This window comes from Hibiscus syriacus, unplaced genomic scaffold (genome assembly GCF_006381635.1).
Source record: "Hibiscus syriacus cultivar Baekdansim isolate YM2019G1 unplaced genomic scaffold, ASM638163v2 tig00110163_pilon, whole genome shotgun sequence".
In the NCBI taxonomy this organism is placed as follows: Eukaryota; Viridiplantae; Streptophyta; class Magnoliopsida; order Malvales; family Malvaceae; genus Hibiscus; species Hibiscus syriacus.
In genome coordinates this window covers 490,831-551,778 of record NW_024062610.1, presented here as the reverse complement: position 1 = coordinate 551,778, position 60,948 = coordinate 490,831, and the positions used below count along the sequence as shown (strand labels likewise).

The window sequence follows — 60,948 nt, the reverse complement described above, 5'->3', positions numbered from 1 at the left end:
TTTTTGCTCAATCCGATTATATCCAAGTTACCTACGAAATCGCAATGCTATTTTATAGGTTAAGCTGTATCATCCTTGGTGTTGTAGTATATTGGTCTACATGCTCAATAGATTTTCTCATTGCTGTTTTCCTGTATTCTCTGTCACGTTCTTAGCTGATGAACATATGGCTTAATGATTATGATCTGGGTGCTTGCTTGCAGCGCTTTATTCATAGTATTAGAACCGTTCAAGGATCAATGATAGTTTCTTCCTTTGTCAACATCATCCTAGGGTATGGCCGGGCATGGGGGGAGCTGACAAGGTAATGGTGAATGCCGGTTTGACTATCAGTTCGTACAACCTTTTTATTTTTTGGTTTACAGCTGGTCGTCTGCTCAGCAGTTATGTTTGAGATGTCTTGATCAGTAAACTATTAAGTTTTGACTGCTAATTTTCTAAGCGTTCTCTCTTTATCCTTATTTTGTCTTGGATTATTTAGTCCCATAGTTGTCGTGCCAGTGGTTTGTCTCGTTGGCCTTGGACTGTTTGCAAGAGGCTTCCCGTTGGTAATTCTCTATGAATGATTTTGTGCTTGATCAGGATGATAATATGCTGATTTAGTTTGATCCTTAATGTAATTATGAGACAGCTAGGTAACTGTGTGGAAATCGGCCTGCCGATGCTCGTTCTGCTGGTTATTTCCCAACAGGTATATAAGCTTCACCCTTTTTTCTTTCTCTAATTCGGAATTTCTGTTCCCCCTTTTTTCTCGCGTGCAGCTGCTTCTGGGATCACATTCATACAGTTTGCAAATAACAATTCCATGAGAAACATCTATGTCTTGGGTGTCTCTCTGTTCCTGGGGCTATCAATTCCTCAATACTTTGCAATTAACACATCTTACGATGGACATGGACCGGTTAGAACGAATGCCATATGGGTATGTAAATGTACTGTGCTTGTGTTCACCGAATCGCTTTTCTCTGACTGATATGCAAAGTCAATTGTAATGCATGCAGTTTAATGATATAATGAATACAATCTTCTCATTGCCGGCAACGGTGGCAATAACGGTTGGGACCATACTTGATAACACCCTCGAAGCAAATCAGGTGGAAGATAGAGGAGTTCCATGGTGGAAACCATTCCAGCACAGCAAAGGCGATGTTAGAACTGAGGAGTTCTACAGCTATCCCCTCAGACTAAATGAATATATATGCTCACCAGGTTTCTCGAACATTGTATATTATGTACAACACTGGCGAATTTGCGAGTCACGTGTTCAACCATTTATGAAATTGTCACTTTTGATGGATGCGCAGACTCCTCGGTTATATTCTTTGGGGTTTGGTCGCATTTTTACAGAATCTGAGTTGTGGGATCCACGCGTGTCTTATCTTTTCACTCGTCTTTTTCCCTTGTCTCTTTGACTTGGCTGGATTCGAACAAATCAAACTATTCGTTAATGCTTACTGCTCAGCCGCCACTCAACATCTCAGATAATATTAAACATGGGGGACCAGCCTCTACTGAAAAAGAAAGGTTCTTTGTAGCTAGATACAATGTTTTCTGAAATATATTCGTAGCCGAAATTTCCAAGTGATGAACTATCTCAAATCAAGAAGAAAAAAAGATCGCTTTTTATTAAAATTACGCACGTTGATATTTACATTAGCGGATACATGATATGAACAAAGTGTTACTTTTAGCCATCCAACCAGTCCAAACTATACCATTTCTCCGCAACTTGAACATAAAGCTCTGGCATGGCCTTCTCCAGATATTTCCACTGCCACAAAACTTCATCATCGCAGATGACTCGGCGCAGCGACTTCAAGTTCGATAAGGCGTTTCCTGGTGGTAGACTCATAATCTGCGAGCATTCCCTCATGTCTATCTTTTCCAGTCTTGCTAATTTAACTATTTCCCTAGGTAGGCACCTCAAGTTAACACATTGTGAAATATCAAGGTATTTTAACCCAATAAGCTCGCCAATGCTGGGAGGGAGCACCTTTAGCTCTGGACAAGCGTACAACCTCAGTATCTGTAGTTTCTTCAGCATACCCAAATCAGCAGGCAATTCACATAATCGGTGGCAGTTGGTTATGCTCAGGCTCTTGAGTGAATTCACCTCACAGATGCTCAATGGCAACTTAATCAAATCATCACAGTGATCGATTATGAGATCTGATATACAAGGGAAGATCAGCGGCAGGTCTAGCACTGATGGATTAAAGTTGTTACTAACCTTGCAAAGAACCATAGATAGTTTCTGCAAGTTCTTTAGGGGAACAGTGGGGTTGGTCAACTGAGGAACCCACACTTTTTCAAGCCATAGGCTCCGCAAATATGCTAGAGTGGTGAAGGCTGAAAAATTCTTAAGTATTGCTGCTGTTGTACCATAGTTTATCACAATAAGTGCCTTAAGCTTGGGCATGTTATCTATGAAAGGAGGCAAGAAGTATTCAGTGGAGGAGAAATTCAGTATGAGTACTTCAGCCTTGGGGAACTCCATACAAAACCAGTCCATTTCCCTCATTTCTCCTGAAAAATGATAAAATTTCTAATTTAACAAGCAAAAAGACAGTAGGACATGTATTGCAATAGAAACACCAAGTTCTGACTTTAGGTGAAGGTAATCAAACAATCTTATTTAAAGCAAAGCAATTAAACAAGTGATCATGATACCTGTATGAACTGAAACTATTTGAGCATTGAATGGCTGATCCGTGTTTCTTTCCCATTCTCTCGGGAGTTCAGTATCTCTTCTAGGCATAAGCAACCGCTTTCTTTCATTCACATCCCCTCGATTGCTTAGATGAAGAGCAAGGTCCCTCAACACATCATGCTGAGTAACACAGATTTCATAAAAACTACTGTATGCATCTCCAACCCTACACGATACAGTTCAGAAAGCAACATTCAGGTATCTCAACTAACAAAGACCAATCCAAGCTACATGCTCCGGAAACAAAGAATTTCAAGCAACTTACCGTGCGTCTTTCACCAAAGTGAGAAGGTTCTTATCAGCAAGCTCGACGAGAATGGCAAAAGCTTCCTCCTCATCAATGTCATGTATCTCAACCCACATATTAATGAGAACATCAAGGGGGATTTTCTTATCTTCTGGAAAAGATCCCAAATCCAAGAAACATTCCTTAACCTTTTTGTTCAAGTATTCCACACTTATTGCCATCCGCTCCAGCAGCTTGTTTTCGTGGGACTCGCATATTGGTTCTCCTCGTAATAACCTTTTCTTAGCACTGGCCCAATACATTTCAGGTTGGTCTCGCAGCGAAGCTCCGATAACTTTAAGTGCCAAAGGAAGTCCTTTACATTCATTAACAATCTACCAACTCCAGAATTTAACAACCATCAGCAAAGAAATAAACAACAAAAGAACATCGAGTAATCCTTGAAGTTAATTGATTACCTGCTTGACCAAAGACTCATTGGCAGTAGGTGGGATCGAAGTTTGCCCGAAAGCAGAGTGACAAAACAGGGACAAAGACTCATCTTCACTCAGCAACTCTACCTTGTAAACTTCATGAACGACAGTTGTTGAGAACCTGAATCTTGAAACGACCAGAGTTTTATATGTTGGGATCCTGAAAATCAGTTGTTCCAGTATGGGAAGGGACCAAACATCGTCCAAAACAACCAGAGTTTGTGGTCCACTTCCCCACTCACACTGTAACTTCCCATGAGGAATAAACAGATTATTGGTGTAACCCATGGCCTCGTTTCCTGTAAGAAATCCCCATATTCTTGCCCTCAACTGTTGGATATCCGGTGATTGTGATACAGTTAAGAACAAAATCCTTTCGTTGAAGTAACCTTAGAAAATGAAAAATAAGCAATTAGTTCTTCCACAATCGGGTATTTCCGGCAAAAAGAATCCACAAAAACTTTATTTGATCAACTCCTTACGTCTAAGGAAAAAACTTACTTCGGACTTGATTATCTTTACAAATTTCATTGGCCAGCGTAGTTTTACCCGATCCTCCAATACCACAAATTCCAACAACGTTTATATCAGCTCTTCCGATTATCATATTTTTCACTTTATTTTTTCCTAAATCCAATCCAACTCCACCGATAATTCCCAAACTAGCCTCCTCTTCAACTTCCATTCTCTTAACAGCTTCTTCGACCCACCCTCCCGCTCCGATCTTCATCGAATTGAGCCTCTGCTCCAACCGGCCTTCCAACCGGTCGAACCGCTCCATCGTTTCGAACCGCATGTGGTGAACATCAGCCAACAAGTGAGCTTGCATCGGCCCGCTAACGAACCTCGAAACTTGTTTCTCTAACTTCTCCATCTTCCTGGCCAGCTGGAGATTCTTGTAGACGTTCCAACGGCCGGAAGCAAGGACTTTGCGGGCCAATTCGATGCCGCCGCGTAGCGTCTCAGAGAAACGGTCGAGCTGAGATTGACGGATGGCTGGTAGCTCGACGCCTGAGTACTTGATTTCATTGACGATGGGAAGGAGTTCTTCGATGCTTGTGATAAGGCTGTCCGCACTGGATTTGCAGAGGCATGACTTGCGTGAGATAGCGATTAACTGTTTTAGAAGTTCCGTCGCGATTTCCCCGGCGAAAAAGTCGGTAAATGCCATCGGTGCTACTTTGGTTTGGTCAGCGAGATGCGTTTCGTAACAGAGTGAGCGAGTGACTCGGTTATATCTATACTAGAATCTAGATGGCGGGCGCGAATTGATCTGCTCTGCTCGCCCTGTCTTAAAATGATAAAAATGCACAGCTTAATTAGTACACAATTTTAGAAATTAGATGTTAAGTTAAATCAAATAATGATATATTATTTAAAATAAATTAATATTAAAATTTTATAATAATTTATTTAATTGATCGATGGTGTATAAAAATATATATTATGAATACATTAAATATTGAATATTCTCAAATTATACAAGACTGAATTTTTTTTTTACTATTTCGTGAACAAAATTTCAGATATCTTCCATTAAACATAAAATAAAAATATATTAGTTTAATTTATAATAACATTAGTCATTCATCATGCCACGTACTTGGTTAGACAAATGAAGTTTTAAAATCTTATTTTGAAACAGAAACTTGTCTTCAAGTGTAAGCAAATTGTAGAGTAAGATGGCGCTTGTTTGGCTTATCAGCTGTCGTCTGGAAATTGCAATCTATTATTAGCCCAAATGTATTATTGATCATTCTAATAATTTTAGCTTAGAATTCCGCTGACAAATCCACCATTAAATGAATTTGGGGTTTAATTCAAAGCTGGATCTACAGAAGAAGGTATGAAAGCATAAATATATTTGAGTGAATGAGGAGATTGATACAAGTATGGCTGTATGGGTTTGTTGTTTTGAGTGAATTGCATTCGCACATCATCAAACAGAACAAGTAACGTAGTTAAAGGAGTAAATGATGTTACTGAAAAAGAAATTCTATCATTCTATTATTATTTTCAGCTCCGTCCTCTTATGACATGACGATGAAACAGGAAGCATTGAAATGAATGGTCCGATGTTGGTCAAACGTGGGGACGTTGCACTTCCGAGTGTCGACCAATGGGAAGGGGTCATTGACCTTGACGAGCGAAATGACCCTCCTGCCCCCACTCATCATTTTCAATCTGGAAGAGACGACCTGCTCACTACCAGTCAACAGAAAATTTTAATAATAAGGGTAAAATACGCATTTAGTACCTAAAGTTTTACTTTTGGTTCGTTTTAGTACTTAAACTTTTAATTTTTATAAAATCATACCTAACGTTTTGTTTTTATTTGTTTTAGTACCCCGCCGTTAAAACTTTAAAGGCAGAGCTGACGTGGCATTTTTTTAATTATATTTATATTATCGTTTAATTATTTTATTCAACTAATAAGGTGGTAACACGTGTCACCACCTTATTAGAAACAAAATTAAGCATATAATACTTTCATTTTGTTTTAGTTAAGATGTGGTCACTGAAAGTTCACGGTCGTTAAACCTTTAATGGTTTGCTGACGTGGCACGATAAATATATAAAATTAAAATTACATCATTTCCACATAGATAACGCGTGAGTTAAGTTTTGGTCAATTTCCTTTCATATTTGTACACTTCTGATCGTCAAATTTAAAAAGCATAAGTTTTGGTCACTTATGTTATTGTTTTATTAAGTTTTGGTCACTTATGTTATCGTTTTATTAGGTTTTGTTCACTTGAAATTTGAATGTCGTTAGTTTCATGATGTGGCCCGTTAGTAAAATGGTTTAATTATTATTTTAACCCCTAAACTTTAGATAAAATATTGATTATGCATTTTTTATAAATTCAAATTATTTTAGGAACAACATTTCAATTTACTCATTTTTTTAATATTTTTCTCCAAACCCCCAATATTGCTCATCTTCTCCCTGCTTCTTCTTCAGATATCTTTAATCCATTGCAATAGCTTTCTTGTTTCTAATTATTAGTTGTATCTATTTGAAGTCAAATTAGGCGAGTTCTCAGTTGTAAGAAAAACTATAGAAAAGTAACGAAGATCGTGAAAAATGCATAGAATTCGCCATTAAAACTTTGAAAAGATTCACCACCATGGCGATACCACCGCCTCGAGCCAAGAAAACTAGAGCTTCTTCAATGACGGTGTTATTGATGACACAATATTATGTTTTTATCTCCAACATGTTGTTTGTAACACCCATAACCCGTATACGTCTAGAAATACGAGTTAAAGATGTTACATCAACCTTATAAATACTGTTGAAACATAAATGCTTATTTTTTTTCAATTTAAAACAATCCTATTTCAATTTTATAACTATTTCAATTACCACATGTAATCGTAAAATAATATTTAAACATTAAAAACAAATCCTATATTCATGCACCAATTAGACAGTTTAGTGTTGTTTCGTAAAATATTTAAAACTGACTAAATTCCACTAACTTTTCAAACCATTTTTAAACGTAATATATATATTCATTCATAAATACTGATAAAACTAGACCAGACAAATTAAAATGGTCCTAGATTACTATTACAGACCATTTAAAAGTAAATATGATAAGTAAAACTAGTGATAGAATTATACATGTCACTAAAAGTCAAAAGTAACATCATAGATGTCTTACTGATACTAATGATAGGTGTGATTCTCCAAAAGATGCTCGAGAGGCTCCTCATTGCATGTCCTACATTTTATTTGAACCTACACATGAAAATATCACGCGCTAAGTACAACTTAGTGAGGCAGTAATAAACTAAGGTGAGATAAAACATGAAAATATCATAAATATGATAAAATATTAAAAATAATTCAAACAAAACTTTAAACTTTCAAACTGACTTAATCAAGCCAATTCTTCATCGTAAACCTGCAAATTTATATCATTTCATGATTTTATAAAAATCATAATAAACATTATCATATAAAATATTCGTGTCATAATTCCTACCAATTCGACATATTTCATATTCTCAGCCCAATGCATATTTAAGAGAATACAATGTACGCATTAGGCACTACACGATGCCAGTCGTAAATCATCATAAGATGCACTTCAAGTGCAAATCATCACATATGCACCAACGATGCTAATCATAATGTACACGATTGTACTATAACTTAACTTGAATGTACTCAACTTAATGACATACTAAATGTACCTACGACTCCCAATGCAACATACAACGGGCTTATAAATCATAATATAATCATTTATTAATCAACGTCTTAAAAATCATAAACATTTAAAATTCATCATCATGAAAATCGTACTTGGGCAGATCATACCCTAAATATATACTTGATGACAATATTATGAAAATAATCCACAATTAAAAATTATAAATCATACTTTTAAAATAGTATGAGTTTGACTTATCGCAAATCGTCCTCGATTAGAATAATTAAATAAATAAACTGCACTCACATTTGCCTCACTACCGAACATTTTATGTGATACTTCTAATCACGTGCTTTATCCTTTTCTTTCTGATCATTTGGATCCCTAGATTTATCGTGGTCTAACAACAACACATAATAATACAAAGTATTCGAACTATATGTTAGTATTATACTAACATATTTTTTTTTGAAAATACTAACATAAACTAACTTTGATAATATAAAAATCTATAAAAGTAAAATTGAATGATAATTGCACATTAATTACCAAAATTTCCAACATCTTAATAAATTACTCAAATCAATACTTTAACATTAAAAAACTTACAATTTCATCCTAAACTTTCTTAGACTTTTCTACTTCAACCACCTACTTTAATAAACTTGAAATTTGATCCCAAACCAATATTTAAACTCCAAAAATCAGTATACTAATAAAATTTACAGCATTATAATCATTATAAATCAACATTGAGTACCTCAAATTGTACATTTACACATTAAAGTCCCACAATTCTCATAACTTGCAAACTAGCCCTTTTTCTATTTCAAGCTTCCAAATTGATCTCCAAATCACATAGAACACTTATAATATCAATAATAGACCATAGGAAAATTTTCAATATTTCCCCCTAATTTTCTCCCCTTGAACGAATCTCACTATGAACATAGGGTAAAATTTTCATTCAATTTCAAGCATGAATTCAACTTCCTTGGATCAAATTCATTCTATTATAATCATCACAACACCAAATTAAATCAAAATCCAATCATCTCTTAAAACCCTAGCCATGGCCAAATAATATATAAGCATCTACACATCATTTTGATCATCACCCATACTTTAGAATTAATCCATAACACCACTAACATAAAAATCTTACATAACACCACTAACATAAAAATCTTACATAAATTATTCAAAATCAAACATGTTCTTCATGAACCCAAATCCTTTATCTCATCATACAAACATGTTTAGCATGTATTTCTTATACCAAATAATAGAGAATTTGATGGAGAACATTTTCATATTTCACAACTTAATCCAAAATCCTACTAAAATAGCTTTAAAATGAAAAAGAAATTTTTTCTAACCTTGTAGGGGTTCACGGAAGCAAGCTTATGGAGAAGACGTGCTCTTGATTTTTCTAGTAATTTTCATAATACACATGGCATTTAAACTAATTTAATTGAATTTAAAATTTAATTAATGAGAGAAATCCCCAAAATTCCATTAACGAAACTTGATATTTACCAATTACCATTGCAATATGTTCCATTCAAATATTCCTTGGTCAAAGATGAATAATTTGACTTTTACTTTCTACTTTGGCCATGCAATTTTTGAAAATTGCATTTTAGTCTCCAAATTTCCATTGTTAGGCCAAATCTAAAAAATTACACTGATATGTGTTGAATTTATCTGATCTAAAATATGGAAATAATATTTCCAACCCTTATCTAGCATCCTTACAATTTTCGTAAAATTCTGATTTGATTCGACTATTTGATTTATATACTGAATTTTATCGCTTTATCGCTGTTAACATAAATATCGTACCAAAAATCTGATTGCCACGAAAATTCTTGTTTTAGGCCAAACTATTCATTTACAGACTAAAATATATAACTTTTCAACAAAATTATAATTTAGCCACCAAACTTTCAAAACTTACATTTTAGTCACTAGCCAAAATTTGGGGGTATGACATTGTTAACCAAGGAAATCCCCATGATGCAAAAGATTGTCGAGAATGTTTCTTCGCTTTCAAACATGATTAACCTCCACGACATTTACAAAGATTCACTTAGTACTGGAGATTTGCTCCGGCTGTGAGTTGTTTGATCGGGTCATCATGAAAATGAGGAACTCGAAGGCCAGCACAATGGCAGTGATGTGACAGATCACGCAGGTTGTAGGGGTTAACGGTAATTCATAAGGCTAACATTATTCATAAGGGTCTAGAATAAAAAAATTGCTTGTTCTTGAGCAAAAACAAAGATTCGACGTAGAAGATCATGGATTTTGGATTGATTTCAATGGATGAATTCATGGATCCAGTTATCGGGTTGTCTGGATCCATTAATTATGTTTTACCGGAGGCGCTTTCTCAAGGGAAAATCACCACGAAAGGTGATATCATGTTATCGGGTTATTTGGATCCATTGGTTTGTCTTCTTGTTCCTTGTTGGGTTTGACATTATGCAATCTCATGCTTTAGAAATTGAATTTTAGTTTGTACAACTGAGATTAGCCAGCTTCATTTTATCTCTAGATGCATACCCTATCATTTTTATCTAAACTTGTGATGTTATTATTTGTAATCGAAAATTGGAAATCTTGTATTATTCTTGAAATGCAACATGAGCCTTGAATGAAGACAAACGAAGCAATGGAGCAGAGATGTTTGAAGAAAAAGCAAGGAGAAGATGAATAACAATGAGGTTGGGAAGAAAACCTATTAAACACGGATAAATTGAAATGTTGTCCCTAAACTAGTTTGAATTTAAAAAAGACACATAATCAATATTTTGTGTAAAGTTTAGGGGTTAAAATAAAAACTAAACCATTTTACTAATGAGCCACATCTTCAAACTAACGACATTTAATGTCCAAGTGATAAAAAATTTAATAAAACGAGAACGTAAGTAATCAAAGCTTATGTTTTTTGAAATGAGTGAGCAAAAGTGTACAAATATAAAAGGATAGTGACCAAAACTTAATCCACGTATTATCTACGTGGAAATGATGTAATTTTAATTTTATATATCTATTGTGCCACATCAACAAACCATTAAAGGTTTAACGGTTGTTAACCTTCAGTGACCACTTCTTAATTAAAAATAAACAAAAATGACCAAGTATTATGTTATTTGGCTTCAATGAGGAAAAGTTTATAAAAATCAAACGAAAGTGATCAATTCTGTAGTTTACCCAAAAAAAGTATGATAACTCATTAGTCATTAGTAACATTTTGATAAATAATTTTAAATATTTCTAAGTAATTAGTATAAATTATTTATAATTCTTAATTTAAATGTATTAAACTATATTTTAGATGTGAAAATTATATGCATACATAATCACTAGATGATACATTGATACATAGCCATCAATATATATATATATATATATATATATATATATATATATATATATTAGTGTATTTGTTTTTGAGTTTTAAATTAATTTAATATTGTTCTTTAAAAATGCTATAAAAAGTGATTTTAAAATGATACATGACCATTTTGTAATAAATGTGGAGCGTTATTTTCGTTTATCTTTTTTCTCAGGGTTGGATTTGACATTGCCACGACTGATCAATATGACGCTTATTTGTTATTATGCTGATCTTCCCTGCTTTAGACCCTCGAATTGATTTGGATATGCGTTTTGTGTTCGTGGATAGTTTTCTCACACCACTTGACTCTGATTTGTGATTTGTTGGTGGTCTTTCAATAGCTTCATCCCCTTTGTGGTTCGTTTGCCGATGCAGTCAAATTTGCTCGTATCTTTATTTTGTTCGAACATTTTGGTTAGGTTTTATAACCTTTTCATTCTTTGATCCTTGTGTGATCTAGGTGGCTAGTTTGTGTGTCAATTGTTATAAGAGAATGTCTAATTTATAATTTAGTTTATGTTTACGGTTATATTTGTAAATATTTATTGTAATTTTAGATATTTTTTATTTTTAATAAAATTTACGGATTTCTATAAAAAAAAGTTAAAACTTATTATGATTCCAAAAACATTTTCCAAATGCAAAATCTAAAAATTTTGCTTTTAGCTCAAAAAGTCCCACCAAACCGGGAAGCAACAGCCCAATAACATCTAACCTAATGGAGCCCCATCTCATGCAAACTGATCCATTAGCAAGAGCCACACGTGCTAGGAGTGTTCTAATATGCATGACTTGAATTGAATCATCTATCCGGTTAAAAATTATCAGATATTTATATATAAAAAATCTGGATTTACGGTTCGGATACCTGATCCATTCCCGACCGGTGCCCATGTCTAGCTAGGAGTGTTTTGTTGTACATAACTCGAATATTTGACCTGTTGAATCATCGATCCGGTTAACAATTATCGGATATTTATATTTAAAATATTTGAATTTACTGTTCGGATATCCTATCTATTATTTTTCCTGGGTTTCTGGGTCTAATTTGGATCACAAATTTTTTATATTTAAAATATTTGAATTTACTGTTCGGATATCCTATCTATTATTTTTCCTGGGTTTCTGGGTCTAATTTGGATCACAAATTTTCTTTTAATCAGGTTCCCTATTACCGCTATCCAGTTCCTTTTAAATTTTATTTTATTCAATTTTTTTTACTGCCGATTAAATTTATTTTCTCACTGTTTTAATTACTGTTCTAATTAAAAAGGTTATAAGCATGGTCTGGTAGAGCATTTCCTACACTAACATATTACATATACATGTAATCTGGAATTTTTTCATACCGATTTCTATGTTCAATCTTATCAACAAGGAAATCAGTCAATTGATGTGAGTATAAAGCATATTTATTTGGCTTTCGTTCAATTAGTCTTTACTTCTATCAATTGACGCATAATTCTGGAGCATTAACATATTCTGTGAACATAAGGAACAGAGTATCCTATTACCCAAATTAACGGGTATTCGAGTTTTGTGAGTACCCAATTTATGGTTATGTACCGATTTCTGGAGCATTAACGTTTACAAATATGTTGATTTATATGTCAATGGACATATTTGTTTAACATTCGTTTATATATTTATTTGTAGTTCAACTTTTTAGTTTTTACCTTTGCATTTGCAATCTTAAGTAAAGTGGTTAAATTACGTCATTAGTATTTAAACTTCTTAAAATTTATAGTTTAAACTTTAAATTTCACTATGTGTTCAATTTAGTCACTACTTTCACCAATATTTAAAATATAAAAGAACAAAGAAAAAGGAAAAGCGAATAAACGAGCTTGTTTATGAACATAAATGAACAAGTATGTTCGTTAACATGAACGAGTATAACACATCTCTGTTCTTGTACGTTCGTTTATTAAATGAACATAAAAAATTTGTTCACTATCGTTTATTTAGTTTAACAAATAAACATAAACGAATGTTATATGTTATATGAACTATGATAAAAAAAACATCAAAGCCGATAACCAAAGAAGATTCTTATATACTTTGCAATGTTCTTATGATAATGTTGTCCGAGGGTCGACATTGGAGCAGGCTCGTAAGACCCAAGATGACCATAATCTTGTTCCAAAGGGTTTGGTTAGGCAAGGACAAACACTCCTTATGGTCAAGCCTTTGTCAGTCGATCAAAAATAAGCAAACTTACTGAGGAATACATTATTTTTATAAACTTTTTGAATGTTCCAAAATTGCTCTAAAACTACAATTTTCATTGTTAAAACCATAATTAATCTTATGTAATATACTGAATTTAGAAAGTGTTACTTTATGTACATGGTTAAACTATTATTTCAGATTGAGAAGTCGTAGAAGCCCACTTCCCACCGTGCAACATACGGCGAGCGGGAGTGGGTTGATTTTGTCAAAATTGACTTTTTATTGTCCATGTATATTTCACGTATATATTGTGTAAAAGAAGATATAGTCATAGAGAAATCGGAAAAAAATATGGTATCGTTCCATTTGCGGTAGGCATTGTGCCACGGAAAATATTTAGACACGTATGTTTAATTGTAAACAAAAACTCACGCGTTGACTTATGTTCTAAATTTAAGAGGGTTGATATGGATGTGGCGTCTTATTTACTCCTATTTCTTCCAGCAAAACAAAGGCCGGTCGATTATAACCAAAACAAACTTATAACCCCGGTTATCATGGAATGGAAAATTTTAGGTTAAAGAGAAACACGTTATAAAATTTTAAAGGAAAATAAACTAGTAAAATTAAAGACATAAAATAATTTTTTTTAATAAAAATGTTAAAATATATAAAAGCTTAAAACTTTTACGAGGAGAGATTGCGCCGATCTATTTTCCTCTATTCATTTCTACCCGTTATTATTAGTTTTGTATCAATATATTTATTATAATGTTAGTGACGGATTCAGAAATTTAAGAATGAAGTCTAAAATTTTAATATATTTTTTAAAAAAATAATGGGTATACAAAAATTTTAATTTTTTTTTAATTTTTTCTTATTATATTAAATTAAAGGGTTGTTTGTTTGTCTCTTAATGAAATCATTCAGCGCTTTTGTTTCGCACCTCTGAATGATTCAGTGCTGACTGATTCAGTAAAACAGTGCTGAATGATTCAGCACAGAAGTACATTTTGAATCATTCAGAGCCAGTTATCAAACAACATGTCACATTCAGAGTCTCTGAATCATTTAGCATTTGAATCATTCATCAACTTAATCATTCTAAAGTAAACAAACAGTCCCTAAATTTTATCCTTTTTTTTCCTTAAAAAATGGGGTGCACTTGGTACCTTATTAGACCTAGGGGTGTATTCGGTTCGGTTCGGTTCAGTTTTTTACCAAAAACGAACCGAACCGAAATAAACGATTTTTCAATATTTAAACCGAAACCGAAACCGAATAGTTAAAAAACCGAAAAAATCGAAACCGGTTTTTTCGGTTCGGGTTTTTTAACGATTCGGGTTTTTCGGTTCGGTTTTTCGGTTTTTCAATGAAAAAATCACTTGAAACTATAATTTTTTTTACAAAAATTGCCTATTCGGTTCAATATGGAACAAATGGGTTCCATATGGAAAACCCGAACCGAATCAAAAAAATGAAGCTTTTAAACCGAACCGAAAATCGAACCGTTTAAAGCCAAACCGAACCGAACCGAACCGTTTTACTCGATTCATGTCGATTTTTCGATTTTCTCGATTTCGTTGCTCACCCCTAATTAGACCTAGTGCATTCTCCCGTATAATACATTGACTAATAATAAAATATTAGAATGAAACTCTAAATTTTGAAACCCATAACTTCGTCCATTCTCATTTAAAGGATTAAAGTGGATATTTTCATTTTTTGTAAAGTGTTGAGTTGACTATAGAATATAATTTATTTTACGTCAAGAAAAAAGATGACAAAGTAAACTGAGAAAAAACCGAGGTGTTTCCCTTGCACTCTTTTCACAACTCTTATGTTTTGTTTGTTAATTTTCTCATGACGACGAAGAGCTCAACAAAGACACGTCTCTTGTTCTTGCTTTCTGATCAATGCCTATTTCCCGCAAAAATTTCCCTCTTATCTCTTCTTCTTTGCCGTCCTCTGGTTCTCATATTCACGACAACGCTGGCAAAACCGGCAATTCTTGTAATAACCAAGCACAACAGCAGCGCCGTCTCACGCGCCAAAGGAGGCTCAGGCACTTGACCGATGATGAGGTTGGCTTACGGTTCGGCGATATCCCCCGTTCGTTTTCTTCTCCCTGTTCCCCTGATACGCCGGCTGCGAAGGACTCCAGGTCTCCGGAGAGGTTGGACCATTGGTCTTCTTACGCGGAGCCGAAGCCTTTGCCTCTTCCTGAGGTGTTCTTAAATCGAAATCCATGACCTCTGGTTCCAGTCCTGGACCAAGAAACTCGCATCACCTGATGAAAGACTCGCCTCCGCTGTTGGAAGGTAACCCTTGAACTTGAATTTACTTGTTACGTTTGCCGGCTTATGATGCTGTACATAAACTCATCTATTGCAAAGATCTTTGATCATAGGTGTTATCTTTTCAATTTTATATTGAAGTATTGTTGGCATTGAATAACCGTGTGTTGTCGATGTTTTGATATTTGGTTCACAAAATTCTCAGGAAGAATGCAGATCATGCCGCTAAAAGAGCAATAAATTCATTGGCCAATTTTCATAAGGAATTCTTTCGAGGTGAAAGCTTTACAAATGGCTCAAAGCCAACAGTCAGTACGAGGAGTGGCGTTGCAAGTTTTCGCTCATCTCGGCTAGTCCTCAAAGATCAAACACCCAAGATCACTTAAATTCTCATGATGTTGCAGGTTCAACCAATCTTTGTTAAGTCGTCGCAGGGGTTTCCCTCATGAGAAAGATTTTGGGAGTGTTAACCATAACTTGAGGCTGAACGTTCCGCCAGGAGTGCTCCAACCACGGTTTTCTCTAGTCCCCCGTTAGTCCACAAAGATCAAGGGATTCCATAGATTTAGATGTTCCATATCTAGGTAGAGCCTCTGGTTATGCGTCACCATTAAAAACTGACATAATCATGAGGCTTCTCCCCTGCATATCCCCCGTCAAAATAAAACTTCATCCCACCATAAATTGCTCTTGGAGAACCATGAGGACTGGCTTGAAAATAATAGTGAATTAAATGCACATCCGTTGCCCCTACCCCCTGGAGCTTTCCAGTCATCACAATCACCCAAGCCACTACCATCACCGGTTCCAAAGCACATCAGCGAAAAGCCGATTGCTACTTCGATTATAAGTCAATGGAAGAAAGGAAGACTTCTTGGACGTGGTACGTATGGAAGTGTTTATGAAGCAACTAACAGGTATGCAAGCATTGTGAAGTGGTTTCGGGGTTTCTTCTTATCAAAGGTTACATATCATTAATTTTAACTATCATTTTCTTTGACAGGGAGACCGGAGCTTTGTGCGCGATGAAGGAAGTTGATATCATCCCTGATGATCCTAAATCGGTTGAATGTGTAAAACAATTAGAGCAGGTTATTCTATGTACTAATTTATGGTTTAATTGCCCTTCATTTCGATCAGACTGCTTTGAACTTTCCTCTTTTAAACTATTGAAATCCCTGCTGGTCTACATGTTGCAGGAAATTAGAATGTTGAAACGTTTAAAGCATCGAAATATTGTACAATATTATGACAGTGAACTAGTATGTAGTCCTTCCTCTTCTCCTACACCACACTGAGAAAGATACATTTTAAGCTTTGTTAATTTGAGTTCATTGTTTCACATGTAGGTTGATGATCACTTTTACATATATTTGGAGTATGTGCATCCTGGCCCGATTAATAAATATGTCCGTGAACATTGTGGAGCTATAACAGAATCTATAGTTCGCAATTTCACCCGTCATATTCTGTCTGGTTTAGCTTTCCTCCATAGTTCAAATACAATACACAGGTAACAATCATGCTCTACTAAAATTATGTAGCAGCTTAACTTCTTTGTGTATTTTGTATTTAGTCCTTCCGAAATTGATGAACCAATAAGCAACCTGAAACGAACCTCAGCAAAATATATAACTTGTAAAATCCTAATGAACCAAAGGTCCTTTTCTAACTTATGGTAAAGAAAATGTTGCTCCATCTTACAACCATTGAAATGGCTGAATTAGATAATTTGTTATGTTATTCTGTTGTTTTTGTTATAGTATTTGTTGTACCTTGTCAACATCTAATTTCATTAACTTGAATGATTATTTATATAGGGATATAAAAGGAGCAAATTTGCTTGTCGATGCCAATGGAGTCGTTAAACTTGCTGATTTTGGCATGGCAAAACATGTAAGTTCTTGACATCCTTTTAGATTTCTCAAGCTGCAATGCAAACTTTATTTATATTACCTTTACATGCTTCTTCAATGTTAGTTTTATAAACCCATTTCCGCAGAAATGTATGTTTCAACGATAAACTTTACATGATGATAACTTATTGTTTTTACTATGTCCAACCGTTCGTTCTAAGGCCATGTTTACAGTCCTTTGGCAGGGTTCTCTGTTTATTGATAGGTGACTCCTGCTGGTTCTATTTAGGGTTATAAATACTATAAATGGTACCATTTGTCACCTTTATGGTTTTACCTGGAACTATGCACTCTATCAAGTTGGGTGAAGTAGCTCTATTACATCGATTTGACTTAGGATTATGATGAATGGTTGTGTTAGTCTGTTGTATGTGTGAAATATCCATTTAAATGCTGTCAGTCTAATCCTTTCTTTCTTTTTTGATTTTAAATTGTAGCTTACAGGATTGTCCTACGAGCTTTCTTTGAAGGGAAGTCCATACTGGATGGCTCCCGAGGTGATTTACATTAAGTAATTTTTACATAATTCTAGGCTTTTCCATGGCTGTTTCTACTCTTTTTGGTTACTGCTGTTACTTCTATTGCAGGTCTTAAAATCTGTCATGAAGAAAGATTCCAACCCAAATCTTGCTCTGGCTGTTGACATATGGAGCTTGGGTTGTACCGTCATCGAGATGCTTAATGGTAAACCTCCTTGGAGTGACTTTGAAGGGGTAAGCCCATTTTCAAACTTTTATTTGGTCGTGTCTTTCTTCGAGCTTCATCTTTTAAAATAGACTTGTCACATGGTTCTGATTTATATTGTTTTCATACTTAATGTAACAAAAGCTATGTTTTCACAAAGGACTTTACATTACTGTTTCTGACTGTCAATCTGTATCAATCAGCCTCAAGCGTTGTTCAAGGTTCTGAACCAAAATCCAACTGTGCCAGATGCATTATCTCCTGAAGGAAAGGATTTTCTACATTGTTGCTTTCAAAGAAATCCAGCAGAGCGACCATCTGCAGCTATGCTACTCGAGCATCCTTTTGTACGAAATTCGGCTGATCAACAAGGACCAGCCCTCGTGCAACCCTTTTCTAGAATGAATCCAACAGTAAGCATCAACCAGATGTTATTTTTTTTGGTTTTGGAACCATTAGTTTGCTCCCCAAATAACATTGTCTTTACTCAAACTGAAATGCAAATATGATTAGTAAACTGATCTATGTATGTATTGTTCACATAGGATAATTCACATAGTGAGAGAATAGAAATGATGTCGACTTCGCCGGGAACAAGGATCACAAAGGGGAAATCGCCGTCTAATAGGTATACGAAATGCATGTTCACATTGATGTGGAATGAGTATGATCCTGCTGCACCATACATTCCACACTCGACTCTACATGTTTAGTTTTGCTCCGCTATGATATTTGATTATGATTTATGCTTTCGTTCTCTTATCTTCCTCAGTGTAACCGGTCTATCAGGCTATGCCAGAACCAATAACTGCGCTGCGGCTTCACATCTCTCCCCGTACACATCTGCAGCAAGAGTGATTCATGGTTCTCACAGTTTCAGCCCTTCTTCACATGTTTCAAGCAATATAGCACTCGATGCGGTGAACAACCACCCATTTGCTGTGGGGCGGACGTAAGGCAAGGAAGTTCCACACATCTGAAACTTGTGTGGGATTCAGATTGATAGACAGTGTAAGAGCAATGCTCCCCACGTACATAGCTTTGAGAGTTTCGCAATTATTAGGGCATTGTTTTTGTGGAGATTTTTTTTGCAAATTCCGTCCAAGGGTTTGATGACTCGTGTTTGGAAGATGTTCATCTCCACCATTTTCATGGCTCTGGTAAACACGTACTGTAAATAGAGGGATTTATAAATCTGTATGGTTATTATTAGGCAACAAAAATATATAATTGTGTTAACCATATTCATTTCGTGACCTCTTAATACAAGAATATGTTAAGCATATACATTTTTCATATTCTAAAGGAATATATAATTATGCCCTATTTAATTTTATCTGATGTACCGCTTAAATGTTCATATGGTTTGAATGTTTGCCAACTAATGCCTGGGGGCATTACTATAAAAGAGGGGGTTGGTCCAAATGTTTTTGGAAGAGATAGAGGAGGTTATAAATATGAGCCAGCAGCTGTTATTATGAATGAGATCGCCTACTAATACATTATATAACTGGTTTTAACAGACCTCAATCACCCTTCCTGTGACCGATAATGAGGTCCCCCCAATAAAGCCTTTTAATATCCGTATTTCAGATTTGATGCATTTCTTTTATAAAAACTTGACGAAACTGGTATAGGTTGAATTGAAGCAAAGGAGTTTGACAGAGTGTCGTTCTGATGTCAAAATAAAATGTTCCTTAATCTCAAATAAAAGAAATGAATTAAGTAGAATAATGAGAGTAAGGGTCGATCCTTGAATGAGATTTTACCTCAAGGCTCATGCCAGTTACAGTCTATAAGGCCCAACTCCTGTAACTTATTATTCTCTCAAATGAATCGAGCATTTAAAATCAATTTTTAGATCTCAACTCTTTGTGAATTAATAGCGACAATTGCTTACCAACTCAAAACCTTTAAATTCTGGAAAACCCGAATCGGATTCTATCGTCTCAATTGAGAATCTAACTCGATTTCAGTTTCCCTTAGCAGACCGCCGCTAAGTGTGTTCACATGAAGTCGAATGTGCCATAGGCCTATCCTTCCTCCTAACTATTAATCGAAACCAAATTTCAATTCCAATGTGCACTTTTGAAAAGAAATCGCTTTGTCCTAACTATTAATCGAAACCAAATTTCAATTCCAATGTGCACTTTTGAAAAGAAATCGCTTTGATTGTAAAAGGATTGTCGATTACCGATCATTAATTTTCGAAAACTGAAAATGTAACCCTTGAAGGTATGAGGTTCTTTTCGATTCTCACGACTTAGAATCTAGTCATTGTTTTAGCCTTTGGCTATGGAAAACTTAGTTAAGCATGGTAGAAACCATACTTAGCATTTAAAAGAAAGTAAAATAGACTTGAAAGTAAAATAAAACGAAAGAAAACTTTTATAAAAACTAAAGAAAGAAAGAAACAAAGAGTTCAAGAGTAAATGATTCAAAGATCTCAATGATGATTTGAGGCTTACCTCAATGTGATATTTATAGTCCTCAAAAACCCTAAGAAATCACATTCAAAATTAAAAAGATAATTCCTAAAAAATAAAAATAAAAATAATCCTAATTTGAATTCAAAAATTCGGTTGAGTCTCCTTCTCCATGCAATCTGCTGACTGGCCTTCTAGAAGCTGCTGATTAGACACCATGTCAACAAGTCGTGCCTCAAGTCATGCTTACTAATCCGGCCATGAATTTAGAAAATAAAAAATGACACAATTTCATCAATTTAAGCAACATTTCTGAAATCTACTATCTTGCATTGAAAATGAATGAAAAGGGCCAAATTAGTAACTTAAAATAATTAACCGATGAGTAATTGATCATAAAATAATGTATAATTTAAGAACTAAAAAGAAGTACAACAAATATTAGTATTATTTTTCTTTGGCTTTTATACAGATTTCTGGATATGTACTGTTGAACTGTCAAACGAATCTGGTATAATTTCATTTACTTTCTCATAAAAAGGAAAGAATATGGTGCAGAGGAGTTAACGCGCGTATCATTGTGGGTTAAATATTTATATTTCTTAAAGGTTGTCAATGGTTTCTTACACTAACCAACCAAAAGAAAACGAAGAGCTCTGCAAAAGCTCGTGGAAGTTTTTGAAAATGGCTTCTCCATGAAAGGTTTTGGACTTTTTACCATTCATAATAGATTCCCACAGGCCTCGACCTTTCCTGATTGATAAGTTTTTTCCCTTTCCTCTCGTCCTTTTACTGTTCCAATAGGTTCCTCTAAGTTCATATCATAATATAGTATTATTAATACGGTACTAAAAATGCTATCCCACCCACATCTGATAGACAAGCACCAATTATTTTTGTTCGTAGAGAATCTCTCTTCAGTGAGTCCACATACGAGATGGTGTTTCAGACATGGTTCCATTGGCCACTTTTTTTTCTCCCACGAACCTCCTCCATTTAAATATCCTTATTCTCAATAAAATCTCGTCTGCATCGTTTCTAGACCCTGCGAGAGCTCCGCTTTGCTTGCATTGCACTTTTCGAGCTTTGAGCAGAAAACATCTTCAGGGTCGGTTCTAGAATGTCAATGCAATTGGACCAGCAACACCCACCGGTGGCCGTTACGCAGCATCCGTACAACTCTCACGCCGCCCATGCTTCCATTGGCCCTGTCATAGCTGTGCTTTTGGTGATCGTAGTCTTGGGCATTATCGCGGGCCTGATCGGACGGCTCTGCACGGGGAGGAAAATCATGGGTTATGGTCAGTATGACATCGAAAGTTGGATCGAAACAAAATGCTCTTCTTGCATTGACGGTAGGATATATCCTCCCCAAACAGCTTCTAATGCTTCTGCTACCTCTGTTTCACCGTTAACTCAACACCAACCACAGCAAACTACCACCGCCCCTTGAATGCCTATTCTTAACGCCAGTCCTTGTCTACAACTGCTGTTAAATAATCTTCCTTGTTAGATTCTAGTGACTTTGTTGTTTTGTTGATGCTAGCTAGTTTATGAGCAATATTTAGCAGGAAAATCGCTGTAGTTGGATTCATTTTTCAAAATTGAATGTTTTGGCACTTTCACTTTGTCAATCTTGAATTAGTATATTCTCAATTAAAGAAGCGGATGATTATTCTACGCTCGACGAGTAGCTATGAACACCACTATTAACAAAATTCAAATATAGTCAAAATGAAAAGGGACAATAGTTAGGTGGTCATTGGTATAGTTTATCTTTAAATTTTTAACTAATTTATAATTATACGTTGAGTACTTTATAATTTAAATTTTTATAAATTAAATTAATTGTGCTCATTCTTAGTAGTGATCATCGAATTTTTCTAAAGAAATTTATGTTTTAGTGCTGCTCGTCGAGCACTGTATAATTTTCCTAAAGAAGTTACCATAGTCCCATGTTGAATAAATTGCAAATTAAATCAATGTTATAAGGGAAACAAAGAATTCTCTAAGGCTCCAAGGCAAAATTAGGCCTTCACAACATCCGTAACACGCATTGAAAACATAAAGTTGTTAGGTGAGTAATAACGGTATTGAATTCTATGATGAAAAACAATTAATAATGTTTAACCAACAACTGGTTAAAGGCCGCGGGGGGTTGTCATTCATTTGGAGCTGCTGACAAATCTGTTATCAGGCAAACGCAATTATGCAGCTGCTGACATTCATTTGATTGTTTTATTCATAATGGCTGTTGTCAGCAATGTGTTAGGAAATAAACCGAGTACAATTAATTTTCCTATAGCCAGATTAGTGAGAATACGAAATAAAAGCAGAAAAATAATACCCGAAAAATTGATAACGGAGTTCAGCCAATTGTGCTTACGTCTCCGGACTGCTGTAGATCTTTTACTAAAGAGAAAAAATTACAAGTGTTTACAAAACACACTTGAGAGAGAACTGGAAGATTTTGAGATGATTTTGAAGCTAAATGAGCTAGGGTATTTATAGTTGAAACTTAGGGATTAATCTTTAAAAATACCCTAAAGTCTAGTGACTAAAAAATAATTAACCCTATACTAATTTTCAACCAAAGTTAGGCAGCCCACCCTTTTGAATTCCTTCAGCCGCCCATGTTGTTTACTTTCCAACTTTGAAAATCAAGCCAAACATTGTTGAAAATGCAGCCCCTCCTTTGTTGAAATTTCAGCCTCTTTCTTTGACTTTAATAATCTCCAATTTGAAGACTGATTTTAATCTGTCTTCACACATCTATCAATGCATCATCATTTCTAGTCTTGTTATTCTAGCATGCCAACTGAAGTTGAACACAACTTCAGTTTTTCCGTGGTCACCGTCTTTGTCAACATGTCTGCCGGATTTTGAGCTTCACTAATCTTTTCAAGTTTCAAAATCCCATCTTCCAGAAGAGACCGAATAAAATGATATCTCAATTGTATGTGCTTCGTCCTGGAATGAAAAGACGGATTCTTTGCTAGATGGATAACACTTTGACTGTCACAATACAAGACATTGTTTTCTTGTTTCTTGCCTAACTCTTCCAAGAAACTTTGGAGCCAAACCATCTCCTTGCTGGCTTCTGTAACAACGATATATTCTGCTTCAATTGTGGAGAGAGCAACTATCTTCTGTAGTTGAGAAACCCAACTCACTGCAGTACCTCTTAGAGTATAGACATACCCTGTAGTGCTCATTCTGATGTCGACATTTTCGGCTAAGTCAGCATCTACATAGCTTGTCAGTATCGTATCTCCACCTTTGAAACAAAGTGCTTTGTTTGTGGTACCCCGCAGATATCTGAGGATCCATTTGACTTCTTCCCAGTGTACCTTGCCCGGATTATTCATGTACCTGCTAACAGCTCCCACTGCATGAGCAATATCTGGTCTGGTACAAACCATGGCATACACCAGACTTCCAATTGTTGAGGCTTACGGAACCTTCACCATGTGTGCACGGTTCTTCCTCTGTATTTGGTGATTGGTCTTTGGAGAGTCTGAAATGAACACCTAAAGGTGTACTTACTGGTTTAGCATCTTGCATGTTGAACTTGGAGAGTACTTTGTTGATGTACTCAGCTTGTGATAACATCAAAGTCCCCGACTTTGTGTTTCTCTTGATCCTCATCCCAAGTATCTGCTTTGCAGCGCCCAAATCCTTAATAGCAAACTGCGTCGACAATTTTTGCTTCAAGTTTATGATCTCTTGCATGTTTGAGCCTGCAACAAGCATATCATCAACGTACAACAATAAAATAATGAAGCTATTGTCGAACCTCTTGATGTAGCAACAATGATCTGCTTGGCATATGGTAAAACCACTGCTACTCATGAAACTATCGAACTTCTTGTACCACTGTCTTGGAGCTTGTTTTAAACCATACAAGCTCTTCTTCAACCTGCATACCAGGTTTTTCTTGTCTGCCTCTATGAAGCCTTCTGGCTGGCTCATATAGATTTCTTCCTCCAAATCACCATGAAGGAAAGCTGTCTTTACATCTAACTGCTCAAGATGTAAATTTTCTGCAGCTATAATTTTCAACACCAGTCTGATTGTAGACAGTTTCACGACTGGAGAGAAAATTTCATTGTAGTCAATACCTTCTTTTTGCTGAAAACCTTTGACAACCAATCTTGCTTTGTAGCATTTTCTCCCATCGTGCTCTTCTTTGATCCTGTAAATCCACTTGTTGTGGAGCGCTTTCTTGCCTGGTGGTAATTCAGCTAATTCCCACGTCTGATTTTACATAAGCGAGTCCATCTCATTTTTCATGGAAGACTCCCACTTGACTGAATCCTCCACTTGCATTGCTTCATCATAGCACTCTGGTTCACCATTGTCAGTCAGCAACAAGTAGTGCAAAGAATGAGAATACCGTTGGGTTGGTTTAGGAATTCTGGAGGAGCGTCTCAGTTCTGGTGTGCCTGGTTCTTCTTGAACTGCTTCAGGAGTGATCTGAACATCATTTCCAGAAATTTCCTCGAACTCAGCAAATTCCTTTGTTTCAGCCTCGGTATTACTTGATTCTGCAGTTGACCTGTCTTTGTACACCACATTTTCATTGAAAATGACGTCTCTGATTCTGATGATCTTTCGATTTTCGTAGTCCCAAAACTGGTAACCAAACTCATCACCGCCATAACCAACAAAGGCACATTTGTTGGACTTGGCATCAAGTTTACTTCTTTCAGCAGAATCTATGTGTACATAAGAAATACAACCAAACACTCTTAAGTGTGAAAGGTTTATTTCTTTCTTGCTCCAAACTTCCTCTGGTATTCTGCCATCCAAAGGAACTGAAGGCCCACAGTTGATCAGGTAAGCTGCAGTGTTGATAGCTTCAGCCCATATAAATTTGGGCAATCCGACATGTATTCTCATGCTTCTGGCACATTCATTCAGAGTTATGTTCATGCGCTCTGCTACGCCATTCTGTTGTGGTGTTATGGGAACTGTTGTCTCCATCTTGATCCCATTGTTTGCGCAGAAATCTCTGAATCTACTATCTTTGTACTCTCCTCCATTGTCAGACCTCAACCGCTTGACTTTCAAACCAGTCTCATTTTCCACCATGGCCTTCCATTTTCTGAAGGTATTAAAGACTTCTGATTTCTTCTTCAGAAAATAAACCCACACCTTTCTTGTTGAATCATCGATAAAGGTGACATAATATAGTGAGCCTGCAAGAGATGGAACTGGGGATGGTCCCCATACATCAGTATGAACCAATTCTAACCTTTCTGCCTTGGGAGTCTTGCCAATCCTTGAAAAACTGACTTTCTTTAGTTTGCCAAAGATGCAATCCTCGCATAGTCCGACATCTACATTCTTTAGATCCAGCAGCTTCCCTTTTGAGAAAAGTGTCTTCATCCCTTTCTCGCTCATGTGACTAAGCCTTTGGTGCCATAGGTTTGATTTTCCATCAGCATCTGCTGCAGCAATGATATTCTCTAAGTTTGAGGTTACATAGAGAGTATCAGTCTTCTTACCACGAACAATGACGAGTGCTCCTTTGGTAATCTTCCATTCACAGCCTGAAAAGGTTGTACTATATCCTTCTCCATCAAGCTGTCCAACAGAAATCAAATTTCTTTTGAGACCAGGAATATTTCTCACACCTTTCAGCGTCCAGGTGGTCTGGTTTGGCAGCTTTAATTGGATGTCTCCTTTTCTGACGATCTTCAAGGTTTCATCATCAGCTAGATGAACCTTCCCAAAATCACTACTGACATAGTTCTCCATGATTTCTTGGCATGGGGTGGAGTGGAAAGATGCCCCTGAATCCAAGATCCATGATTCAATCAGACTATTGACGCTTAGAATCATGGCATCACCTGTCTCTTCCGTCATGTTGGCAGATTCCTATGCGCCGGTATTTTTCTTCGGTGCTCGACAATCTCTTTTGAAATGACCCTTCTTGCCGCAATTATAACAGGTAAAATCTTTATTTCCTGTTCTTGATTTTCCCCGTCTGGATTTGGATCTGCCACGATTTGAATTTCTTTATGAAGTTCTCCCTCTAGACTCAGTGTGCAAGGCTGAGGAGGTTGATGCTTCACCCGATTCTCTCCGTCGAATTTCTTCGCTCAGTACCAGATCTCGAACATCGTCGAATTTTAATTTGCTGTTTCCCGACGAACTGTTGACTGCTGTAACAGTAACATTCCAACTGTCTGGTAAAGATGATAAGAGAATTAAAGCTCGAACTTCATCATCGAATTCAATTTCCACTGAACTCAACTGGGTTGTGATTGTGTTGAGTTCATTCAGGTGTTGTGCCACCGATGCCCCTTCCGTCATCCGTAAATTGAATAATCGTCTCATCAAATGAACTTTGTTTGAGGCTGAAGGCTTCTCATACATACTGGAGAGAGCCGCCATAAGACCTGACGTGGCCTTTTCCTTTGCTATGTTGAAAGCAACATTGCGGGATAACGTTAGTCGGATAACTCCGAGGGCTTGTCTGTCGAGAAGAGCCCAGTCTTCATTCTTCATGCCCTCTTGTTGCTTTCCTGAGAGGGTTGATATAGATTTTTCTGGTACAAAAAATCTTCAATCTGCATCTTCTTTAAGCCAAAGTCCGCACCATCGAACTTTTCAATTTTCACATTCCCTTCGTCTGCAGCTATCGCTCCCACTCGAATCTGGCTTTGTTTGGATCGTTTCTGACAATTTCTGCGAACCGCCGTGTATTAGAACACCTCCGTCGACAAACTCGTATTGCCGACCGAATTTTACTATTCACGAAATTCACTATATTCACATAAATAGTAACTCAAATAGTAACCTCGCAAAAAAATGACAGAATTCACAACCAAAAGCTATGATACCAGTTGTTAGGAAATAAACCGAGTACAAGTAATTTCCCTATAACCAGATTAGTGAGAATACAAAATAAAAGCGGAAAAATAATACCCGAAAAATTGATAACGGAGTTCAGCCAATTGTGCTTACGTCTCCGGACTGCTGCAGATCTTTTACTAAAGAGAAAAAATTACATGTGTTTACAAAACACACTTGAGAGAGAACTGGAAGATTTTGAAGCTAAATGAGCTAGGGTATTTATAGTTGAAACTTATGGACTAATTTTTGAAAATACCCTAAAATCTAGTGACTAAAAAATAATTAACCCTATACTAATTTTCAACCAAAGTTAGGCAGCCCACCCTTTGAATTCCTTCAGCCGCTCATGTTGTTTACTTTCCAACTTTGAAAATCAAGCCAAACATTGTTGAAAATGCAGCCCCTCCTTTGTTGAAATTTCAGCCTCTTTCTTTGACTTTAATACAATGTCCCAAAGATAAGGGTTTCACAATATCATGTCTACCACCTCAGTTCTTGCTCTCCATTATATGGACAGTTTACAACCCCACTTTTCCAGCAACTTAAATGACAATAACAACTCTATATTAAGGCTCTGCAAACACCCCTTATTCTCTCCCCACAAAACCTGTATTCAACCATCATAAAGTGGTTCAATAACAACAAATTATGCAGAGAGTAGTTCTTTGAACTTGCTATACCTTCTAAGTTTGTTCTTTATCCAGGTAACATTCAACTCCTCAATGTAAAAGGAATTTGGAGAAATACCCACACTATTTGGATGACCTTAAAAAAATTCCAGCCCTTCTGTTCCATCACAAAATGGAATTTTTTATGACCAAATGTTGCTCCTCTACCCTTTTAAATGACAGTAAGTCGATGAGAAATGAGATTTTCATCATTTTATTGGTTAATTTTTCAGGTTTGACATTGAAGTAAATTAGTTAATGAGAAAAAGAATTAAAACTAGTTTCAATCAAGCTCCCTAAGCTGGAATTGCCTGTATTCCCTTTTTCCTTGGAGAAGATACAGAACGCAAACATGCAATTCTAGATGAGGCTTCAGTTGAAGAATCATATGACATTTCTACCCATAATATAAACCCCACCTGACAATCCAAATGTGATCATCAGCATCTCATCATTCCAATTCCCAAGCAACTTTTCTTTTTAAATCCAGTAAAGGAACTTGAGAGCAAATGGCTTCTGGTTCCAGCACTGCTCAGCAAGGCCTCCTCTTCTTAGCTTTAGCTGAAGGTAATGAGTAATGATTGCAAAGATGAGTTGATGAAGCACACAATTGTACCTTGGCCACGTTATTAAAGTCCTCGACCAACAGAAAGCCAAAATGCCTGCCCATGCACTGTGCTTAATATAGATTAGGTTCATTTTCAAATTGCTCAATCATTTGGAGAAGACCCTCAACTATGATGATTGAATAAATGTAATCTGTGGGTTCTTTTTTTTTTTTGGCCGATACTTTGTTGTTCATTCTTGTTAAACAAAGAATTAGAATGGTGTTTAAAATATTTATTTTTAATGCAAGGATAAAGTAAAAAAACAAGTTTGCAAAGAGCTTAGTTGTTTTGCCAAGCATGGTAGCCTTAGCCTACTTGACCCTTTCGCTTACATGAGATGCCATTTAGCCGAAACTTGATGCCGCAAGCATTTTACCCGTCACATGTTTGCTAGTTAACATTTTTTTTACTAATTAATGAAGGTTTGGAAAAGTTACAATAAGCATGCTCATGTTAAAAAAATAAATAAATCATAACATTTTATAGTTAAATGTATATTTGAGGTATCATTAATGTATATCAAAGGGTACAGTATCTAGTTTTTTTTAATCTCTTAACTACCAAAAATTATAAAATGCTCTATTGATTATAAGTTATTGTTGTCGTAACTCTGATTAATATATATATCATTAACGATGTTGTAGATAATAAAATTGATATAATATAAAATTTAGTTCTTAACTTTTAATTTTATTTTAAAAAACATATATAAACGTCGAGGAACTTTTTGTCATTATACTTTAAAAAAAACACGCTTCCTATCCATGGAGTTCTATAACAAAAGGATTACCTAGCACAAGTCTTACAAATTGGCAATGATGTTTTGTTCGACAACAATAGGGATCTTTCGGCTGCCCTATCCTCCTCTGTGACTAAACAGGTAGGCCAAGAGATAGGGCCATACAATCCAAAATCAAGGGAAAACATTGATCTTTAGCACCAATTTCATCCGTACAAATGTACTTGAAACGTAGTTTTAATGGCATTAAGCAAAGGTTGTCAGTAGTTCTGGCCCTGCAAATTGAAAGAGTTCGAATCTAGTATAAGATTAAGAAAATGTATAACTTAAAATATTATAGATAACATAATATTTTAGATTATTTGTAACCTAAAGATCATATTTTTTTAAAAAAAAATTGTTACAACATAAAATATTATAAAAATTATAACATTTTTTATTACAAATTAAAATATGTTTGCAACAAAAAATAATAATATTTTAAGTTACGCACAAACTAAAATATTATGTTACTTTAAATATTTTAGGTTGCGTTTTATATTAACTTTATAATATGTCTGCAAAACTGGTTCCTCATCGATTCAACATTTCAAGCCTTAATTACTCGATACAGTTTATAAAGACAGATTCGCCAACAGACGTATAAATTTTCCTCGTTACTTCTCAGACATAATACCAAAATTTCAACGCTATGATAACCTACCTGCAGCTTGGTAATAAAAAAGCGTTTGACTGCCTTGAAATTAAAGCTCCTTCCGTTCACACATCTGTAAATTAATTTTTGGATTGTATGTCAGAAGAAAATGGGCCTCTCAAAGCCTGAAAAGAAACAGCATTGAAAGCTACCCCTCTTAAATAACTTGTTAGTCAAATATACTAACATTTAAAACACACACAAAGTTACCTCTGTGATGTGGGACACGGCTTTGATTGAATCAACCTTCAGGCAAAGACCCCCGTCTCCATTGCCATCTTTTTCAATCCTTCTCAAAATTTTCCACTAGGCAAGGCCCTCATTCATTGAACTTATGTGGAATTTGACATGCAGATAAGATGAAAAATGTGTGGTTATTAGCATGTTTTGGTACCTTTTGAAACTTAATTTGCTTTGAGGTCGATAGATACTTGCACTTAGTGAGCCAGAAAAGGCAATGCAAAGAGTTCGCCGAGCCTGAAAAGAAATGCTTATCCAAAGATGAGCGTGGGAAATGAGTGGATGAGTGGAGAGTGATGTTTTTGTACAGATTGAATTTTTGGTTCGTTTGGCATGAGTTTCGGGAAAGGCAAAGCTTCTGAGTGGTTAAGGAGAAAGGAACAGTTACAGCTATTTCCAATTTGATGTAGCAGGAAGGAAGTAGGTCTACAGCTTTGTTGAGGTGCAAAACAACCAGCAGCAAGCTTGACATTTTAAATTGCTCCAGTTTGTACTTTTTGTGAACAAAATATTTGGAGAAAATATTCTACTTTAAACAATTCCATCCGTACTATAGTTTTGTCTTTCCAAGTGCTCATACAACCCCACAAATTCCATAATTATTTCCATTTATAATTCTGAACCATTATCCGAGAACTTAAACAAAGGGTTTTTACAGCAAAGCATTTATTTATCTATATAGTTTATGGATAATATCTCATGTCTTAATTTCTGTTGCTTTAAAACCGAGAAATATAAAAAGATATTGAGATATGAATGTCGTCATGAGAATCAACTTTGTCTGAAGTTAGCTTGTTTATGTATTTGTCCTCTGGTTGCATGCTCTGGCTCCCACTATGTGTGCTATCCCACATCGATCTCTAGGACAGGGAGAATTCTCAACAGAACATACAATGCATCGGTTTCTTCCAAATTTTCAATTACACATAGCGAGATGGTGGGTAATAAATTAACTGTAAATCTCAAATCTTAGCAATGCATTATCATATTGCAAACTAATGTTTGTTTCATGTGTGGAGCTGATTAGGCATTCATTCGTGAAATCTTACATTTGTTCAAAGTTGTAGAGAAACAAAGATCAGCATATTAACAGCAAGAGAAATGGAAAACCCCCAAAGGACAACCTCCCCAAACTAGACCATAGAACATAAAACAGACTTGGCTTAATTAGCCTTTTGTTTTGGTCTTAATGAAACCCTGATGTATCGGCTGATAACGTGGAGCTCATATACTCTCTAACCTCTCTTGCTATCACATCTCTCATTGCATCCCAAAACTCTGTCGGCACTCCCTCCTCTCTCCTCCTCTCGGCCGCCACCTTTGAGCTTCTAGTACTAACACCAAAACCAGGCGTCGTTAGGGTCAACGCCGTCAACGCTTCCTCATCTATCTCTATTCCCATAGATCCCAATGCACTATGATCACCACCATCCGTTGGCTGATGAGTGCTCGGTGAGATCGGTTGTTGATGATGACTGTGATGTTGTCCTACTCTTGCCCTCCTCTTCAACGTCGAGTTCCAATGATTCTTCACAGCATTATCAGTCCTTCCCGGAAGCAACCTAGCAATGGTTTGCCCATCTGTTACCACACCTAGTGTGAGCGGCCAAGATGGTCTCATCCTCAGTTTGAGAAAACGGACGGTGCTCCACATTGGGGCTCAGCTGGTTACACCACCTAAGCCTGCAAGATTTCCCTGATCGACCCTTTATATCGACTTATCAAAGACCAGTTCCTAGGCCCGTATCTTTCAACAAGCCGAGTCAAAATTCTGTCTTCCTCGGCACTCCAGGGACCTTTAATCTTCTCGGCTCTGTTTGACTTTGCAGACATATTAGACTCCGAAGAAGACGAGTCAGATGATGTTGTAGAAGATGAACATCCGTTCATTGCTTCCATATCGAATCACTTCCTCACCACAAGATCAATAGAAAAGGAAAGCTTCACTTTCTTTCTTTCTTTCTTGAGGTTTGGGGGATGATTTTCTGTTTTGTATTTTGAATGAAGAAAGTGAGGCGAAAGGGGTTGTTTATATACGGAGAAGGAAAGGTTCATGAACATAGCATTTGGAGAATTGGGGTACTTCCAGGAAACTGGCTTTGTAAAAGTTAGTGGGGTCCGAGGATTAGATTATTGAGAGCAAGATTCGTGCAGATGCGCACCCCTACCTTTTATTTCTTACTACATTTTATATAATACTAATAATTTTTGGGTTCCTTGTTAGGGATACCATGTCTTGACTTGCTAGTTTAGCATTTTGGATCCAACACAAATTAGCAGATATTTTAGCCTTCATTTCACTTGTGTGGTGATTTTCATTTCCCAATTATGTGTTAATTTTCTAATGATTTTGTTTTACAATGATTCATGTTTATTGAATTGTTATACCTTTCGGGCAATAATCATATATAAACCAGATTTAGATTGATAAGCCACAATCTTTTTCTAAATATTATTTCTATTTTTAATATTTAAAATTTAGAATTTTTACATATAAATTAAAGCACCGCCTGCTTTTATTTTAAGATGTAGTTTTGATAAGTCACATGATCATTTGGGAGTTTTATTTTATTTTTACTAAGGGCTGAAGTAGGACACATTACATCCTTCAAGGTACAATACAAATATATGTATTGATATTATTATTTATTTGTAAACATTGTATTTGAAGAAAAATAAGTGTATACACAGAGAAAGGGGATAAAAATAGAATTAAAGGTGAAGAAAATAAAAAAAAAATAGTAAAATCATTCTCCTACTCGCACAAGCACAATGCTTATGGGGAGCGTTTAAAACATGACAGGAAAGGCGGAGCTGTTTAACACGTAAAAACAATGTTTTAAATCGGGAAGTGGGACCCTTTCAGCCTTTCTTGACTACTTTTGCTTCCCCAGATTTACAGCTGTAACTCCTCGATCCGTAGCCCTCCATTTCATTTGTATCAACGGTTCCAATCAACCCTTGCAGGAGAAGTAAAAAAAATAAACAAGCACACTGTTAAACAAAATTTAAAATAACCAGATTTAAAATGATTTCAACGCCCTCCACGTAATGTGGCCCCACACCCAGCCTGTAAGAATCTCACGTGATTCCAGTTGAATCCCTTTGACTGTATGGTTTTAAGCTTAACCACAACCGAAATAAACTCCACTTCTCCATGGGGAGCGTGTCATCCAGTTTCCTAATTGTCACCCATCAATTTTACATTTTTTCTTTTTACTTGTACCTCCTTCCCTTGTTAGGGAGCGGCTAACACATCATTTTATTATATAGTTAACATTCCATGGTTATAATAATAAAAAAAAAGTTTTTTGACCAAGTAAAACTTTTGATACTTTGAAGTGGATTGAGGAAGATGGCGTGGTCTCTCTCGTTTGGTCTCCACACCTTTCACTATCCACTTGTACTAGGAGAATTTTTTTGGTGTGCGGTGGCTAAAAAACGGTGTGACATGTTAAATAAGTGATCGGTTAAAATTTAGACTGGTTATATTATATCATTTAATCGAAAATATTATCAAGTACAATAATATATTAAGTAGCGCTTATATAATGTAATAGGTAGCGCTTATATTAACCTATTTTCTAATTAAACATGTATATTTAAATTGGTAACATTGCAAATTTATCTATTACATTAAAATTATCGGTTTTGATGATTTTGGAATTAATACAATTTTAAATGTATCGACACTTTATGCGTGCACCTCGTTGTGCTTTCATTTTGGAAAAAAAATCGACACATATTTAAAGAGTGTCGATACATAATGTAAACCTATTTACTAATTAATCAGTATATTTTTATCGGTTACATTGTAAATTTACCTGTTACATAATAATTATCGATTTCGATGTTTTTTGGATCGATACTTTTCATAATTGCATCGACACTTATGCGTGCACCAGTATGAGTTCTTCAATCAACAGTTTCAATAACACAAAATCCTAACAAAAAAAATAAAACTAAAACTGTCATAACTTTATCCTATGGAGATAATAAGAGTATATCATAAGTTTGCGTTGAGAGATGTATGTTTCTGGATTTTTGTTCTTTGACAAACTGATAACATGATGGGTTTTACAATGTTATTTTTTTGTTACTGTAAATTTTTTGTTCTTTTCTTACTAGGTTTTGCTTAAAATATCTAACTTTTTGTATTAAAAAAATGAAAATTTTGAAATAAAAATGACCACACAAGCACACTTTTTTACTATCGGTTTTGTCATTTCGAGACTGATTTTGTCATATTTTTACCTGTTATATTGTTATCGATCGATACATTTTTATAAAGTATCGACACTTTATTGGCGCTACAACTTCTTTTCTTTTAAATTCTATAAGTGTCGATACTTATAATAAAGTATCGACACTTTCAACATATCTGGTAGCTCTTTACTGGTTTTGTCATTTCGAGACCGGTTTTGTCATATTTTTACCTGTTATATTGTTATGGATCGATACATTTTTATAAAGTATCGACACTTTATTGGCGTTATAACTTATTCTCTTTTAAATTCTAAAAGTGTCGATATTTATAATAAAGTATCGACACTTTCAACATATCTGGTAGCTATTTACCGGTTTTGTCATATTTTTACATGTTATATTGTTATGGATCGATATATTTTTATAAAGTATCGACACTTTATTAGCGCTATAACTTCTTCTCTTTTAAATTCCAAAAGTGTCGATACTTATAATAAAGTATAGACACTATCAACATATTTGGTAGCGTTTTACCTGTTTTGTCATTTATAGACCGGTTTTGTCATTTTTTTACATGTTATATTGTTATGGATCGATACATTTTTATAAAGTATCGACACTTTCAATATATTCGATAGCGCTTTACCTGTTTTGTCATTTATAGACCGATTTTGTCATTTTTTTACCTTTTATATTGTTATGGATCGATACATTTTTATAAAGTATCGACACTTTCAATATATCCGGTAGTGCTTTACCTGTTTTGTCATTTATAGACCGGTTTTGTCATTTTTTTACCTATTATATTGTTATGGATCAATATATTTTTATAAAGTATCAACACAAACCGACAAGCTAAGTTTGTCGGTTGCCAAATTTTTTAATATTTCTTCATGATTTCCACCTATTACATTATTATTACTCGATATTTCCGGTAGTACTAAACCGAATTTGTCAAATATCTTTTAATGTATCCGGTAACGCCGTATATTAGTCATATATTAGTCTGTCTTTCCTGAGACAATACCCTTGCACAAGTGATTGTTCTAAATGGATTTTTAAGATGCTCGACATATTCTTGAAATTTTCTACTATTTGTATTAAAAAAATGTTAATTATATAACCTTTTATATTTTATTAATATTATAATATATTTTTATGTGAAAACTTTTTGTTCGGGCAAGAATGGATTGAAGGGGCTTTCGAATGCGATTATATGCTTAAAACTTTTAAATGTTTTATATAAAGTATGTATTTTTTATTTATTAAAAATATACTAAAATCTTATAATTTCATATCCATATGTATATGTGTTAAGTTGTTATAATGAGCGACACATGTGTGTATGTTAGTGGTTGGGTTAGTTAGGTTGTTAGCCAAGCTGTTAAGTCCATTAAGTTGCAGTTACCAAGAATGTAAAACGTGCATCATTGTATATAAGTATGTCAAGCTCAATAAAGAAAATCATCTTACCTATTCTTCAATACTACTTTTCACCTTTTCTAATATGGTATCTTTAGCCGGAAATCTTGGGGTTCTCTATTAAACCTCCGTTGTTGCTTGCTCTCGCCTAAGAATGGAGTCGCCCAAAGGCTTTTCGCACAAGAAGATCAACGTCGTTCTCGACGAAACAAACTTTCTGCTATGGAAACAGTAAATTATGTTGACAGTCCGTAGCCATCGTTTAGAATGGTTGTTGACTGGTGTTTTGAAGCTGCCACCTGAGACGATTACTGGTGACAATGGTGAAGTGAGCATTAACGAGGCTTTAAGGATTTCGTGGCACAAGATAGCGCTCTTGCTTCGTGGCTTCTTTCCACCATCAACTCCCACCTTCTTCCTCAAATTGTAGGGGTTGAGTCGGCTGCAGCAGTGTGGTCTACGGTTCAACAGCTCTTTGCCAATAGGTCTACAACTGCGGCGATGAGCCTGCATTGTAAACTGCAGTCACTCAAGAAAGGTAACGACATCATGCATACTTACCTTACCAAAGTTAAAGAGATCTGCGATGCGTTTGCATCGTGTGGAAGTACAGTACCTCATGTTGGTCATGTTTCCAGCGTTCTAAAAGGTCTGCCTAGGGAGTATCAACCGTTTATGGCTGTCATTACCATGATGAAGAAGACTCTCTCGTTGGACAGTCTGTACACGGTTCTTTTAGATGCTGAAGCACAATTAGCTGACTTTGATGATCAATCAGATTTCCTTCCCATGAATGCCAATTTAGCTCAGCATCAGGAAGGTTATAATGTTGTTAAAGGTGATCGTTATGAGATCAAAGTTACTCGGCCGACCTCAACGCACTGACCTGGGAGTAGAGGTCGGGGAAGAACCAAAATCCAATGCCAACTATGTGGGAAACTCAGTCACTTAGTTGACCGATGTTGGCATCGTTTCGATGAGGAATACATGTGTGTAACCTCTGACTCAAGATCTCAAAAAGGCCAACCCGCTAATGCATACTATTCAGTGTTCGAAACCCCTAATATAAGCTGTGAATGTTGTAAAGGGTGTTGTCAAGGGGCTGGTCAAGCGCAGTCTAATGTGATCTCCAAAGCTGTTGATCACTGGGTTGTTGACTCAGGTGCAATACACCATATTACACCTGATGCAACTTGTAACATCCGCATTACCGGGTTAGTGACCAAATTGTAAAGTTTTAGAATTTGGTGACTAAAGTAGGATAATTGAATAGTTCAATGACTTCTTGGAAATATGATGTTATTAAGTAATTATTAAAGGAAATAAAGGGTAAAATGATCATTTGATCATTAAAAAAAAAGGAATTATATACACGTGGAGAGGGAGAGAATTCTCCAGAATTCTCTTCTCCTTTCTTCTTCTTCTTCACGTGGAAGCCAAGAGCAAAGGTAAGTTTGATTTAGCTTATGATTTCTTGAAAGTTTTAAGTTGGATTTGAGTCTTTGAGGGTTATATAAGCTTAAGGAAAGCTTATATAAGCTTAAAACACCAAAGAGATAGAATTAGAAAGGAATTTCTATTAAGGGTTTATAAATGAACTTTTGTTATAGAAAGGTTTTTGAAGTTCTAAAGTTGGATTTGACTTGTCATCAGCCTAATTAAGAAGTATTAAGTGTTAGAATTGGATTTAGAACATATAGAAAATTTGGTATGATTCTTGAATCTCATAAAGAAGATAGGATTTTGAGGTTAAAGATGATTACATGGATATAAGTTGGTTCACGTTATAGTAGTTGAGTTTAATGTCAAAATAGGGGCTTAAAATAGAAGAATTAAGGGAAGAGTTGATGATTTACGTGTTAAAATGTCAGTTCTGGGCAATGTGCACCGATGCATCAATGATAAATACCAGAAATTTGTTTAAGGTGCATCGATGTACATGCAGTGCATCGATGCATGAATTTAAATAGAAAACATCGAATAGGATTTATGCACCGATGCATAAGGAGTGCATTGATGCATCCCCATTAAATACAAACATCGAATAGGATTTATGCATCGATGCATGGTGTAGTGCATCGATGCATACCTTCATTAAAAGATGAAATTGGCTTTTCTTTGAGACTAAGGAGTGATAGTTTTGAATATATCAATCAGTATACTAATAAGTATTAATGTATTATTATGTAGATATAGAATGAAAGCTTGTTCCGGAACAAACTAAGGATTAGGATTGATTCAAACAACGAGGCCCAGGTGAGTGCATATTCAATAGTATATGATGTGCGATGGGAATAAGACTTGCGATGAGTCTATTTCCTGAAGTGTTACACATGAATGCATAATTAAAGGCATGAATTGAATATGCATGTATGTATGCTTGATTATATGGATTGATCTGTTCTTTTATGTGTTAGGTGAGAAAGTATAAGTAATTACATAAGAAAGGTTATGAATTATATGAGATATAAACTATGTGATCATAGTAAAATATAATTATTATTATATGATAAGTGAAATAAGCTGGATAATATTGATCTATAGGATGAAGTGAGAATAGTACACTAACTAGGAGATTTGAACATAAATGATAAGATGAACATATAAGATAAGCTAGATAGGAAAGATTCATATGTTTAAATAAAACTATAACACATGGGTTGTATGATAGAAATTTATGAAGTTATATGAGAAGATTATAGGAGTTATATGAAATTGAATTAAGTAAACAGATTAGATTATATATATATATATATAAAGAAATAATAGAAGTGAGATGTGTTTATAAGTCTGCCCTAGATGAATATGAATTATAAGAGTGCTATATGATTTATATTAGGATAAATCTTGAGAATATATATTTATATAGATGGATATGAAATGAAATGAGAGATAATAATTATGTGATGAAATGGTGGATTACCTGAACATGTGAATATATATATATATATATATGTCTAAGAGAAGGCATAAGATTAAGATATAAGCAATGTGACTATAAGTATATATGTGCTCTAAGTGATATGACTTATAGGTATTTCTATTATAATGTTACATAATATGTTATGTATGTTAAATGAATTATGTGAGGGTATAAGAAATGATATGAAATATATATGTGAAAACAAGTATATGTTATGAGATAAGACCTATGACTATAAGCTACGTGAAAGTGTTCTAGGTGTTTCGATATATTATATGAAGTATATGATCTTATGTGAACAAGATATGATAAGTATGTTTACATGAATAAAGGTGATTAGGTGAGAAATGATAAAAATTATATGAAAACATGACATATGTGACATGTGAATTATATGGAAATGAGCTACGTGTAAGTGAACTACGTGACTATGTGATAATATGAAAAGAAGCTATGTGATACGTGATATGTGAAAGTGAATTACACGTTTATGTGAATATTGAAATGAAATAAATGATAACGCCCATGTTATGTGTCATGAGAGCTAGGGGTATAGTTGGCATGCCAAGAGTCGAGGGTCTACGCGGTCCTTCGGGATATATATATATTCTTTGGAACATGTGTGAAGTCTGGTGAGACACATATATGATCCTTAGCATATGTATATGATTCTTAAGGAATTATATGTGGTCCTTATAGACATCATTATATGGCACTACGGTGCAATTCTACGCGGTCCTTCGGGATATATATATATTCTGTGGAACATGTGTGAAGTCTTGAAAGACACATACTTGATCCCTAGCATATGTATATGATTCTTAAGGAATTCTATGTGGTCCTTATGGACATTATTATATGGCACTACGGTGCAATTCTACGCGGCACTTCGGTGCAATTATACGAGCTGTGGTGACAGCATTAGTGCACAACCTCTATAGACTCACATATCGATAGTTCTCACATACGTACATGGGCTAATCCATAGATATGAACAAATATAAGTTAGGGGTATGATAAATGCTATAGAAATAATATGATGTTGTGTGTGTATAGTGTTTGATTGAAAAAGTATGTGATTATATGATAAACTGTTAATGATGAATTATGTGTATGTATGTATTTACTGCAATTAATCTGATATGCTTTTATACGATATGAAAAATGCATGAAATTGCTATAACATGATAGAACATAACATGCATGTATCGATATATGTTTTAAAGTGCATTATAAGTTGTTATACCTCACTAAGTCTTCGACTTAGCGTGTGATTGTTTCACACGTAGGTTTCGAGAAGAGTAAAGAGTGATGCGGAGCAAGACATGTCAGTTTTCCTTACCAAAAGATCAGATCAGAAATATTTGACAAAGTATGTATTTGGTTATGTATAAAGTGTTGGCATGTAATAAGTCATTAAGTACGAGCACTCTGATAAAGTCTGTATTTTATTTTAAATAAAGTTTTAAATTTCCCGGGATTTTTCTTAAGAGTCAAGGTTTGAAAAGTCAATGTGACACTTCGGACTCGTATCCGGGTCGGATACGGGTTGGGGGTGTTACATTTAATGGTATCAGAGCTATGGTTTAGCCGATTCTCGGCATAAACCGAAGTCCAAAGTGTCATAAAAGGTGTAAATGCCAACATAGATTGAAAAAAAAATTCTGATCTGATAGTGTAAGGAATATGTTGTCTTGCTAATAGAATAAGAATAATTTAATACAGTAGAAATCTGATCGTGATAATTTCGAAGTAAGTGAAAGGTGATATTCCTGATTGTGATAGCTATTCACCTGCCCTGGCCAGGCAGGATGAAGAGCGGACACCTCAGGAAATGCCTAGTAAGATCAAAAGTTGATTTCAGAAAGCTGAAATCATATCTGAATAATGATAGAAAGTTTTCATCGTTTGGAATCAGAAAAAAACGATATAGAGTAGTTTTGCTATTATGTGGATAAGATAGAATATGGTGAACATGCGTCACCATAAGAATGTTAAAAAGATCTAATGACGTGATGAATACGTATAGAAGAACTCAAGGATAAGTGCATCAGTGACAAGCGTATAAGATGTATAAGTCAGAGCTTATGAGTTCGAAATGAAAGGATAACATTGTGTATAAGCCAGAGCGTTTATATGATAAGGGTTTGCAGTTAAGACGGAAAAGTTAGCATTGGCTAACTAGAGTATGTGATAAAAATGTACTGGAATTATAAGATTATAAGATATTGTCAGGATATGATAACCAGATCTGCAATGGATCTGGATATAGTTGCATATTTGGATCATAGTAATGTGGTATAGTAAAGGAAAAGGAAGTAAGAATTTGTATATTTAAGTAAAGCTGAGGATTTATCAGAAGAGTTTGAGAATGTGTATATCGATGATCAGATTATAAGACACATGAAGTCAGAATGTTGAGTTTGAGCAAAAGAAATTTCAGGATGTATGAGAATAGAGGTGAAATTGATAAGTTGAGTAAGCGAATTTTAAGATAATTTCGATTTAAAAGGATGTATGTGTTTGGTTGATTAGGGTTTGTACCCTAGATTGAACATATGTTATTGACTAGCTGTCAGAGTAAAGGTGCTAGAGTTATAAGATTGGAGGAAAGATAAAGTGGAATTAATTGATTAGGATGTGAATTTGAATATGGTTGTATATTCTGAGCAGATAGCTATGATGTAGAAATAGAGATAAGTATTTACATGTAACCTTCAGGAAGGAAAATACAAGTATAAGAAATGATAAAGAAATGAAAAGGATTGATTTAAAAGATCAGATACGATAAGTATGGAAGTACATATGACAATTTTGATATAGAAATAAGACAAGTGTGCAAGGTGATGTGAAAAAGATTCTTTAAAGTGTAGGTTGAATCATATTTAAGAAGATTTAAGGTCGTATTCTTGGTTAAATGATGATGGAAAATGAATTTGGTTATTATAAAGTATTTAAAGATGAATTTATGATGTTAAGTGATGAAAATTGATGTTACCGTCTATGTGATTAGTGACCTTATATGAAATTTCAGAAATAGTCAAAGGAAAATGCATAAAGGAAGGAGAGAGAAGCCATAATGGATTAAAGTTACTAGTTACTGTTTATATGATAAGTGTCAGTACATGAATGTATAAAGGAAAAAGGCAACTGAAGAAATAAAGGAAAGAGAGATTAAGTGAAAGAGGTAGTATGAGAACATTAGAAGATATGTTCTTATTGATATGTTCAGTGAAAATTCGAGGATGAATTTTTTTAAAAAGGAGGGGAGATTTGTAACATCCGCATTACCGGGTTAGTGACCAAATTGTAAAGTTTCAGAATTTGGTGACTAAAGTAGGATAATTGAATAGTTCAATGACTTCTTGGAAATATGATGAAGGTTATTCAGTAATTATTAAAGGAAATAAAGGGTAAAATGGTCATTTGATCATTTAAAAAAAAGGGAATTATATACACGTGGAGAGGGAGAGAATTCTCCAGAATTCTCTTCTCCTTTCTTCTTCTTCTTCACGTGGAAGCCAATAGCAAAGGTAAGTTTGATTTAGCTTATGATTTCTTGAAAGTTTTAAGTTGGATTTGAGTCTTTGAGGGTTATATAAGCTTAAGGAAAGCTTATATAAGCTTAAAACACCAAAGAGATAGAATTAGAAAGGAATTTCTATTAAGGGTTTATAAATGAACTTTTGTTATAGAAAGGTTTTTGAAGTTCTAAAGTTGGATTTGACTTGTCATCAGCCTAATTAAGAAGTATTAAGTGTTAGAATTGGATTTAGAACATATAGAAAATTTGGTATGATTCTTGAATCTCATAAAGAAGATAGGATTTTGAGGTTAAAGATGATTTACATGGATATAAGTTGGTTCAAGTTATAGTAGTTGAGTTTAATGTCAAAATATGGGCTTAAAATAGAAGAATTAAGGGAAGAGTTGATGATTTACGTGCTAAAATGTCAGTTCTGGGCAATGTGCATCGATGCACATTCATTGTGCACCGATGCATCAATGATAAATACCAGAAATTTGTTTAAGGTGCATCGATGTACATGCAGTGCATCGATGCATGAATTTAAATAGAAAACATCGAATAGGATTTATGCATCGATGCATAAGGAGTGCATCGATGCATCCCCATTAAATACAAACATCGAATAGGATTTATGCATCGATGCATGGTGTAGTGCATCGATGCATACCTTCATTAAAAGATGAAATTGGCTTTTCTTTGAGACTAAGGAGTGATAGTTTCGAATATATCAATCAGTATACTGATAAGTATTAATGTATTATTATGTAGATATAGAATGAAAGCTTGTTCCGGAACAAACTAAGGATTAGGATTGATTCAAACAACGAGGCCCAGGTGAGTGCATATTCAATAGTATATGATGTGCGATGGGAATAAGACTTGCGATGAGTCTATTTCCTGAAGTGTTACACATGAATGCATGATTAAAGGCATGAATTGAATATGCATGTATGTATGCTTGATTATATGGATTGATCTGTTCTTTTATGTGTTAGGTGAGAAAGTATAAGTAATTACATAAGAAAGGTTATGAATTATATGAGATATAAACTATGTGATCATAGTAAAATATAATTATTATTATATGATAAGTGAAATAAGCTGGATAATATTGATCTATAGGATGAAGTGAGAATAGTACACTAACTAGGAGATTTGAACATAAATGATAAGATGAACATATAAGATAAGCTAGATGGGAAAGATTCACATGTTTAAATAAAACTATAACACATGGGTTGTATGATAGAAATTTATGAAGTTATATGAGAAGATTATAGGATTTATATGAAATTGAATTAAGTAAACAGATTAGATTATATATATATATAAAGAAATAATAGAAGTGAGATGTGTTTATAAGTCTGCCCTAGATGAATATGAATATGAATTATAAGAGTGCTATATGATTTATATTAGGATAAATCTTGAGAATATATATTTATATAGATGGATATGAAATGAAATGAGTTATATGAATACATAATTATGTGATGAAATGGTGGATTACATGAACATGTGAATATATATATATATATGTCTAAGAGAAGGCATAAGATTAAGATATAAGCAATGTGACTATAAGTATATATGTGCTCTAAGTGATATGACTTATAGGTATTTCTATTATAATGTTACATAATATGTTATGTATGTTAAATGAATTATGTGAGGGTATAAGAAATGATATGAAATATATATGTGAAAACAAGTATATGTTATGAGATAAGACCTATGACTATAAGCTACGTGAAAGTGTTCTAGGTGTTTCGATATATTATATGAAGTATATGATCTTATGTGAACAAGATATGATAAGTATGTTTATATGAATAAAGGTGATTGGGTGAGAAATGATAGAAATTATATGAAAACATGACATATGTGACATGTGAATTATATGGAAATGAGCTACGTGTAAGTGAACTACGTGACTATGTGATAATATGAAACGAAGCTATGTGATACGTGATATGTGAAAGTGAATTACACGTTTATGTGAATATTGAAATGAAATAAATGATAACGCCCATGTTATGTGTCATGAGAGCTAGGGGTATAGTTGGCATACCAAGAGTCGAGGGTCTACGCGGTCCTTCGGGATATATATATATTCTTTGGAACATGTGTGAAGTCTGGTGAGACACATATATGATCCCTAGCATATGTATATGATTCTTAAGGAATTCTATGTGGTCCTTATGGACATCATTATATGGCACTACGGTGCAATTCTACGCGGTCCTTCGGGATATATATATATTCTGTGGAACATGTGTGAAGTCTTGAAAGACACATACTTGATCCCTAGCATATGTATATGATTCTTAAGGAATTCTATGTGGTCCTTATGGACATTATTATATGGCACTACGGTGCAATTCTACGCGGCACTTCGGTGCAATTCTACGCGGCACTTCGGTGCAATTCTACGCGGCACTTCGGTGCAATTATACGAGCTGTGGTGACAACATTAGTGCACAACCTCTATAGACTCACATATCGATAGTTCTCACATACGTACATGGGCTAATCCAGAGATATGAACAAATATAAGTTAGGGGTATGATAAATGCTATAGAAATGATATGATGTTGTGTGTGTATAGTGTTTGATTGAAAAAGTATGTGATTATATGATAAACTGTTAATGATGAATTATGTGTATGTATGGATTTTCTGCAATTAATCTGATATGATTTTATACGATATAAAAAATGCATGGAATTGCTATAACATGATAGAACAGAACATGCATGTATCGATATATGTTTTAAAGTGCATTATAAGTTGTTATGCCTCACTAAGTCTTCGACTTAGCGTGTGATTGTTTCACACGTAGGTTTCGAGAAGAGTAAAGAGTGATGTGGAGCAAGACAGGTCAGTTTTCCTTACCAAAAGATCAGATCAGAAATATTTGACAAAGTATGTATTTGGTTATGTATAAAGTGTTGGCATGTAATAAGTCATTAAGTACGAGCACTCTGATAAAGTATGTATTTTGTTTTAAATAAAGTTTTAAATTTCCCGGGATTTTTCTTAAGAGTCAAGGTTTGAAAAGTCAATGTGACACTTCGGACTCGTATCCGGGTAGGATACGGGTTGGGGGTGTTACACAACTAATGTCTCAAACTCGGTTGAATTTAGAGGTCCAGGTAAGCTTACTGTGGGTAATGGACTCTCTCTTGATATACATAGCGTTGGTAATACTGATGTTGCTTCTTTTTTTTCAAGAACCTTGCTGTTAAATGAGTTATTACACGTGCCTCGGATAACCAAGAATGTTCTTTCGGTTTCGAAGCTTGCTAGGGACAGTGTTGTCTTCCTTGAATTTCTTGCTAAAAGCTGCTATGTTCGTGATGAGGCTACGAAAGAAATTCTCTTGCAAGGTGAAGAGAATGAAGGGTTATACATTTCTTCGGTTGGCTGTAAGCGTGTAGAAAACCATAGTCCCACTGCTCATCTTGCCTCTGCCAGCATAGCACAGTCCGAGCTGTGGCATCGTCGATTAGGGCATCCAATCAGCTATGCCATGTATAAAATAGCTAAAGAAATCGATGTAAATCTTGGTTTGAATGTTAATAAAATGTGTATGGCATGTTTCATGGGGAAAAGCCATAAACTGTCATTTTCTTCTTCGAAGAATCAGTATAATTCACCATTTGAACTTGTATTTTCTGATTTGTGGGGGCCTCCTCATGTTGCTTCGAATGGTTTCCGTTATTACATCTTGTTTGTTGATGCATGCACATGTTTCACTTGGGTTTATCTTTTCAAGAGTAAAGCACAAGCATGTGCATCTTTTTAGCTATTTTATAAACTTATAGAAAATCAATTTGGGTTGACATTCAAGGCAATTCAATCTGACGGGGGTGGTGAGTTTCGTTCGCTCTCGATAATTGTAGCAAAGTCAGGGATCATCCATCGATTGTCCTGCCCCCACACATCTGAGAAGAATGGTGTTGTGGAATGAAAACATCGACATATTATAGAACTTGGGCTCGTTCTTTTTGCTCAAGCGTCTCTGTGTAACACCTCAACCCGTACCCGACCCGAATACGAGTCCGAGGTGTCACATTGACTTTTAAAACCTTGACACTTAAAGAAAATCCCCGGGAAATTTAAAAAAACTTTGTTTAAAACAAAATACTTTAATTTACATAAAAGAGACTACAAAATACAAACTCGATCAGAATGCTCATAATTAATGACTTATTACATGCCAACACTCTATACACAACAAAATACATACTTTGTCGATTACTTCTGATATGATATTCTAGTAATAATACTGTCCTTGCTACTTCTATTCTTGCTCTTCACGTTTCTTGGTACCTACGTGTAAATCACTTACACGCTAAGTCATAGACTTAGTGAGGCAATAAATAAACATGTAACAGTAGATTCATGAATATGCATTCTTACTATTTGATCATGATATTTCAATATGCATGGATATATTTCCTATGACATATATAATCAAGTCATGCACACATGAAACTTACCTTTTTGCATCACTTTCACTTTAATTTATATTTCAATTGTTGTTGTTGTTGTTGTTGTTGTTGTTGTTGCCCATGTATATTATTGAGAATAGAGGTATGTGAGTACATTGAGGTTGTGCACCAATGCTGTCACCACAGTTCGTATAAATTCCCTCATGGGGCACCGAACATTTGTTCAGTATTCGTCCCGAAGGACTGCTATATATATGTCCCGTAGGACCACTACGTCCCGAAGGACTACAATACCCTCGACTCTTGGCATGCCAACTATACCTATAGCTCTCGTATCATATACTATGGGCATTTACGATGAATACTTTTCTCATCACTTGTTCTTTCTTTTCTGTCACATACCACATGTATGTGTAACCATGTATTTCATATCATATCACATGTATCATGTATTGCATATTCATATATCATTTCATATATTCACATGACTTATCTCATTTCACATTGATCATGTCTCATAGCTATATCATATATGCATATAATCATGTATATCATATCATATATCTTATGTTTCATGCTCTTATGTCTATGCATATCATATAACATATATAATAACCTATACCCATTTCATGTATTCATGCATATATAAGAATCACAAATCAATTAACATTTTAAGAGTCACTTTTTACCATAGTAACTCCATCACTAGCTCATCGCAAGCCAATGTTCAATAATATAAGTACAATTAAAATTGCACTCACCTTAGCCTTGCTTTGATTCGATTATAATCCTTTGATTATTCCAGAACTTGTTTAGGCTCAATATCTACATAAATATAACATTTCAAAACAACTATCAGAAGCCTAAACCTTAAACTTGATGTTAACAACTTAAGCTATATTAAAGAACCAAATTCCATTTTTCATTTAGGGGAATCGATACCCCCCAGGGAGAATCGATACCCCCTGGACATTCTGGAAATTTTTGCCCAAGAGGGGGAATCGATTCCCATTCATAGGGTATCGGTTCCCTATACCCAAAAATTGTATTTTAACCCCGAAAATCATCAATTCTTCACTTAATTCTTCTATTTTAAACCCCTATCATGTCATTAAACTCAACTACCATTGCTTAAACCAACTTATATCCATGAAAATCATCTAAAACTTCAAAATCCTATCCTTCATATGAAATTCAAGAATCATACTCAAATTTCAATATGTTCTAAATACAATTCTAACACTTCATATTCCTTAATTATCATGATGATAAGTCAAATTTAACTTCAAATTCAACTTATCAACTATTTTCCATGATTTCATATAAAAACTCGTTTTCTTAAATCTCTTATAACTTCTTCATCTTTTGATTATAAGACAACTTAAGCTTTCCTTAAGCTTAGTTATCATCTAATGATCAAAACCTAACCTTTAATTTAACAAATAACCAACAAATCAGAAAACCCTTACCTTTGCCTAGCTTCCACGGTTGGGAGAAGAAGAAAAGAAGAAGAAAGAGTTTTCAGATAACTCTTTCCCCCATCCCACGTGATTCATTCATATAATTGGGGAAAAATATCTTTCATGCTAAATGACAATTTTTCCCTTTAATTCTTTGGATAATTACTATAAACTTTTAGGAAATATTTCTGAACCAATCATTACACTATTCAAATATCTTACTTTAAATATCTTACTATAAACTTTAATTCTTTGGATAATTACTATAAACTTTTAGGAAATATCTTACTTTATCACTTATCTAGAAATTCCATTTTTTTTCTTCTTTAAATATATATAGAACTTCTGTTAACTATCCATTATGTAAATTTTTTCCCACTTTTCTTCAACTTCTTTGATCCAATCTGTCCATACAAAATCTCAATATTTCTATTCAACTAACTTAATAGGGTCCAACATTTCTTTTACACAACTTCACAAAAAGCTATTTTGATATATTTCTTTACTTGCGGACCTACTACTCATTAAATAAACTCAATAATAACTCTTTCTATGACATGATAACATTCATCCGACTTTAAGTCTTTAACTTTCCCTTCGTGGTTGTAATTACTAAACTTATTTTCAATTAACAAGGAATTACATTCATTTCTATCTTTTCACTCATCTGATTCTACACTTTTTAATCTTTATAAATTCGTATAAATATAATGTCGATCATCATGGAAATAATAAGGTTCCATCCATACGGTAATCTCAATCCTTATCACTCAACATCATGAGTCCGTTGATTTCTTTCATCCATCTCTAATGAATTACAACATAAACCAAACATTTATTCTTATACCATCTTCATTCAAATTACTATACACATTTCTTTCTAAATTTTACTCATATTAATCTTGAAATTGATGTCAATACTCTTTTTATCATCTCAAAAGTAACATACTTATCTTTAACAACTTGATTAGAGAGAATACTATCATTCAAATATATCTCAAGTTTCCTTCATACATATAAATAAATCCTTATCTCTTTGACTATATTTACATGGCTAAAAAAACACAACCTTAAACCAATACATGTTACACTTGGTTAACTTAGTCTGACATTCTTTTTCCGATCTTTTAAACTCTATTATACTCTCCCCTTTGCATAATAATTTTTTTTCTAATACGATACTTTAAGAAAAACTTTATCGTCTTCATGAAATTCAATTTATTTTTGCCGCAAGTCTGCCTAATACTTTTGTCGATCATATGTCATCTTGAGATTATCTTGAATTATCTTTACTTTATCTTCAACCACTTTCAATAAATCCTGGCAAAAAAAATTCTAATCTTTTAACTTGAACCAAATTAATGGTGTCCGGCAAATTTTCCCATATAAAACTTCATAACTCTTTATCCTTTCCACTTAGAATTGAAATATTTCTTACTTTTATACCAAACTTATACTTTACACCTCATTCTAACCCTTTTTAATAAATCTTTCGTACTATCATAACCTTCATTTCATTACTTTAATTCTTTCATTACCTTTTTCCTCTTATGCTTTTACCTTCTTTTCATATCATTTATACTTATCCCTCTTTATCCTTTTAACTTTTCTACCAATCCTTTGTTTCCATCAAACATACAAATCCTTTAACTTAATACATTCTCTATCACATTACTTTATTGATCAACTTATTTCTTTCCATCAAAACGTAAACCTTCATCGAACTATCCATATGTGTATATTTTTTTAGTCAAAATAATTCATTCTCTATTTCCTTCACTTATCAAACCTTCATTCTCACTCATCCATAATACGATTCCTTTGGTTCAAAATTAACCATTCCATTTACCTTTTTATAATTAGTATTATCTTATACATAACTAAATCATATCATGTCCTTTATACTCACATGCTCTTGTATATCACATATATTTATCCTTAACTATCACTCCTTATCACATTTTCCTGACTTTGATAGTCATATTTACTAGCACAGAACTTTATTCTTTATCATTCTTATACTTGTATCTTTATTCCTCAAAGCGCATTTTAAAACCTGTAAATACTCTTCTCATTGTCTTAATATATATATATATATATATAGGATCCAAATACCTAACCATATTCAAATCCATATCATACTTGATTAATTCACTTTATCTTTTCTTCCAATCTTTTAACTCTATCACCTTTACTCTTACGGATAGTCAATAACAACTGTTTAATCTAGTGCACAAGTCCCAATTAATTAATCATATACTCCTTTTCCAATCAGAATTATCTCAACAATAGTTTACTTAACTTATCAAATCCACATTCATTCTCATGTATCATGAAATTTTATTTGTCACTCTCAACATTTCAACATCTTTCATCTTATAAAATAATTACTGACATACCTATTTCTTAAAAAAAAATTTCCCGAAACAATATTCACATCAATTAATCTTCCATTATTCCCATTATAACATTTATTTACCATATTTTATCTCAGCCGCATAGCAACTAAATTATCTCATCTAAATTCTCCACTTTAGAATAGTGGATATCCTTTAACATTATTTAATAGCACATTCAATTTTTAAACGAAATCTTTAACTTTTAATCTAGGGTACAACCCTTATCCACTCAATCATATACCATATTTTCAATCAATTTTTTTTATATCTTACTTATCTTTTCAAACTCGGACTTTTACTCACACGCAATATTATTTTTCTGTTTTAAAAAAAAATCAAACGTTATAACTTCCTTTATCTTATAAATTGTTCACCCACTTACTCATTCTCAAACTTTTCTATTACTCTATATCTTCTCTTGAACATTCAAATCCTTATCTCACATACACATACTTAAACTCATTATATTCATTTAAAATAATTTTTTTTCCTGCTTCAATTTTCATAACTTCTAACAGAGCTTTTAACCTAATTCACAAAGGTTGTCTTTAACCCTGACTTATTATCAATTAACTCCTTGTTTAATCTTTCAATATCAAACCCTACTGCTTGAGTCTGTCGGACTCTCATATGATTTGATTTTCTAACGGAGAATAAAACTAATTCATATCTGGTTTAAAGTTGAAAACCAAAATCTCTATTTTTCTTTGATAGTACTTAACTCTATAAAGCACTAATTCTCTTAATCATCTGAGATTTTTGTTGTCCAATCCTTTTATTCTTAACTCTCCCTAGAGCTTTAACACGATTAACCATTTCTAGAAATGAGAACAATTTCAAAACCAATAACACTTTTTTTTAATTTAAGGCGCAAGCCCTAAACAACCAATCACATGTTCTTTCTTATCCTTCTTAATCAAAATCAACTCAACAATAAATCTGTTTAATTTATTAAACTTATATTCATACACATGCATGTGCAATTTCCTTGTTTCAATATCATATATTTGAGTTTCATTTATTTTATGAACTGATCATTCATGTACTTATTCATAAACTCTTCTACAAATGATAACCACATCACTTTATATTTTAACATTCTTATGGTAACATTTGTTCACCATACTTCTAACTTATCTATGTAGTAACAAAACTACTCAATTTAACTTCTCCACTTTGGAGAAATGAAAATTTTCTAATATTATATTCCTATCATTTAATCAAATTTCCATAACAATGAAACATTTCTCAAATTCACCCTTGAACTCGGGTGTTCTCAACTCTTTTCAATACATTCATTTTATGAATTATAGAAGTATAAAAGTAAAACACATCATAATATCATTCTTTAATCTTATTCAGTCATTCCCTGAGGTTTTCGCTCTTCTCCCTGCCTGGCCAGGGCAGGTGAATGCTATTACCTTCAGTTTATTGCCTTGTGCTTCACTTTAGAAGCTCTCATTATCATACATATAATATAACATAACATTTTAATTATATTAGCAAGACAGTACACTCCTTACCCTATCAGATCAAAAGTTTTCAATATTTTGTTGGCATGTATACCTTATAAAACACTCTAGACTCCGGTTTATGCCGAGAATCGACTAAACCTTAGCTCTGATGCCATTAACTGTAACACCCCAACCCGTACCCGACCCGAATACGAGTCCGAGGTGTCACATTGACTTTTAAAACCTTGACACTTAAAGAAAATCCCCGGGAAATTTTAAAAAAACTTTGTTTAAAACAAAATACTTTAATTTACATAGAAGAGACTACAAAATACAAACTCGATCAGAGTGCTCATAATTAACGACTTATTACATGCCAACACTCTATACACAACAAAATACATACTTTGTCGATTACTTCTGATCTGATCTTCTAGTAATAATAATGTCATTGCTACTTCTATTCTTGCTCTTCACGTTTCTTGGTACCTACGTGTAAATCACTTACACGCTAAGTCATAGACTTAGTGAGGCAATAAATAAACATGTAACAGTAGATTCATAAATATGCATTCTTACTATTTGATCATGATATTTCAATATGCATGGATATATTTCCTATGACATATATAATCAAGTCATGCACACATGAAACTTACCTTTTTGCATCACTTTCACTTTAATTTATATTTCAATTGATGTTGTTGTTGTTGTTGTTGTTGCCCATGTATATTATTGAGAATAGAGGTATGTGAGTACATTGAGGTTGTGCACCAATGCTGTCATCACAGCTCGTATAAATTCCCTCATGGGGCACCGAACATTTGTTCAGTATTCGTCCCGAAGAACTGCTATATATATATCCCGTAGGACCACTACGTCCCGAAGGACTACAATACCCTCGACTCTTGGCATGCCAACTATACTTATAGCTCTCGTATCATATACTATGGGCATTTACGATGAATACTTTTCTCATCACTTGTTCTTTCTTTTCTGTCACATACCACATGTATGTGTAACCATGTATTTCATATCATATCACATGTATCATGTATTGCGTATTCATATATCATTTCATATATTCACATGACTTATCTCATTTCACATTGATCATGTCTCATAGCATATATCACATATGCATATAATCATGTATATCATATCATATATATTATGTTTCATGCTCTTATGTCTATGCATATCATATAACATATATAATAACCTATACCCATTTCATGTATTCATGCATATATAAGAATCACAAATCAATTAACATTTTAAGAGTCACTTTTTACCATAGTAACTCCACCACTAGCTCATCGCAAGCCGATGTTCAATAATATAAGTACAATTAAAATTGCACTTACCTTAGCCTTGCTTTGATTCGATTATAATCCTTTGATTATTCCGGAACTTGTTTAGGCTTAATATCTACATAAATATAACATTTCAAAACAACTATCAGAAGCCTAAACCTTAAACTTGATGTTAACAACTTAAGCCAGATTAAAGAACCAAATTCCATTTTTCATTTAGGGGGAATCGATACCCCCTGGACATTCTGGAAATTTTCGCCCAAGAGGGGGCATCAATTCCCATTCATAGGGTATCGGTTCCCTCTACCCAGAAATTGTATTTTAACCCCGAAAATCATCAATTCTTCATTTAATTCTTCTATTTTAAACCCCTATCATGTCATTAAACTCAACTACCATTACTTAAACCAACTTATATCCATGAAAATCATATAAAAATTCAAAATCCTATCCTTCATATGAAATTCAAGAATCATACTCAAATCTCAATATGTTCTAAATACAATTCTAACACTTTATATTCCTTAATTATCATGATGACAAGTCAAATTTAACTTCAAATTCAACTTATCAACTATTTTCCATGATTTCATATAAAAACTCGTTTTCTTAAATCTCTTATAACTTCTTCATCTTTTGATTATAAGACAACTTAAGCTTTCCTTAAGCTTAGTTATCATCTAATGATCAAAACCTAACCTTTAATTTAACAAATAACCAACAAATCAGAAAACCCTTACCTTTGCCTAGCTTCCACGGTTAGGAGAAGAAGAAAAGAAGAAGAAAGAGTTTTCAGATAACTCTTTCCCCCATCCCACGTGATTCATTCATATAATTGGGGGAAAATATCTTTCATGCTAAATGACCATTTTGCCCTTTAATTCTTTGGATAATTACTATAAACTTTTAGGAAATATTTATGAACCAATCATTACACTATTCAAATATCCTACTTTAATCAACATATTCTGAAGTTTTACAATTTAGTCACTAACCCGTATTTTGGGATGTTACACTCTGCCCCTTCGGTATTGGTCGTATGCCGTAGTAACTGCAGTTCATCTTATTAATAGATTGTCTACAGCTATTCTTGGTGGGATGTCACCATTTGAAAGTTTGTTTAAGAAGAAACCATAATATAACTCGTTTAGAGTATTCGGGTGCCAATGTTTCCCATACCTGAGGCCGTTTCAGACTCAGAAATTAGATTTTTGATCACAACAGTGCACTTACCTTGGCTTCATCCCTCAGCACAAAGGACATCAGTGTCTTGCTAATGATGGCAGGGTGTATATATCACGACATGTCATGTTTAACGAGATGATCTTTCCCTTTACAGATAAAACAACGCTTGGTTCGAAAGAAGTGGCTTGTTCGACAAATCGTTGTTCAGGAGTGCGGTCACTAGATATTCCTATTGTAACTGATGTAAGAAACTGACCATGCAGTGTTATTCCATATGAGGTAGTTGACTATGAACAAGAAGCTACATATCAAACTTAGTTGGGTGTTCCTACTCAGCATGAAGATACGTTGCATACGGCTGAAGATGTCATGCCAGTAACAATCACATACACTACTATAAATGAGGATGTAAGTTCAACTATGCCTTCTCACCCAAGTTCAACTATACCCTCTGACACGGTTGGTGTAGGTGATCGTGATGAAACGGGTGGAGGATTAGACACAACAGTGTGCAGTCAGCTGCAGGATAATGCACCTCTACGAAACATTCAACCCATGCCAACATGAAGCAAGTGTGGAGTGTTTAAACCCAAATCCTAAACTAGTTATTTTGAAAATGAAGTACCCTCTACGGTTCAAGAAGCGTTGCAGTCTGCTTGTTGGCAAGAAGCAGTGCAAGCTGAGTATGATGCGCTTCAGAAGAACAATACGTGGGAGCTGGTTAAATTACCAGCAGGGCGTGTTCCAGTTGGCTGCAAGTGGTTGTTTAAAATCAAACGCAATCCTGATGGGTCTGTGTAACGACAAAAAGCGCGGTTGGTTGCAAAAGGTTTCTCACAGGTGCTAGGGCATGATTTTACTGACACTTTCAGCCCCGTGGTAAGGTTCTCCTCCTTTAATGTAGTGTTGGCTTTAGCTGTGGCTAACGGTTGGGAATTAAGGCATGTAGACATTAACAATGCATTTCTTAATGGGGATTTGGAGGAAGATGTCCTTACGCAGCAACCACCAGGTTTCGAGCAACATGATGTGGATGTAACACCCCTTGTATGTAAGCTTAAAAAGGCCCTCTATGGCCTTAGGCAAGCCCCACGAAACTGGCACAACAAACTTAGGGATAATCTAATTTAGATTGGTTTTGCAGCCTCCCGAGCTGATCCTTCGTTGTTCATCAATAAAAGGGATGATGGAGAGTTATTTCTTTTGGTCTATGTTGATGACATTGTCATCATTGGGCAGTCGTTGGGTGCAATTCGAGAAGTGATTCAGCTACTCAGTAACAAATTCTCGTTAAAGGACCTTGGTTACCTCAGATTCTTCTTGAGGATCGAAGTGCATAGAGTACGTGGCTCAGTTATGTTGAGTCAGAGGAAGTTTGTACTAGAGTTACTGGAAAAATCTGGAATGAAAGAAGATGCAGTGTGCACAACACCTATGGTAGTGTCCTCTAAGCTTTCAGGGGACGAGGGTGAATTGTTGAAGAATCCTAGTGAATATATGAGTATCGTTGGGTCACTATTGTATGTATGCCACACTCGACCAGACTTGGCTTATAGTGTTGGAAAGGTGGCGCAGTATATGCATGTTCCACGAGAAACACACATGATGGCAGTTAAGAGAATATTGAGGTATCTGGCTGGAACTGTAGACTATGGACTGTTATTTCAATCGAATGATACAGGTCTCACTATCTCAGCGTTTACCGATGCAGATTAGGGGGCTAGTGTTGACGATAAAAGATCTATTTCAAGTTATGGAGTGTTTGTTGGCTGATGCCTTGTTGTATGGAGCTCCAAGAAGCAGAAATCAGTCTCCAGATCAACGATGGAGGCTGAGTACAAATGCGTTGCTGACACTGCTGCTGAAGTAACTTGGGTGAATGCCTTGCTCATAGATCTGGGGCTGCAGCAATCACAAGAACCATTAGTTTGGTGCGATAACACTGGTGCAGTGACAATGAGTGCCAACTCAGTTTATCACGCTCAGTCGAAACATATAGACTTGGATGTTCACTTTGTTAGGGAGAAGGTAGCTGCCAAGCAGATTCAAGTTAACTATGTTCCGACTGCATATCAAGTTACTGATGGCTTCACCAAGCCACTGACTAGAACTACGTTTGAAAAGTTTCGCAGCAGGATATGCGTTGCAACAGTTAGCAAATTCAAACAAGAAAGCTGGAAAAAGTAGGGGGAATGTTAAGCTGTTATAATGAGCGACACGTGTGTGTATGTTAGTGGCTGGGTTAGTTAGGTTGTTAGCCAAGTTGTTAAGTCTGTTAAGCTGCAGTTACCAAGAATGTAAAACGTGCATCATTGTATATAAGTGTGGCAAGCTCAATAAAGAAAATCATCTTGCCTATTCTTCAATACTGCTTTTCACATTTTCTAATAGTGCGGGTATGAAAAAACAACTAGATGGATATTAAATCATTTAGACAATACCTCAACGCATATCTATAACAGTGAAGGTATTCACCACCTCTTTGTTTGAATCATTAACACCAACGCATTTCAATGAAGCCACACGCCGGTGATAAAAGACGGAGAACGATGATATTAAAATTAAATTCAACCAAAGACGTGAATGAATAAAGTAAATATCTTACTAGATTCTACAAATTCTGAACTGAAACGCCTAAGCCAAAAACAAATAAACCAAATATAACATGTTAGATATTAACATTCTTCAAGAACGGAGCCGAGATTTTAGTTCAAGGGGGCAAAGTATAATTAACAATAGAAAATGAGGGGGCACAATCAAAATAAATTAAAATTTAAAGGCCTAAATAGGTAGTTATCTCATTATTCTTTAATAATAAAAAAATTTTGGGGGCAAAATCAAAATAAATGAAAATTTAAAAGCCTAAATAGGTAATTGTCCCATTATTCTTTAATGATAAAAATTTGGAGGACAGTGCCCCCAACACCTATGTACCTCCGTCCTTAACCTTCACCTTGACAAAAAAAATAATAATAAAAGAATATTTAAGTGAAAAGTGAAAAAATAATTTAAAATTATCATATTAATTTTGTCTTTAATTTTTTAATGATAGATAGTAAAAAAAAAGAAACAAAATGTAACATTAAGTATGATTTTGAAAAAAATAATAATTAGATAACTAAAACAAAAATAAAATAATAGATGAATAACTAAATAAATAATTTATCACTTTTTAATTATATGTGAATTTATAATTTTTAGCCCAGGATAAGAGGGGGTCCTCGGCGAGTGCCCGTTTTGCTCATGCTATGGGACGGGTCTGAGTTGATATTTCAACTTACCGTACCCCCTCAACTTTTATTTCGATCTTTTTTTTACTACAATTTAAAGTAAGATAAATATACATTTGAAACATCATTTGATATTAGAATTTATCATCCAAAATATTAAATTGTGGATGAATTTGGAACTTAAGTCAATTGTTTTTCTATAGCATTTGAATTATTTGTGATTTTTGAAACCTGTGAAAAAGAATGCATACAAGTACAATTAAACTTAAATGAAAATGTTCACGTGTGACAACCTTAATATACGGCTAAAAAATGGCGTTATTAGTTTTGTTATTGTTTAAATAACAAAACCGGTAAAAAATAACCATAAATATTATTAGACGCTATCAGTTTTATTATTGTTGAACACTTTTACCGGAAATGTTAAAAAATAATATTTTAGGTAAAAATAATAACATTTTAGATAATTTTTTACCGATTTTATTATTATTTATAATAAAATCGATAACATTTTATTTTAACCTTATATTAAAATATCGTACTGTAAAACCAACCAAACTTAAATCCTTTCAATTATTACAACAATAATATTGAAGGAGTTAAAAACAATCCACGGAAGAGGAGTAATAATTGTGTAGTCATGGTTGTAATAGTGGACCTAAATTGGAGCTTTTGGTTAAATAGGAAATATATGTGATATGTTATTTTAAGCGATGAAGCAGATTGTGAGCCACTTGATGGCATAGCAGAGAGGGCCATTGGTGTTTCTCTGGAGTGCGGCTGGTTTAGCTGAATCCGCGTGAGATTGGCTGGTTTGTCCTTTTTGTACAGGTCAACCCATTGGTTACGTCTTACGTGGTTGTTCATCTTCTCTTATATTTTTATTGTTTCTTATGTGCCATTTTGTTTCTATGTAGATTTATTACTGGACGGTCCCTCTATTTGCATGTGATAGACCAGACGTATTAAATTTTTGTTATTTGTATCATTTATATTATTTAATTACATTATTATTACAACTTATAAACCAGAGATGATTAATTTTTTCAAATAACTGTTAACACTATTGGTGTTGTCATTTTTCACCTTATATAATATTTAAATAATTAATTAAAAGCACACTATTTAAAATTAAAGTCGTGTTTAATTTTTTTTATATATAACTATTTAAGTCATGTAGTTATTTTATCATAATATCATGATCAAAGTCTTACATATATAAATTATACAAAATTAATTTTATTTTAAATACTTATTTAATGATCGTGCAATAAACCATATATATATTTAAGCGTTAATTTATTTTGATAATTAAAATAAACCATCTAATCGAGTTTTACTCGATATAATAGCCTTAACATAAATTGTTTGCTCGTAATAATTCTTTAGACTACATACTTATTTAAATTATCCACTTATCATAAGTTATTTTTTGCTTTACAAACAACCATTATAATACGACTTATAAATAGTTAAAATATATACTTTGATCATTACTTTTCATATAATTTCATAATTATAATAGTATAAATTGAAATAAGTAAATAAAAAATAACAAATAATCGAATAAATAAATTTAAACCAATACAATAATCAAATACTAAAGATACAAAATCTCAACACATTTCTTCGTTTTTAGTTTCATTTCCATTTCATAAAAAAATTCATTTATTATTTAATAAAATAAATATTCAAAATGCTTTTATGATTCTGCAAATAATTTTTTTGGATCTGAGCTGAAAATGAAATAAATGTTATCATTTTTAAAATAATAACTGTGGACTCTAATAAAGTTATCTATATTTGATTCTTTTTATTAGTTCAAGGATTATATCAATCCATTTATTAATAAAGGGATTAATTTAATTTACATATTCTAATAAAAAGATAAAAATTAATTCATTTATGATAAAATAATTAACTTAAATGAATCCTTGTACTAAAAATTACGGTTGTAAATGAGACGAGACATATCGTGAGCTATTCGAGATCGACTCGGTCAAAGCTCGATAAATACTCAACTCGAATCAAGCACAAGTTCGACTCAAGTTTTTAACCAGTCTAACCAAGCTACTTAATACTCGACTTGAAAAACTCGAGAGCAACTCAAAATTATAATAAATTAAGATTTTATTTAAAAAATAAATATTATTAATATTAACATTTATGTATTGGTTTTTAAAAAAAACGTAGTATAAGATTTTCATGTATTAAGATTTAGGTTCGAGTTTGAGTTCGAGCTTCAATCAAGTTAAGATTTTTTCTATTTCAAAAAAAAAGTTCGAGTCGAACTTGAAAATGTTAAGCTCACGAGTTTTCGTGCCTAATCGAGTTCTATTTTAAAATTTTCGAGTCGAATCAAACTCAACAATACTCATATTCGACTCAACTCGTTTACGGTCCTAATAAAGATACCTCTTAGATAAATTAACAGCAACCAAATTATTTAGTAGTCTTACAGTCTCTTACTTCCCGCGTTCAATTTCTTTTAGACATTAATAATCCAAAAAAGAATACACTTGCATTTGCACGCTCAGCTTATTTATTTATTGAAAATAGAGTATCAAAATATGATAATGGGTTAAAAGTATTTGGGTGAAATAGTTAGATGTGAATAAGGCAGGATTGCATATCTATCACCACTAAATATTTAAATTAATTTATATGAATTGTTCCAATTTGGTTAAGATATCGAATTCAAATTTCTGAGAATACAATGATATTAAATATTTATACAAAAATAATTGCATATCCATCTGTTTCTTCCGACAAAATTAGTTGCGGACATATAAAAATGATGCTAGATCTGGTTTCTCCTTTCGTTAGTCATCTGGTTGGTCGGTTGGTTCAATTAGGGCTGTAAATGAGATGAGACAGGTCGCGAGCTACTCGAGATCGACTCGGTCAAGGCTCGATAAATACTCGGATTGAATGGACTCGACTCGAACTCGATCTCGACTCGAATTCTTAACGAGCCGAAACGAGCTACTTGATACTCGACTCGAAAAGCTCATGAGTAGCTCGAAAATATAATATATTAAGATTTTATTTTTTTAAA

The 60,948-nt window shown here is 34.1% G+C and overlaps 2 protein-coding genes and 2 pseudogenes across 2 annotated transcripts; 2 read left to right on the top strand and 2 right to left on the bottom strand.

Moving 5' to 3' along the window:
* The first annotated feature begins 622 nt into the window (after positions 1–622).
* On the top strand, positions 623–1,412 carry LOC120216761 (nucleobase-ascorbate transporter 3-like). The gene is made up of 3 exons (XM_039214099.1): positions 623–635; positions 762–922; positions 1,002–1,412. The coding sequence occupies exons 1-3, from the start codon at positions 623–625 to the stop codon at positions 1,410–1,412; spliced, it is 585 nt and encodes a 194-aa protein (XP_039070030.1).
* A 190-nt stretch (positions 1,413–1,602) lies between these two features.
* On the bottom strand, positions 1,603–4,685 carry LOC120216663 (probable disease resistance protein At4g33300). The gene is made up of 5 exons (XM_039214014.1): positions 3,932–4,685; positions 3,416–3,819; positions 2,976–3,331; positions 2,671–2,876; positions 1,603–2,526 (listed from the first exon to the last, which is right to left on the bottom strand). Exons 1-5 carry the CDS (start codon positions 4,599–4,601, stop codon positions 1,688–1,690), a joined length of 2,475 nt encoding a protein of 824 aa, XP_039069945.1. The 5' UTR covers positions 4,602–4,685; the 3' UTR covers positions 1,603–1,687.
* A 10,307-nt stretch (positions 4,686–14,992) lies between these two features.
* Positions 14,993–19,281, top strand: LOC120216662 (annotated as a pseudogene).
* Positions 19,282–31,484: 12,203 nt separating this feature from the next.
* LOC120216749 lies at positions 31,485–32,320 on the bottom strand (annotated as a pseudogene).
* Between the last annotated feature and the right edge of the window lie 28,628 nt (positions 32,321–60,948).

What these genes read in the sequence shown, in the direction of transcription:
- LOC120216761 (XM_039214099.1), top strand. An exon ending in TTAGAACGAATGCCATATGG is followed by an intron (nt 923 to 1,001) that starts GTATGTAAATGT and finishes TAATGCATGCAG; the next exon opens with TTTAATGATATAATGAATAC.
- LOC120216663 (XM_039214014.1), bottom strand. Translation starts at nt 4,601, where the DNA reads ATGGCATTTACCGACTTTTTCGCCGGGGAAATCGCGACGGAACTTCTA. An exon ending in ATGAGTCTTTGGTCAAGCAG is followed by an intron (nt 3,332 to 3,415) that starts GTAATCAATTAA and finishes TGGAGTTGGTAG; the next exon opens with ATTGTTAATGAATGTAAAGG. An exon ending in ACTTTGGTGAAAGACGCACG is followed by an intron (nt 2,877 to 2,975) that starts GTAAGTTGCTTG and finishes TGTATCGTGTAG; the next exon opens with GGTTGGAGATGCATACAGTA.